General features: G+C 39.4%; 8 protein-coding genes and 1 long non-coding RNA gene across 23 annotated transcripts; 2 read left to right on the plus strand and 7 right to left on the minus strand.

Annotated features, from left to right (window-relative positions):
• Positions 1 to 917: 917 nt before the first annotated feature.
• LOC112282743 (telomerase reverse transcriptase) lies at positions 918 to 8,601 on the plus strand. Of its 8 annotated transcripts, none has more exons than XM_024520780.3 (12): positions 918 to 1,648; positions 2,067 to 2,141; positions 2,354 to 2,470; positions 2,754 to 2,987; positions 3,497 to 3,680; positions 3,882 to 4,088; positions 4,365 to 4,509; positions 4,681 to 4,828; positions 5,149 to 6,627; positions 6,854 to 7,449; positions 7,676 to 7,948; positions 8,076 to 8,601. In XM_024520780.3, the coding sequence occupies exons 1-12, from the start codon at positions 1,370 to 1,372 to the stop codon at positions 8,338 to 8,340; spliced, it is 4,002 nt and encodes a 1,333-aa protein (XP_024376548.1). In that variant the 5' UTR covers positions 918 to 1,369; the 3' UTR covers positions 8,341 to 8,601. The 8 variants fall into 8 exon arrangements, with proteins under 8 accessions (XP_024376548.1, XP_024376576.1, XP_024376557.1 ...); XM_024520808.3 differs by having other exon boundaries at positions 4,681 to 4,795; XM_024520789.3 differs by having other exon boundaries at positions 3,885 to 4,088.
• An 886-nt stretch (positions 8,602 to 9,487) lies between these two features.
• Positions 9,488 to 13,232, minus strand: LOC112282795 (tobamovirus multiplication protein 3). Its single transcript, XM_024520873.3, has 10 exons — positions 12,867 to 13,232; positions 11,760 to 11,850; positions 11,614 to 11,666; positions 11,316 to 11,408; positions 11,092 to 11,163; positions 10,840 to 10,912; positions 10,656 to 10,701; positions 10,342 to 10,459; positions 10,074 to 10,151; positions 9,488 to 9,943 (listed from the first exon to the last, which is right to left on the minus strand). Exons 1-10 carry the CDS (start codon positions 13,020 to 13,022, stop codon positions 9,851 to 9,853), a joined length of 873 nt encoding a protein of 290 aa, XP_024376641.1. The 5' UTR covers positions 13,023 to 13,232; the 3' UTR covers positions 9,488 to 9,850.
• Positions 13,233 to 24,142: 10,910 nt separating this feature from the next.
• Positions 24,143 to 27,176, minus strand: LOC112282778 (uncharacterized). The gene is made up of 5 exons (XM_024520850.3): positions 26,051 to 27,176; positions 25,541 to 25,714; positions 25,114 to 25,356; positions 24,801 to 25,001; positions 24,143 to 24,524 (listed from the first exon to the last, which is right to left on the minus strand). Exons 1-5 carry the CDS (start codon positions 26,789 to 26,791, stop codon positions 24,273 to 24,275), a joined length of 1,611 nt encoding a protein of 536 aa, XP_024376618.1. The 5' UTR covers positions 26,792 to 27,176; the 3' UTR covers positions 24,143 to 24,272.
• Positions 27,177 to 28,378: 1,202 nt separating this feature from the next.
• LOC112282786 (tobamovirus multiplication protein 1) lies at positions 28,379 to 32,171 on the minus strand. Its single transcript, XM_024520862.3, has 10 exons — positions 31,938 to 32,171; positions 30,630 to 30,720; positions 30,481 to 30,533; positions 30,158 to 30,250; positions 29,931 to 30,002; positions 29,716 to 29,788; positions 29,547 to 29,592; positions 29,233 to 29,350; positions 28,965 to 29,042; positions 28,379 to 28,834 (listed from the first exon to the last, which is right to left on the minus strand). The coding sequence occupies exons 1-10, from the start codon at positions 32,103 to 32,105 to the stop codon at positions 28,742 to 28,744; spliced, it is 885 nt and encodes a 294-aa protein (XP_024376630.1). The 5' UTR covers positions 32,106 to 32,171; the 3' UTR covers positions 28,379 to 28,741.
• Positions 32,172 to 34,701: 2,530 nt separating this feature from the next.
• Positions 34,702 to 37,765, plus strand: LOC112282801 (uncharacterized). Of its 3 annotated transcripts, none has more exons than XM_073538965.2 (7): positions 34,839 to 34,978; positions 35,091 to 35,187; positions 35,478 to 35,567; positions 35,842 to 35,920; positions 36,453 to 36,541; positions 36,734 to 36,845; positions 37,004 to 37,765. In XM_073538965.2, exons 2-7 carry the CDS (start codon positions 35,152 to 35,154, stop codon positions 37,237 to 37,239), a joined length of 642 nt encoding a protein of 213 aa, XP_073395066.1. In that variant the 5' UTR covers positions 34,839 to 34,978; positions 35,091 to 35,151; the 3' UTR covers positions 37,240 to 37,765. The 3 variants fall into 3 exon arrangements, with proteins under 3 accessions (XP_024376651.1, XP_073395066.1, XP_090112101.1); XM_090255975.1 differs by having other exon boundaries at positions 34,865 to 35,001; XM_024520883.3 differs by having other exon boundaries at positions 34,702 to 35,187.
• LOC141046227 (uncharacterized) lies at positions 35,039 to 35,596 on the minus strand. The gene is made up of 2 exons (XR_012218990.1): positions 35,459 to 35,596; positions 35,039 to 35,237 (listed from the first exon to the last, which is right to left on the minus strand). It is a non-coding gene; the product is annotated as an uncharacterized LOC141046227 (long non-coding RNA).
• Positions 37,766 to 40,818: 3,053 nt separating the features above from the next.
• LOC112287318 (methylesterase 17) lies at positions 40,819 to 43,743 on the minus strand. 2 transcript variants are annotated; one of them, XM_024531471.3, is made up of 5 exons: positions 43,560 to 43,743; positions 42,366 to 42,620; positions 42,071 to 42,202; positions 41,810 to 41,944; positions 40,819 to 41,658 (listed from the first exon to the last, which is right to left on the minus strand). In XM_024531471.3, exons 2-5 carry the CDS (start codon positions 42,591 to 42,593, stop codon positions 41,374 to 41,376), a joined length of 780 nt encoding a protein of 259 aa, XP_024387239.1. In that variant the 5' UTR covers positions 42,594 to 42,620; positions 43,560 to 43,743; the 3' UTR covers positions 40,819 to 41,373. The 2 variants fall into 2 exon arrangements, with proteins under 2 accessions (XP_024387239.1, XP_024386366.1); XM_024530598.3 differs by having other exon boundaries at positions 42,733 to 43,743.
• Positions 43,744 to 48,907: 5,164 nt separating this feature from the next.
• On the minus strand, positions 48,908 to 50,198 carry LOC112286323 (glycosyltransferase BC10). The gene has a single exon (XM_024528132.3). It carries the CDS (start codon positions 50,196 to 50,198, stop codon positions 49,032 to 49,034), a length of 1,167 nt encoding a protein of 388 aa, XP_024383900.1. The 3' UTR covers positions 48,908 to 49,031.
• Positions 50,199 to 53,098: 2,900 nt separating this feature from the next.
• On the minus strand, positions 53,099 to 56,859 carry LOC112273620 (mitochondrial arginine transporter BAC1). 5 transcript variants are annotated; one of them, XM_024502711.3, is made up of 10 exons: positions 56,591 to 56,859; positions 56,213 to 56,297; positions 55,944 to 56,039; positions 55,624 to 55,713; positions 55,211 to 55,312; positions 54,788 to 54,895; positions 54,540 to 54,641; positions 54,153 to 54,392; positions 53,891 to 53,989; positions 53,099 to 53,791 (listed from the first exon to the last, which is right to left on the minus strand). In XM_024502711.3, the coding sequence occupies exons 3-10, from the start codon at positions 56,025 to 56,027 to the stop codon at positions 53,666 to 53,668; spliced, it is 951 nt and encodes a 316-aa protein (XP_024358479.1). In that variant the 5' UTR covers positions 56,028 to 56,039; positions 56,213 to 56,297; positions 56,591 to 56,859; the 3' UTR covers positions 53,099 to 53,665. The 5 variants fall into 5 exon arrangements, with proteins under 5 accessions (XP_024358479.1, XP_090112117.1, XP_024358393.1 ...); XM_090255991.1 differs by having other exon boundaries at positions 55,944 to 56,069; positions 56,591 to 56,731; XM_024502625.3 differs by having other exon boundaries at positions 56,485 to 56,620.
• Positions 56,860 to 60,948: the final 4,089 nt, after the last annotated feature.

The following is a 60,948-nucleotide window of genomic DNA, read 5'->3' on the forward strand; positions in this document are numbered from 1 at the left end:
TTGCAGACATCTTCAACTTCCAAACATATTATTTTTGAACTCCTAATAGTTTGTTCACCTCTCCCATCTAAAAAATGTTTAAAAAATAAAAAAATTATATATATATATACATATATATAATGAAATTATTAGAATAAGTAATTGAAAAAAAAATCAATCATATAATCTAATTTAAGAATTTTGTAGCATTATCTTCTGAATATTGTTCTTGTACATGTTTTGTACCTTTCTAAAAACAAAATATGTGCATTTTTTTATTCTTTATTCAAAAAATTCTATAAAATATCATGTATTAGTTAGAGATTTTTAAAATGATATAATTCTATAATGTGTGTTAAGAAACCTGACACAATTATGTAATCTTAATTCAAGCTTTTTAATTTTAGTTTTTAATAATCTGTTTATATAATTATTACCTAAACTATAGTTTATAGAATTCATTCAAGACCCAAGACATCACTAATTTACCAGCATATTTATGTAAAAAATATGAGAATAATATTGATATATATTTATTTATTGATTATTTTAAATAAGAACCAACAATTTATTGTAAGTATAAAATGATTTTGATGATTTTTGTAAATATTAAATTTTCTTAAATTTAAAATATAAAATTTAGAATTTAAATTTTAATTATTATTTTAAAATATTGATGGATAATTTTATTCGTTAATTTTGAAGGAAAAAAATCTTATTATACAACAGATAAATACTTTGAAGTGTAGATGGATACTGCCAGATGGATGTGGATGAAGGTCTCGCAATCATTCAAAGCACGGAAAAAGCAGGACGATAAAGAAGAAAAAAAGTAAAGTACAAAGGAAGGAGAAAAGCAAGACCACGAAAATGGCGGGGGCTGCAGCATCGGGAACTCCGCCCTGCGAATTTCCAATTTCAAACAAAAACAGGTTTGAAATTCAGTCTCTGAATTTGTAATACCCGCGATTGCCCTCGGAAGAGCATCGCCTACAGATAACAGCTGCATGACACTCAGGAGCTTGGATCGTGTGTGTGTAACTGAGAGTTACACGATCCTGACGAAAACTCGTTTGTGACTTGTAGTATCAGCGGAGGATCTCACTCTCAATTGATATGCAGTGATTTCGCAGTGGAATTTCGTCGCAGGATTTCCACACAAATTGAAGATCCATCACAAGGGTAGCGCGAAGGAGGATTTTGAATATTTAATTTCCAGGGCTTACGGAGATTAGACGGTGTTCATGCATTTGTAGAGACGGAATGGCAATTCAGGTTTTCGTGGTGTGAAGATTTGGGATATTTTTACAATGCAGGCGTTGAGGAGGGGACATAGTGATGTGATGGGGTTTTTCTAGGGTTTTGGTGAGAGGACTTCGTCCATGGTAGGATGAGGAAGAGGAAGGTTGGGGTGGAGGAGGGGAATCGTGACCCTGAGCGGTGTCCTTATCACCTTCGATTGCTCCGAAACCTCTATGGGACACTTCTGCGATCGCTCCAGGAGGTTGTGCAGGATTTGGGAGATGGTGAGGAGATGGGGCTTGTTCGAGATGATGATTCTGTGGAGTATTTGATTCTTTTGAAGAGGAGTTTTGCGTTGTTGCCGGATGGAGCGTTGGAGCGGGTTGGTCGCGGGGAGGCTATGAATCAGCGATGGAGCCAGCAGCAGGCAAGCATTCATCATCAATCACTGGCGGATTATATGTATATTGTTTTTGAGGGAGGGATCCTTCACATCTCTACAGTCGGGTATTAACTGAAATGTGTTGTTCAGCTTGGCAAGATAATTAAAATTGGAAACGCTTGTAGAGCTCTCTTGTGACAAATCTTTAAAGCAGAATTCGACTACAGCAGCATTTTGAAAATAGGAGAGTAAGGTTGCCCCACAATGGACATGCTTTATATGTAACCTAAGGATGTCCTTTGCTTCTAGCATGGAGCGATTGTCGTATTCATTCTGAACGTTTGACTCACTCACGCCCAGTTGTCTTTGCTCTCAAGTGCTCGCTACTTTGGATTATGAAATAGACAATTGGTGAAACTTTTAATTCTGTTCACCAGACTGAGGAGGTGCAAAAATTCTACAGGTTGTGGAAAGATCTATTCAGCTGCACTTACGAGAGGGAGCCTCCTCGAATGTTCTTTGTTTTGGCTATGGACAGGCCAGTAATTTCTACCTCTTAATGCAATCCTTAATTTTAAGTGCTACAAGTTTTTTATATTGAAGTTTGAGTTATATTACGTTCATGATTCCTAGATCGTTTTGTACTAACGTGTCTTACACCTTGTTATGAGATCCTTTGCAAGTGTATTGTGCATCGAAGAACGTGGGAGAGTGAAATTTGACTTTCGATCTGAATCATTGATTGCGCAGGTTCAGTCAGCAGGATCAAAAGAACTAATTCCAGCTTTTAAAGGGTTAGAACATCATCACTACAATGTAGCCACAGCTTTTATTAGTACCCATTTGTGGGTTACCCTGCTTGCACGGGTAAGCGAGTTTCTTGATTGCTTCCGATATGTATGCTCAATTTTCCACATATCAGTCTTCCAGATTGAGCACTTGTAGATGTGATGGTCATGAACAGTTCTTTAGCTACTAACATCTCAGTATAGAGGATTTGATGGAATCAAATTAAAAGTAGTTGTTATTCTTTTGTTGGGAAGATTGGCTGCTACTAAATATGAGTGACCTTCAATTGAATACACCGGGGCCCTGAGGCAAGTCTATCCGGAGTTCTAACCATCACAACCGTGTGTATATCCTTGCACAGATTGGAGAGGAGAGAATGCTTTACCTACTGTCAAATGCGGCTATTTTTGTGCCGCTACCAAATTATTGTTTGCTACAAGTGGCAGGTCATGCATTTAACATGACTGCTTCAATCATGAAGCAGCTTCCACAATCCATTTCGATCAGAACAACAAGTCATGGCGAGCTTTCGACGGTTCTGCAGCAGAAGGCTCCAAATATTGAACAGAGAAACTCCTATTACAGAACTGAAAAGGTAAAAAGACGCATGGTGTGAGAAAGTGTCAATGTCTCCACTTAATGACCAATCATTTCTATGTATATGTCAACCTCAGATTTTTATAGAGAGCTATCTGTGTTCAACTTAGCTTGTGATACAATTGATAGCTTGTAAAACGAGCTTTATTGGACTTGGATTTGACATTTGTATCTATGCTAGGATATTTTTGCTGAAGGTACTCTCACGTCCCAAAGTTGGTCGAATTTCGAACATGATTCCTTCGGACAGACATTTCATGTAGCTAACATTTGTACAAAATGCACTATCCAGAAATCGCCAATTAGGCTGGGCGTTTCCTGTTTGTTATCTTGGTCCTTTTGAAGTATAACCTTGTTCAATTGACCAGTTCTTATTGTTCTTTTCTCACATAAACCGAGTATTGTTTTTAAAATCATAGTTTGGATTGTTGTCAATCCATTGGCTGAACTCACTTTTAGATTCTATGCCACTGTTACTTTCTTGAAAGTAAAAATTTAATAGAACAGTTACTGAGGCTGCAGGATGCTAACGAAGTTCCTGAAGACATGACATTGTCTAGAAAGCGGGCGAGGCCTTCAAGCTGGGTGCGTCGCAAGCAGTGGAGAAGACAGAGTACGCCCATAACCTCATGCTCTTCTACCGTGACGAAGTTGAGCGATCATCGTGGTACTAGCGGAAATAGGAATCTAGGTAGAAACCATATGTTTTCTTGTGTTAGTTTCTAAATTTACACACACATATATACACACACACACACATATGCAAGCATATATTATATATTGTACATGGTGTGGAAACATCACGATTTTCTGCTCTTGGCAAGTCTTGGATTAAATGCATGCCCTGTTTTTGCAATCACATAGCACATTAACAACTCTTATCTTGTTTCAGCAGGAACTCATTTTGTATGCCAAAGACGTGAGGGTTTAGCTGAGGGTCTGGATGATGTAGACCCAGTCATATTCAGCCACTGCACAGTTGACAAGGTGGAGTTACCAAAGCCAGTACATAGGGTTGGTTTCCCGCCCAGAATAATTGATCGATCTGCAATTTTTTACCACTCCTCATTTTCTTGTCATGCAGGCCTCCCTGCCAATCGTATCTTTCACTATCTCAGCATATCTGCAGCGAGCATAAACTGATGACAACTTGTTTTGATACGTTTTGTAGATGTTCTCATAAAATTCCTTTGCAAGGCGCTACTCTGTTATCTGTCTAGTTTAAAATTGGATACCTCAGTATGCCTTAAATGTCATAGCCTAAGTAGATTGCGCGTTGGTGCTCTTTTGTTTTGCTCATCGAGATCTTCTCTGCTGTACATATGTCGCATATCGTTGATAGAAATCACATTTGGACACCTTCACTAAAATACAGATATTTTGAACACATCCAGCACCAACGAGGCAGATATCTCTCGGGTCCTTGGTTCTGTTTTTCCAGCTCTGGACATTGCAGCTACAGCCTCTGAAAGGGGGTCGTTATTAACAGCAGGCAACGTCACCAAGGATAATTTAATCAAGTGAGTGAGACCTAGCCTAGCTTTTCATATTTGGTGTTTTCTTAGTTTGTAGGACCGGAAGGCTACGCCCAGTGATCTGTAGTTGTGATAGTGATTTTTACAATTATTTTGGCCTTAGTTTTTGATCTCCTCTTTACTGTCTTATGAATTGTTTTGCTGAGAATTATGCAGAAATGTGAAAGGATTGCTGAGAAAAATGGTCCAAAGTGCAAAGCATTGTAATTATGCACGTTTATTGAGCAAGCATTGTCCTCTTCCATCTTACTCGGCACTTTCTCTTCCTAAGGTCAAGACTCCTCGGTTGCAGGATAAGAAACAAGTGCATTTATCTATTCCCTCTTTTTTCATTTGTTCCCTTTTGATTGTATTTTGCTTGGCATTCTGTACTATGTATTGATCAGATGTAAGCTCAACTTTCCACTACAACATGCGCTTCACAAGTCTCGAATGTGATGGAGCTTTAACGTCTCACTACAGCTTGAAGGGATTAATAACCTTGGAATGCTTAACATATATATATATATTTATATATATATATATATATATATATATGTAAAGTGTTAAGGTCAATCTTTCTACTTGCACGTTCAAAATTAGTGGAATGGTACTAAAAGTCGTCATTGTATCTTTTCTTGACAGATGAAGTCCAATGTTAAGGGTTTAAATTTGTTAATGGAGAGATATTTCACACAAGAGAAGGATGACGATTATCTACTTATTAACTCCCTTGGCAGCTCGAAGAAGAACTGCAACCTGACGAGATCGTCCAGGCCTCTGAGTAATGGCCCTATAGGTGGTCCATATCTTGGGGAGATTATGCATCCCGAATACTGTCGAAAACCTGTTGTGAATGAAGGGATACCTCATGAGAAAGATAAAGCTACAGGGCGAATAGCAGATCTGGGAAAGCTTGTAACCCTTTCCTCAACTCACAGCGAAGTTGTCAACTTTTTGTGGGCTGTATGCCGCAGTCTCCTCCCTGAGTCGTTCCTTGGCTGTAACCGCTTCCGGAGGAAACTCTGCAGTGGCATTGCTAGCTTCGTGAGCCTGCGCCGGCATGAAAATTTTCATATCCAGCACTTTCTAAATGAACTCCAAAGTTTTAACACTGCATGGCCTTGCTTTAGTGAAAATGGTCGAAGAACTCGGAAAATTTCTCTCAAGGACTCCGACACTCATGCCTTGCAAATGAAGGCAGAGAGTCCAGGCTGTCCATCGTACGCATGGGACCTTCCGCAGACAATGTTGCAAGACTGGTTGCATTGGTTGTTCACTGAGATGATAATTCCACTTCTGCGTAGTCATTTTTACATCACGGAGGCTGAGAATCACAGACAGAATGTGCTATACTATCGGAAACCCGTGTGGGCTAAAATTCAGATGCTGTCTCTGAATCATCTGGTTGTCAAGTGTTACCGTAAATTAGATCCAACCACAGTTGCTGCAGTCCTACAGAAGCGAGTTCTGGGTTTCTCGCACGTTCGAATGCTGCCCAAGCATAATGGCGTACGCCCCATTGCCAACTTAAGCAGCAGGACAAGATGCGCACTGCCTCTGATAACAGGAGCCCCAAAGGATATTGAAAGTTCCGCTTTGTGCGGAAAGCGACGCAGGACTGATTTGATTGATTCAGTGGATTATTTAGTTAAATTTCGATCAGCAACCCGAAGGAACATCTTGAAACAAGTCAGTTTTGCGTTCAAGTCTATTAATTCACGACTAAAAGGCGTGCACACGTGCCTGAAGTACGAACAAGAGACTCATTTAGAAGATTTGGGTGCCTCAGTATTTGGTTACAAAGATGCGTATAGCAAGCTTCTACCATATATCAGTCATTTGAAGAGCTTGCCGGGAGGCTTACCGCAGATGTACATGGCAGTCTGCGATATTTCTAGAGCTTATGATACAATTAAGCAAGATAAACTGTGTGAGGTGGTATCTGGATTTCTTCGGCTTCCCGTGTATCATATTCGACGTTATGCTACTATCTTCAACTTTATGGGTAGTACCAGAGCCTCCTACAAACAGATATGTACAACCTCAGATCAGCAACATGATATTTTGAAGTTATTTATGGAACTTGCTGCCAGGCGTTCACATTCCATTCTTCAGGATCAGGTTTGGTCATGCTCTTTGAATTATCCGTGCATTAATTTTCCTGCATTTGTACTCATTTAGTTCAGATTACAAGGGTTGACTTCCGTGGGGTGCAATGAGATCTTTCCTCGAGTGTGTATCACAAGCTGTATTGGAATAGGGTACCGGTGTGACTAATATCTTAGTTCATTGATCTCCAAGACTGAGCAATCAATTGACCCAAATGGATTTCCGGTTTGGCAAACAGGGTATGGTCACACGGTTGAAACAAAGTCAGATCCTGGGGCTTATTGAGGAACATGTTAAGAGGAATATAGTGAAGATTGGGCCTCACTTTTATTTGCAGAAAACAGGTATTGCTCAGGGCAGTGTGCTTTCTCCACTTTTGTGTTCAATATTCTTTGGGCACCTGGATGAGCACGTCCTGATGCCACTTCTGCAGCAGCCTGCTTCGGTCTATAGAAATGATTTCAGGAGTCAACAAGAGGGTGAAAATGAAGTAGAAATTTCTTCGGCGAGGTTACCATCAGACTTACTGGAGGTTCCAAAAGTCATAGAAAATGGTGAAACTATACTCTTGCGATTGATTGATGATTCCCTCTTCATCTCAACTTCGCAAAGTTCTGTGGCAAGATTTGTGCAACTCATGCATGACGGTTTTGAAGAGTATGGGTGCTATGCTAACCGACAAAAGACAGCTGTAAGTTTCGACTTGCTTTTAAACAAGAATCAGGAAAAAATAGCCCTCGGCGTATATATGACCAGCGATGGAGCCAGATTTATGCGCTGGGGTGGCCTGCTAATCAACTGCTGTACATTAGAAGTCCAAGCCGATTACACCAGGTGCTCTTCTATCCACATTTTACAGTGTGATGATAGTTTTAATTAAAACCAGGATAGACTTTTAACAGATTGTGATAAACCAGAATGTCTTTCTTACTGAAAAGTATTGGAAGGTGCTTATAAATATCTGCCCGCTAACTTCCGCTTCATTCAATCGCCGCACTATTCTTGCATTGTGATGTACGGTATACGGGAGTCACTGGGACAACTTTTCGGTTCTGTGTAGGTATATTGGAGAGCCCATAAAGGGTACGATTACAGTAGTTCGAAAGAAAAACCCAGGAGCTCAAGTGCCAATCAAGCTGTGCCATTTTGTGCGTGCTAAGAGCCATCCTATACTCTATGATCTTAGAATCAACTCGCCTTCAACAGTCCGCCTCAATGCGTATCAGGCTTTTCTTCTGTGTGCCATGAAATTTCATGCTTACCTTTGCAGCATGGAACGTACTTGTTGTCACCATTCTCCATTTCTTCTACAGGCGATCGAAGTGACTTCAAGGTAAATTCAAAGGTCAACCTTTGAATGCAATTCGTTGTGCATTTGCTTGAGGTTCGTAAAATGATTTTCACTAGCAACTATCATGATCTTTTGCCTTAAATAGTGAAGCGTTTTGGGAATATTGCAGCTACATGCATGGGCTGCTGAGAAAACAAATGCAAGAAATGGGAGCTAGTGCGCACCTTGGCATGACAAAGGATGAAATGACGTGGCTGGCATTGCATGCTTTTCTGAAGGTACTTCATAAGAAGCAGTCTCGATATACAGAACTTCTATTTCTTATTCAGGAGAGGCTTGGCACACCAAAATACGCACCCTTAAGTTATTGCCCGCATCTAGCTTCTGCCCGTGATGATAACAGGTCAACTATGTTCAAGCTCATTATATATTGAACACAAATTTTCTTATCTTTCCTGGAATCCCTTGGATGTCATTAGTCATGACATCGTTACATATGTAAAAATCAATTATTTATCTCAATTCTCATCATAAATCGTTGCTACTGTCTTAAAGACATCTTGCTTCTCCGGCACCTCAACGATGAGTAATGAGGTTTCAGTGGTCATGTTTGCAAGACAAAGACACCGAAAATGTAATTAACAATCTTTATCACAATTCATGAGGCTGAGTAAGATGTCCTTTATTTGTGTACTCATATGGTCCACTATTTCAGTGTTTGTGGTCATTGACCATCTTATGTTGCATATTCCTAAGGATGATCAGAGAATGAAGTTTTCTCATCATCCAATGGGCTTGACTATGTTTGTCCTGAATGAAAGACATAGGGATGAAGCAAGTGTACACAAGTTGTGCATATTAATTTTGTTAGAGTAATAGTAAAGAAAAACAAAGATGTAATCCCTTCATGGTCTCTTTTTTGGCTTGAAATGGAGAACCGAACTGTTTGGCAATAGTAGGTGGAAAATATTGATAATTGAAGCTTTTATTTTACATAACCCTAAAACCTGGTACAACTGATAGCCAAACTCTCCGAGTTTGTATCCAGAAACCGCCATTCAATTATCTAAAAAAAGATCTAAATATTTAATTTAAAAAACATTTTACCCTTGGCCTGCTGCCTCCGAGTTCAAGACCTGACTAAACGTTCTGGACACTGAACTCCATGCTCCATGATAACCCACAATACCCCATCGTCCACGGTTTTCATCCTTGTACCGAGTTTAGGGTTGTTCATGGGTCGAGTATGGGGTAGGCAATTCTAAGAAAGCGAGTTTAGCGTCCCATTCAGCTTGTTGTGCGTGAATAAATGCAAAAAAAGACAACGAAACTGGACAGTTATGTGCGTCACTCATTCCTGAAAAATGTAGCGAAGACACAAAAACACTGACGAATACCATAATAATACACCACAACAAATTCAATTGACAACGGTATAAAAAACCGACTAAAGCTGCTGAACCAACAAACTCTGACAAATTTGACAAATTTAAGCTTAGGTTCTCACCAAAGCAAAAAAACATCTGGACAAAGTTCCAGCTTCAATCAACAGAATATCACAAATTACCACGTTACAACCTGTTCTATCAAGCCTTCATGTCGTGTTAACAAAGTGAACACAGTTTCAAAGAGCACTCGAGTCCATAATTTCACACCCTCCAAACACTACTCACTCCGCACTATACTTGTACCTCCGTCCTATCAATGCCCATCTCCATTACATCCCTACACCCACGGCACCCACGCCGTCCCTCGTACCCACACCCTTGTAGCAAGCTTTCGACCACTACTGCTTCGAATGTACCCTCCACGCCTCTTTCCTCTCACCATCCTTAACACGACACCAACCTGGACCATCGAGTCCTTCGGCCGATGTGCCGCTCGTGAACAGGAGTCGCATTGCCACACCTTTTTACACCACCTCCTTCACACCACCGCCCTTCTTCACCGGATCGGATGGTACTGCCCAGGCGGCCGCTTCGGTGGCAACTTCCGCAAAATAAACAGAACAAGAGCTGATGGAATGATCTCCACAACCTGCACGCACACACCACCCACCACACACCACACCACAAACACCGTCTCAGCGTCATCGTCGTCCCCAACCCCACAAACCCACACGCACCACCCCCACAACTCTCCACTCCAAACTGCCCACATCTCTTACCGTGTAGTATATGCCGTTCAAGATTGGATGGTACAGAACGTCCAAATCCATTGCTTTGTTGAATACCGAGAACGCCATCTGTCGCATCCACCCACGCATCAGTCCAACACCCACCAAACCACAATGCTCCACAACCCCCCACCTTTCGCACACACATTGCCATCGCGTCATCGTATCGCTCTACACACACATGCAACCACACCACCCCAAGTGAAGCAACAACTACGACCCTCTGCAAACCCTGTGCATTCTGCACACAGCCACTTACGATGAAAGATCTGATGGTGAAGCATATGAAACAAATAGCCGTCACACACCCAACCTCGCGAAGTTTCTTTCGGCGGCCCTTCGATTCGATAGGGAACCGCCTCAACATGAGGAACAGCCTGGTACCACATCAACACATGCACACATCGATGAATAAACATACCATGGGCTTAATATGATCAGCGGTCCCCACACAACAGCTCCAGTTGGCGAATGCTACAAAAAATAAAAAGATACAATTTTACATCAAGCCAATGCAGGTGGCCCCCAAGAAACATATCTGACGAGACTGCTAACACCCAGAACAGAGCTTACCTTCCACCATATATTATGAATCCCAGCGCGGCCACAAGCGAAACAACTGCAAACAATACAAACACCTACTCCATCAAAGGCTGATGTGATCAAGATGATTTGGAAAACACCTAAAAACTGCATATTTCATGAGGGAGCACCACAGAAAAGATAGTGAGTAAAAGACTGCAAGATCATGCCCTACCTGCAAAGAAAATCTTTGCCACAGTCAGCATAAGAGAGCTTGGAGTATACCACAAGTAGCCCCAGATGAAAACCTTTACAATTCAACCAATGCAATCCATCATAAATAACTCTGGAAGATATGACCATAGAACAGATCAACATCAATCCAAACGGTCCAAACTCAATCTGCGCGTTAAAAGCACTCGATCTCCGGTAGGATGGATTCCCCCTGCAATTAAATCAAATGACTCTGTCTAGCACAGGCACAGACCTGACTCAAATAGATTGCGGCATTTATGATGAGAAACATCGGTCGAAGTCTGTCGGTTGGGAGGCTTCGAGCCTGAAATCACAGAAAAATCCGCACAATAAATCTCGCATGTCGTCTGTTACATGGGTGCACTCAACTCCATAGAATTCAGAACATTTCAGCCATTTGTGAGAACTTAGCAGCATAGCTACCAGTTGAATGAAGAGAGCCACTCCCAACCTTACCTGGTGATAGATTTCAGCCCAGAAAAGCACCAGAAGAGTATATGTTGTGAAGAAAATTATGCCCGGCAGATCCAAAAGAACGTGTTGCAATATCTGCATCCAGATGAGATCGCACACCAATCGGTGAGTGAGCGGAGGGTGGAATTAAAGATATAGTTTGAACACATACGTCAGCTGACTTTCACAACACAGCCCCAATTGATCGATGCACCATAGTTACCTATCATCACAATATCCACACCCATGACAATCTTTAGAGGAATTCCGACATTGTAATCAAATTCCCCATGTGACATACCTCAGGAGATAATGCCTGCACATCCTCACGGAAGCAAAAAACTGCGGCGCGCACTGCAATACACCAGAAATTGATCGAAATGATCAGCACATATAGATGTAGGGACATCCCATATAAGGCTGGAAAAAGATTCGCACAGTACGCACCTCCATTAACGATGAAATTCAAGAGATGGAAGACTTTCTGTGTAGTCCAACCATACTCTGGAGCGCGAAACCTTATCCGTATCAGTTGCACCTACACATTCCAAACACACTTGATGTACATGTATGCACCGAAGAACACAATATAGAGGTTCTGTATTGAAAAATCTTCAATGCCTCGCTCATACAGTACACATTGCTATCATGTCGGCACGAGAATCTTCATGGCAAACAAGACGAAAGCAGAGGTTCACTGAATGACAAGGGACATTCAACAATAACATATAGACGGCATTGTAGAATTATTTCGAAGTAAAACCCCAGAACCATGCAGTCGATTTGTACAAACGTTGCACGTTTTGAGTTGGACATTCTGCTATAGTATGGCATTGCTGATGGGAACTTGCAAGCTACGGTTGTTACAGTAAATATGTCAGTGCATGCTGTACAGAGCTGGATCCCTAATTTCACGTATCAATTTGCAAAACTTTCGATTTTCAAAGCTCTTATTCAGAAACTCAGGAAAGCAGTGCATGTAATCGGAGCTTTGCACTAGAAAGTTCGAAAGCAGAAAGAAAACAAAGTAGTCGCACCCCTCATTCTGGGCTTGCTGTATTGACGTACAACTCCATGATTCAATATTACATATTTCAATCCGCGATAATCGAACTCAAATTTCGTCGAGGAGAAGGGCCACAACCAGTTCTAAAAGCATAAGATTCGGCCAATTCCCACAGAACAACTCGATGACATGCTAACTATTATCCCGTGACATGAAGACGGCACGAAAATTGGAGCGAAACTGCTACGATAGGAATTTATAAGTTGGCTCACGTAACCTTCAACCCAGACTGTTCATCGATTAACCAACTGTAACATAATTCGACTGAAAAAGTTAAGTGGTTCATAACTGCTCAATTGCACCCTTCACCAATTCTCTACACCCAAGAACTATAACCCGACATCTATCTGTCCGTCAATCAATCAATCAATCAATCAATCAATCCATCAAGAAAGCAAGAGAGCAATCAATCGATCAATCAACGCGTTCTCACTCCCCCTCCCATGTCAGATCATCAATTTAGGGTACCCCAAAAAATCCGCAGGTACCAGCGCGATCACGGCGATCACAGCGTACGCAATCGCCAGTCCCAGCCAGATGCGCTCCTGCCAGAGCACGGACGAGTCCACCCGACGCCACCAATCCGCAATGCCCGTCACAGTGCCAACCGGCATCGCCAGATACAGACCAAACCCTGACTCCATTGCGCCCCGCCCCTTCCCGCACTCGAATTGGGGTCAAATCCAGCGCTCCTTGGCTCACATCAAACCCGGAATCCGCAGGTAGCGATCTCAAAACATCCCCAGAGCGGAATGCGGGGTGATGCCGTGAGACCAGACGACACCAACATCGATCACGGATACAAAAAAAGAGAGCGGCTCTCTCTCTCGGTGTAGCCGAACGGAGAAAGTCGCCCTGCTGGTCTGACTGATTTGCGACCTCCCTCCTCTTACTCTCTCTCTGTCTTTGCTACCCACCCTCCAGGTTGTCTACCTACTAGCCACCTGCCTAGTCGCCAGCTCACACTACCCATCACCACATGTTGCATGCGCGTGGTCATGGGTACCCCTTGGTGCGCTCTTTTCATGCCCCCCTGGGTCTCATCTGCCTTTTGCTTTTTGGAACCACTCTTTTCTCGTTTTCTTTATGTGTTGATTAGTTACAACATATTGAGATCAGAAAGAAAATTATGGTATATACTAAGCTACCTATTTTTCAAATAAAACTGTTTCTAATGTTCTCCTACTTTGAATTTTTTGTGTGCATAAATGAATATAAAAGTTAATGCTTTTATTCTTATCTTTAAAAGTTTGCATAGTATGAATATATATTTTTTAGTAGTAATAATAAATTATATAGTGGAGTTATGAACGAAAATTATAGATATGTTTGAGTTGTTATCACAAGAAATAATACAAAATTCATTACCAAAAAAACCTTGCATTTATGTTACTTGAACATTGTTTGCTGAAGTAATGTTAGTCTTTTTCACCCACAAAAAGATTGGTTAATAACTACCTCATACATAGATATAATTCATGTTAGTTTTATTATTATGAAAAATAATTTTTATTATTATAAAACAAGTTGAACTTAAAGGCTGTTTATAAATAGAATAAAATCTTTAGAAATTTTCTATCCAATCTTATTAAAATAGTTTTTTTAAGCCATTATATTGTAATGAAGATAATACTTTATTAAAACTATAAAGGTTTTATAGATCTTTTGTATTTTTATTATATATATTTTTTATAAAATATAATGCAATATATCAATTGAAAAAGTTATATATATATATATATATATATATATATATATATATATATAGTTTAAAAAATAAGTAACTAAAAACTTATTTCAAGATACTTGATATACATTAAGGTTGCTATTAGTAGATATTAATAATAAAAATATACATTAATAATACTTAAGTTATATTTAAAATATCTCAAACTTCATTCAAAAAGGTAAGATTATTATAGAGATGATATTCAAATCCATTCCCAACAAAAGATACATGTAGATGTCATATCAATATCTTTAGATACTTTATCTTAATTTATCATTTGGTCCATTGTATTGGCACCAACCATTTCCAACCATTGATTATACAAGAAGACATTGTTCAAATATGATTGGTAATTGCATGGAAAGATCTATAGCCATGCTTTGCCCATTGAGCACTTTATTCTACACATTGATTTGCAAATGGAGATAAAAGATTATTTTCATAGCACTCTAATTTTATTTTTTTATTTTAATATGCATCCTTTCTTATCAATGTAATCTTAACATTTATAAGCTTTATGTAGTGTCTTTAAGCAAAATACAACAATTTTCTAAGTATGAATAAATCAATGCTTGATTATTGTCACTACATAAGATTTTGATCAATTCTTAAGTTTGGTGATCTTATTCTTCTGTTGCAAAACAAACAAATAAATATTGGGTATCAATCTAGGTTCTTTTGAAACTCTTGAAATATAGAGGTTGTGTGAAGACACTTTAGCTTTTTCTTATTATTATCTATCTAAGGATAATTTGGAATTTTAAAATTATTTGATAGTTTTAGTTGAGATAGAACACATTTATGTAAGAAGACCACTTATTGGTTATTAGATACAACAAAAGAATAAGATGTCATATTGGCTAGTGCTAAACAATGCCAAAGTCATCTTTTACATTAAAGACCATAGTTGTTTTGAATATAGTAAAGAATTTGATAAATTTCATATTATTTAAAGGATAAAGATTTAACTTGCATTATATTGGCTAGTTTGATAGTAAAACAAGGCTATATCATTGTATTTATCTTTTTTTAATAAATAAAAAGAAACGATTGTTCTAGCTACCACTTCTTTTCTCTTCTTCTTCCCTAATTTAGATGCTTTTCTCTTCATACATGTATATGCTTTTCGATATTTAATCCTTAGAAATGACAATATAAATCTTATTAAAAAAATAAACTTTATGCATGTCAATGATGTTCCATAACTTATTTCTCTATTGCTGCTTCTTTAGAAATCTAAAAGCTAGGCATTACAATAAAATTTTAAAAATTAAATTATAAAATGTTATTTTGGCATTAGTAAGTTTCATTCATAGGTTTGTTGAATTAAAGCATGTCCAATATTAACTACTAAATTTTTACTAAATATTTTTGGAACATTTTATAAAGTTATAATTGTAAATTGGATGATTGAGTAGAATCAAGTATGTTTTTTTATCTTTGATGTTTGAAGATCTTACTTTTTTAGTATAAAATCTGTAAATATGCATTATTGCAAAGTTGTTACATAAATATTTTCCACTCTTTTTCATCCTAGATTACAAATAAAAGATATTTATTTATAATACATCTAATCATTTATTTTAGATGTTTTGCTAAATTAAAGTTTTAAGAAAAAAATATTAAACTTGTATAATTTTTTTATTTGAGTACATAAATAATATCTCTTGCAATCATTAAAAAGTATTTTTTAAAGCTTGGGGTAGAAGGTACAATCTACTCTAATATACAAAATTTTATTTAATAAATTTATTTTATGTAGTGGCGTTCTTGCAAAGTTTGTATATAGTGATTATAAATTAAGAATAGTCTTGTAGCTTTCAGTGCTCTAGGAGTCATCTCTGAATCTATTATTATTGCTCATGCTTAACTTTATGGTTGACTCCAATAATTGCAATACTTGTCAATTTTGTATTGTTGAGATTAAAAAATTGATTCATGTAAGTTAATATGAATAAGTCAATAGTATGTGACTTTGTTGAAACATTGCAATACTACATATATAACTTATTAATTAAAAAGTTTACATCTAAATAAAATTGTCACAAATAATTGTTTATATTTATTGCACTCAAATTTTAGAACAAACAATGAATATGATTGATATTGATTCAACTTCAAGTTCTAGCATTGGTGCATGATAACATGATATATGAGTCCAACTTTTATTGTGACATTAATTTGCTAAATCACAACATTAAAAAAAAATCATTTCTACAACAATTTATTTACTTGGAATTAATAATACTAAGTTTGAAATAATATAGAGAATTTCTAAATACATATTAATCAAAATTAAAATATATTTTATTAGTTTTAGATAGTAAGATTTTGTTATTTTAATAGATGTAGCATAATTTAGTTGGCAATACTTGTGAGAGATTTTTTGTATGACAAAGCATCAATTGATCTTTTAATACTTAGAAATGACAAGGTAGATACTTCTATGTCTTCTATTCCAAGTCATGATGGCTTGTAGAAAAAACAATAAAGAAATCTATTCTTAAGGATTTTGTACTTTAAAATCTTATTAAAACAAAGAAAATCTTGTATACACCTTTGTAAGCTTATATGCCTATTATACATAATAAATTATTAAGCAAGAATATTCTTAATATTTTTTTAAATAGAATAATATTACAATTAGATTGAAGAGAAGGAAAAAATTATCTTTGGTAGGTTTATACTTCTCTTATTAAATTATAGACTATTTGCTAGAGTAGGTTTATTCTAAATAAAAATACTACTATCAATATATTTTGTATGGTTTCTTTTTTTAAACTTTACTATTATTTCTTATTATTCTAATACAAGAATGTACAATAGTACTTTGTTCTAGTATTATAGTTTTAGATGTAAATTATTGGATACCAACTTAATTGATTAAAAGATTAGATGCATTTATAACCAAATAGTGCAGATAAGTATATAATATTTTTTTTTATTTTAAGAACAATTGAATGTGTTTAAAGTGTGAGTAGATAGATTTATAGGATTTGGTGATGAACTTATGCATAACATCCTAATTGCACTCATCTTTTTCATATTGCAATAAGAGTTATTAGTAAGAACATTAATTGAGAATTTTTTTTTATTGATGATGGTGATCATCTCATGGTGAAGTTCTATCATTATTTACTTAGTGCTTTTACGTTTTTAAGTCTTAATTGTCCCACATAAACTGCCATAATATTTACATGGTATGAAATAAACTCATGATGTGCTTCCATCAATTTCATATTATGGACATTTTATTTTATTTTATTTTTCTACTTAAGAGTATTGAGTTTATTTAAAAAAAACTATAATCATTTTATAAATATATGCTATGTAATTAGTAAATAAGATGCAAAGAGTGGCTTTGATATAAAAACAAGTGTTTGTGTCACGGACACAGAAATACAAACTCGAGATCTAACAAGAAGTTTAAGAAGAACTGACAAGAACTAGATTAATCAGATGAATACAAGAACAATACCAAAGAGGTGAACTAGAACTCCAAGAGATGTGTTGTTGAGACTGAAGAACTCTTCAGCCTCGATTCCAATATATACTCCTATTTAGGAAGCTTTTCAAGTAACTTCTATCAACTAAGAAGCTTCTAGAAGGTTCTAGAGACTTGCTTCTAGAAGGTTCTAGAAACTTGTCTCTAGAAGGTTCTAAGGACTATGTCCCTAACATCTTCTACCAACTAGAAAGCTTCTCAAGCAATTTCCATCAACTAGGAAGCTTCTAGAAGGTTCCAGAGACTTGCTTCTAGAAAGTTCTAGAAACTTGTCTCTAGAAGGTTCTAAGGACTATGTCCCTAATATCACCCACTCCTTTAGCTTCGAGGTCTCTGAGAAGCAATGTTGTTGTTAATCAGTATCAACGCAAGAAAATGAAGATCTGTCACATAACGTCTGCTATGAACTCCAACTGTTGTTCATGAGGTAAGTGGTTTATTGGCCCTTAAAGCCAACGGTAGTGGCCCACGCCTTCGACTTCTGATCAAGCATGAACTTTTGTGTCCTCATTGTGAAATTGTCCTGCAAACATGCCTTCTGGCTGACCATTGTAAGCAGGCTCGAACTCAAATACAATCACCAATGATCGGTTACTCGGTATCCTCCGTCGTCATCGTGGTGTAGGCAGTTCTTCATCTCGGGGTCACCTTCGTGAGCTAGTTGGTTGAGATAATTTGACTGGCATAGTATCTATCTCTTGGCTATCCATATTAGAAGACCAAACTATGGCTACTAAAAAAATTCTACTTTATCTAGGAGAAAATAACTACATCAACTACGAATTTTGGTGGTGCTCTCCCCCTTTCTTATATTCTTGGGTGAGCAAGCTTCAGAAGGAAGCTATCGTGAAACCGGCTTAGGTTTATGAGGATGTTGTTGATGAAACTACTGTACCTTTTATGACGCATTGGTGAGATTTTCAGCTGGCTCCCACGTTCGCTCATTAATGACGTAGCCGCATCAATGAACAAGATACTCCAACTTGCCCCACCTTGGCCATGAATCTAGCACCTTTTCAATCTCATATTCCTCGTGGTTCTCAATTTCAATACTAGGTGGTGGACATTGCACTCTTCCGAAAAAAGACGACTCTCGATAACGCTCCAACAAAGAAACATAAAAGACTAGATCTACCTTCATAGAAGCCGGTAATTCCAAACGGTACGCCATTGGATTGATTTGCTTCTGGATGATAAATGGTCCCAATCTTCGATAGTCCAACTTATCACATGGTCGCTTGGTCTTGATATTCCGTCGAAGAAGCCATGCTTTATCTCCAATTTTGAAAGTAGGTGCTTGATTCCAAAATCTATCTGCAGACGCCTTGTAGGATTCTTGAGCGGATTGTAATTGAAGCTTCAACGTATTTTGAAGCTATGATAGTTGTTTCGCAAATCCTTCAGCTACTGGATTGTTATTTCTTGACGAACTCAATAAATCAAGCTTCGGATGATATCCATAGTTGGAAAAGAATGGTATATATTGAGTCGACGCATGGAGGGTGTTGTTATATGCAAACTTGGCTAGCGGTAGATATGTGGTCCAATCGTCTTGCTGATAGTTGATGCTGCATCGTAAGTATTGTTCCAAGACTTGGTTCACCTGTTCCGTTTGGCCGTCAGTTTGTGGATGAAAAGCCAAAGAAAGCTTGATATCTACCTTCAATATCTCAAAGAGAGATCTCCAAAACTTTGATACGAACTGGATTCCTCGATCTGATACAATATCATCTTGTAGTCCATGATATCGATACACATTATCGAGAAAGAGCCTTGCTGTGACTTCACTGGATGATGTCTTCTTGCAAGGGACAAAGTGCGCCATCTTTGTAAGTCGATCTATCACGACAAAGATGCTGTCAAATGAGTTCGATGATGGCAGGTCCATGATGAAGTCCATGGAAACTGAAGACCATGGTCGACGTGGAATCGGCAATGGCTGTAGAAGTCCATAAGGGTGATGCCGAGGATTCTTGGATTTTAAACAGATGTCGCAGGAGAGGACAAAATCTTTCACATCCTTCCACATTTGGGGCCACCAAAAATCTCGAAAAATAAGCTCCAAGGTCTTGTTGAATCCAAAATATCCCGCAGTTGGAAAATCATGGCGAGATTAAAGAACTCGAAATCGTGCTGGTCCTTTTGGGATATACAACCGCTCCTCAAAGTATAAAAGATCTCCTTCCACCTTGAACTTGTCGTCATGGGCACGCTACTTGATATCAATGGCTATTGAATCTTCAATGGTCACGGCACATACCTGATTCAAGAAGTCAGCATCAATTGGCACAATAGTAGCGCAAAGCCAAAATTGCTCTGGCTTCAACAACGTCGTACAATGTTGATCAAACACTGCTTCTCCAGCCTTTGGTACAAGATACGATCTCCTCGATAAGCCATCACATAGTCCTTGCTGCTTTCCAGGTCGATAAGTGATAACAAAATCAAATCTAGATAGTGAGATACTCCACCAAGCTTGACGTCAATTTAGAACTCGAGCCAACATGAAATACTCCAAATTCTTGTAATTTGTGTATACGGTCACTAGATGTGCAGCTCCTTCAAGAAAGTGACGCCATTCTTGGAAAGAATCTACTATAGCAAGAAGTTCCTTATCGTGGATCTCATAATTGATTTCAACAGCAGAGAACTTTCGAGAATAGAATGCAATCGAATGGAGCTTCTTGTCTTCTCCCAATTGTGAAAGTACATCTCCCAAAGCAAAATCCAAAGCATCAATTTCTAAATAAAAGGCCTTTATAAAATCTGGATGTACAAGGATTGGAGCTGTAAATGTGATCTTCAGGTCTTGAAACGCTTTCTCCGCTAGAGGTCCCCATTCCAGCTTATCCTTGCATGTCAATCGAGTGAGAGGAGCAACAACTTGAGAGTAATTCTTGATGAAGATTCGATAGAAGTTGGCAAAACCAAGAAAGCATTGTACGTCTCTAATTGTCTTCGGAACCTCCCAGGACTCGATTGCTTCCACCTTCTTGGGATCCATCTTCAAGCCTTCTGTAGTCGCAACGAACACCAAAAACTCCATCTCTATTTGGTGAAATAAACACTTCTCCAACTTGGCATATAGTCCTCGCTCGCGTAGTTTCTCCAAGACCAAACGAACGTGCTTTTCATGCTCTTCTTCGTTTTTGGAGAATATCAGAATATCATCTAAATAAATGACAACAAAATCATCAAGGTGCTCTCGAAAAATGTCATTCATCATATGTTGAAAGATCGCTGGAGCATTGGTAAGACCAAAGAGCATGACATTATACTCAAAATGGCCATACCTTGTACGGAACGCTGTCTTCCACTCATCTCCTTCCTTGATTCGTACGAGGTTGTAAGCTCTCTTTAGATCAATTTTTGTTAAGATCCTTGCACGTCCAAGTTGTTTTAAGAGACCAAAAATCAAGGGTAACGGGTAACGATTCTTCTTTGTTACCTTGTTAAGGCCTCGATAGTCCACGCACATCCGTAACGAGCCATTTTTCTTCTTCACAAATAAGATGGATGCTCCAGCTGGCGATTTTGAATGACGGATGAAGTTCTTGGCTAGATTCTCGTCGATGTACTTCCGCAACTCCGCCAACTCCATCTCCGATAGATTGTAGATTGGGCCAAAAGGCGATTGTGCTCCTTCCAGCAAGTTTATGGCGCAATCATATGGTCGGTGTTCCGGTAGCATGTCGACATTCTTCTTTTGAAACACGTCTTTAAAATCCTTATATTGCTCAGGTATACTTGCTGTCGAGATCTTCTCCCCGGTAGTTGGAGCCGCATAAATGACAAACGGTGTGCCTTCCTTAGACGATCTTATAAACGCTCTTGCTTCAATGAATAAGGATTTCTCTATTCGGGGTTTTTTACTAGGCTTGCTCTTGGGTGGTTTTGTGGGAAAGGTCATCTTCCGCAACCTCCAATCTATGGATGGATTATACTTTTCTAATCAAGAAAGACCAAGAATAACAAGATTTGATGGGGTTTTAATAATATTAAAAATAATATGACTACTATGGCCCTTAAACGTCACTTCTATAGGTTTTGATTCATGGGTGACACTACCAGACAATAAAGGTCGTCCATCTATGACCTCAACGTGAACAGGTTTGGATTTTTGTACTAAAGGGATCTTATGATGCTTCGCAAATTCTTCGTCTAAGAAACAAGCAAATGCTCCTGAATCTAATAATGCTAAGGTTCTCAGTTTTTGAGGGCCAATAAGCAAAGGGATTGTAAAGCGAAGGGCAGGTTGAGCGGAAAGAAAGGAACTTGGTTGTTGTTGTGATATTTCACTGTTCAGCAGCACGGTTCCTATTGTGGCTGGGCATCCTCGTTTTCTTGAACAAACGTGCTTCTAGTCCTGACAATACGTCGATTTTGCTTCTTGGGGCAGTTTCTAACTTTGTGGCCTTCTTCACAGCAATACAAGCATAGACCTTCCTCCATACGCCACTTTTTTTCTTCTAGAGTAAGGGATTTGACACGTACCGCATTAATTTACATGTCTTCTACCTCTGAATGTGAATTCACACTACTTGTCGATATAATTGGGGCGTGGAGAACCATATGTTGTCTTGAACGTTGGTCTTGGCGGCGATGGAATAGGCGATTATCGCACTTCACAACTTAGCTAATAGCTTCGTTGAGCGTTTGCGGATCAGGAAGAGTTAACAGCAAATCCTTCACATCTTCCCTTAAACCCCAATAGAATTGACTCATCAACGCTTCTTCGTCTCAATTGATGTCGCATGCTCATTGCCTGAAGTCCGATGCATAGACTGATGTAGAGCGCATCCCTTGTCGTAGTGATCGGATCTTTGTTGTAGCCCATCGAACCTTATCGTGTTCACCAAATGCTTCCGCAAACGCCTCCAAAAAGGTTTCAAAGTTGTTTAGTATGGACGATCGTTTCTCAAACAAAGGAACAAACCATGATAGAGCTTGCCTTGTAAGTAAGGTTCTAACAAGCCCAACACATGACTCCTCCATTGGATAGCATTCGGGTTGTAAAACTGTTATCAACCTGATTTGGTTGACGAATCCTCGAAACTTGGAACGCGTACCATCGAACTTGTCCGGAAGGCTAACTCGGGGCTCTTTATGTTGTAAAACCAGCAGTGCTTGTCAAACCTGAGGCAAAGTTGCTTCTCCAAGTGTAGAAGTTTGAGGCTGGTGCAACCTAGATTGTGCCATCCCAGATGCTCCATCATTATGAAGCCTTGCCATGACTCCTTCAATCTCTGCTGTTCTTTGCGATAACGTAGCAAGGGCATTCATGATAGCATCCAACTTGGACTCCGAACTTTCCGTCATACTAATGTCTTGGCCCCCAACCATTCTAAGAGAAGGACAGAAATGACTCTACAAGAAGACAATATTGGTTTAGAGGAGGGTACTCCGCAACCTCTAAAATGCCTTAAGAGCTTCAAGAAAAGGGATAATCCACTCTCTCTAAGAAGAATAAGACTCCAATATTGTAACAAAAGAAGTATCAATTTAGAGGAGGGTAATCTGCAACCTCTAAAATGCTAGTACACTTCCAAGCAGAGGGGTAATCCACACTCTAACGAGCAAGAACTAGCTCTGATATCTGAGGTGAGTGAAGTCTCAACAAACTGTCACGGACACAGAAATACAGACTCGAGATCTAATAAGAAGTTCAAAAAGAACTGGCAAGAACTAGATTAATCAGATGAATACAAGAACAATACCAAAGAGGTGAACTAGAACTCCAAGAGATGTGTTGTCGAGACTAAAGAACTCTTCAGCCTCGATTTCAATATATACTCCTATTTAGGAAGCTTCTCAAGTAACTTCTACCAACTAGGAAGCTTCTAAAAGGTTCTAGAGACTTGCTTCTAGAAGGTTCTAGAAACTTGTCTCTAGAAGGTTCTAAGGACTATGTCCCTAACATCTTCTACCAACTAGGAAGCTTCTCAAGCAATTTCCATCAATTAGAAAGCTTCTAGAAGGTTCCAGAGACTTGCTTCTAGAAGGTTCTAGAAACTTGTCTCTAGAAGGTTCTAAGGACTATGTCCCTAACAGTTTGAGTCAATTAGTAAATAAGATGCAAACAAGTGTTTTTATATAAAAACAAGTGTTATCAAGCATTTTGGTTATATTAAGTGAACATTTTAAATTTTGATTCAACTCACTTCTCCACTATGTTAAACAAGTTTATGTTAAAGATTTAATGCTACTTACTTTTATGTTGGTATTTGAACACTTAAAGTGCCAAATTTTTCTACAGATCGACAATTAACATTCTTATCATTATTTTTGTAATTGTTTTTGCTTACTCAACTCACACATTATTTATGATACATACAATGTTCAACCTTAATTTTACATCAACATTAAATGTATGCTTTGTATTTTGCAAACAAATGTATTTAAGAATTTTAAGAATGAGATTGTTTTGAAAAAGATGTTATGTCTTGTTATTTCAACCCAGAAATAAATAAAATAATAGCATCATGTTTGCGATTGACAACCAAGTTGAGATTCTTTGAGGAGTTTATGAATTGGGTTGAAGAAATGGACATGTTTATCCACAAAGAATACAGTTTTGGGAATTTACACATTTGGCTCATTCAAACTAACAATCGAGTATACAAGATGCATGCGTCTCTGGGCAGAGATCAGCTCAGCAAATCAGTTTTGGTTTCCTTCGCTCTCTGAACCCTGACCAGAGAGCAAGTCCTCACCGAATTCAAGAGCTGCGTATTCAAACTTCATTGTCTCCACAAGGTTCTCGGTTCCTGGAATCCCCCATGCAAAGTGCTCGTACACTTCGACCTCGATCGTCGCTACAAATGATTCACGACATGCGGGTTTCCAGTCTGTTTTGGTGACTGGTGCCAACACAGGATCCGAGAATGTGTCGAAAGGAGCTTGAGCCTTTATCTGGATAGCAGGATTCGACACAAAACAAGTATTGGAATCAGAATGCAAGCACGGTCACGACAAAAGCTCGAATAACAAATCGCTTGTACTTAAATTACATGTCGAATGACAGCAATATTTTGATTTCAAGTCCACAATTTAATGGGTAAAGCAAGCCAATTATGAGCAACGCCTCCATAAACAAAGCCTCGGTAGAGCAGGTTAGTAAATTCATAAGAGAAGCAATTCTAATAACGATAATGATAATAATAATGGAAACAACAAATCATTAGTTACCTTAACAGTGTGAGAGGGTCCAACAGCAGTTACAGATGCTCGACCTTCAAGAGTTGCAAACTCGAAGTCCTTGAACACAATTCCCAAATCGTTGGTGCGAAAATCCAGCTGCAATTTCGGCGACCGGTAGCCCAACACGAAAACGTAAGTCGACTCCAACTTCTCATTTGGGGTCTTGAAGTAGGCTCCTGAGCAACAGACCTGCAAGTCCAACCTCACCATAAGTGACCGCGAAGAGAACAAAGAATGAACTTAACACTCAAGAAATAGCATGAAATAGAAAGAAGATTCTACAGCATCACAGTACCATTACCTGTGCTGTATTGTCTGAAGAAATCCCTTGCATCCATATATGGCCCGCAGGGAAGGTCTGACCCCAATTCTTTTCCACATGTCCAAATGCAGAGCCTTCACTGTGAATATTCTTTTCTGGATTCGAGAAAGTGTATTCTACAGTCGAACCTAGACTATATACATACCAGTGCGTGGGAATTATGGACACATATCGAGCCCAACCTTCAGGGCCCTTCTCGGATTTATGGGCATCCCACAATAGCTGCATGCATCAAGAGAAAAACATGCCTCGGATTAGGTATTCTTGCCCAAAATTATTATCCTTCTCACGTAGAGGGATGTTTCAACTATTTGTCACAGGTAAAACTTTCCGTACGAATCAATGTTGCTCCACAAGGAGGCAGAACATTGGAACACAGAGGTGAAAGAATGATATGAATAAGTACCTCTTTTGTCAAGTGCGCTTTGAAGGTGTAGCCCTCAACAGTACACTCCACATCGGTGACATGAGGAGTAACAGAAATGCGCCCAACTCCATTAGCTTCCCATTCAAATCCTTCAGGCTTCTCACCTTTGTTTTCCCATTCCTCATCTTGTTCCTTCTTCGTAAACTTGGCGTCCTGTATCCTCACCGCAAAAATGAAAATGAACAGATTGAACCATACCCCTAACACTATACACTTTCAGTAAAACATTGTCTTCTCGTTTGTGTCCGATTCAGAAAACCCTTATGCTAATTTAAAGTTCAATTTTCAAATCCAGACTACAACCAGAAATGAAGTGAGAAAAACAGACAAGGCAACTCAGATATGGTAGGTTCAGCAACTGCACCAATGGATAAGCTGCTTTGTGATTCAATATCGATTGAAATACCACAATCTGACCATTTTTCATTCTGCAAATAAGCTGTTGCTGCTGCATGATGCAACAGGAAGAGGGAGAAAGAAGATTTGTACCTTCGTCTTGATCCTCACAGCATATGTGTAGCCATACTTCACCGCTTCTCTGTCTCCTTCTTTGTCAGCGTTTCTTCCGGGTGCAAACAAGAGGGTCACCTGGCTCTCGTCGGTAGCGTAGTTCGTCGCCAAAATTACCGCTGCGCTGAACTTATTCGTGGGGTCCATAATCCGCACAAACCACCCCTCAAAGGACGGGTATGGCCGCAACGGCTCCGGCAAAAGCTCGCTGTAATTCGGTTTGTGAGGATCTAGGGGATGCCTCTGCGCAAGGTCGAGCTCGTCGGGCATCGTGGGCACGTTTTCCCAGTCAATCTCCTGCTCCTTCGACTTCCCCTTGTTTTTCTCCAACACCTTCGAGGATCCTCTTTCCCCACTACCATTGGCGCTTTCACCATTCGATGCACCAGTGTTGAACCCCTTTCCTCCCTCGACATCATCCCCATCCAAAATCTTCTGTGCCGCCATTTCAAACACCTCTTTTCTTGAGTCATCAAGATCAGTTTGCACACTCCCAGAATCTGGTTGCGCCCGGCACCCGTGGCCCCACCTATGAGGATTCGGACCGCGCTCAAGCAGGGTCAACATTCGCTCGTGCTTCAAGGAGCCATTGGTCCGATTTGGAGCCAAGAATTGCAGTGACCCTCGACGAAATCCCTCACTTTCTGATAAGTGTGAGCAACTGGGAAATTCCCCTCGACGCGAAACGAAAACCGACGGCTGCCCACTGGCGTAATACATAATTCTAGCTGCAACTGACACGGACAGCACCCACGCAGGTGCTGACGAAGTCGGACTTCCCGAACGATGTCACACTGTTGTGACAGCTCCTGAGCCACAGCAACTGATTTTTCGTCGCAAACAAGCAGGAATACAACGACAGACACAGAATCGCTCCTCACGATTCTTCACAGCACGGAATGACAATGAAGTTAAGCAACCGTGGGAAGAAATAGAATGCCGTGCAACAGAGAATTGGATGAGACAGTTGATCCCACGCCCGACATCAAGCCACGGAGCAGGAGGAGCAGCGTGCCAAGTGGAAGCTCGAAGGCACCGAGTGCCAAGCGGCAAGCAGTGCGAGAATCCTACCACTCGCGGCCCGATTGTGCTCAGACCCCATTCTGCAAAAGCACGGGAGATTGTGCTTTGCGACTGGGATTTGTCTAGACTACTTCGGATTCGACGCTACTGTGGCTTCCCTTGATAGGATCGTCGCCGCGCGTGGCCTTACTCTTCCTCTTCATCGCCGCAGCTCTGCTGCTGCCCCCCTTTTTTTGACACACATCGCTGCCCGGAAAACAAAAATATGTTCACGCATTATAATCTTGTTAGCTCAATTGTATCACAATCGACATTGGAGTTGAAAGACTACCTTTCATCTTCCTCAATTTGTTAGTTTAACTTACGACGTGTGTACGTCGCAGAGAACATACCATCTAAATTGATAGATTGAAGGGTGGTAATAAGTCATGCACCACAATGACAGTGTGGTATGTACATGTGTAACAAAACACTAATGCATTGCACGTGTTGAATTGTTGACAAATGTTCGAATATCTCATATGTAAATGGGGGTTTACAGTTGGCATGAAAAAATTGAAAATGTGTGAGTTTTTTTTTATCAAATTTTCTTTATTTTTGTTTATCATAGTTAATTGTAAATGACAAACAACATCAAATATTGGAACATGAAGGTTTTTGCATGTTTTCAATTTAAGCTTCTCCAGGACAGTGAGTCGATACATGACAGTACTATCTCAAGGATGGCTGAATTTGCCTATTGTTGGGAACGAGCAATCTTCTCCAAAAGATTTAAATAAAATTGGTAATTCTAAATAACCATTAGTTAAAATTACTAGTACAATAATAATTCAAAAGACACACCGAAAAAAAGAAAAAGAAGAAAGATCAGGTTTTTCGACACATTCATATGGGTTTTCCACTTCTATACTGTACGTATGTACTTTCCACTGGGGAAAATATGATCCACAAATAATACAGAACAAAATCAAAGAAGGCCAGCAGAGATGGGAATTGCCAAAAACGCAAGTACAAAAAACATAGTTTGAAATGCTAATGTGTTGTCAAATCATCCTGTTCTTTCAGAAAAAATTCACTTTCTCCGTGCAGCCGATCGCTAGCCTACTTACCATGAACCGACCACAAAAATTTCGTGTTCAAACATCACCTCAACTTTGGTATTCTGTTGTAAATTATATTTTCAGACTTTTAATAGGCTAGATGATATTATGATGAACAGTCTCGTCATTATGTAAGATCCAGCTTCAATCAACAGAATATCACAAATTACCACGTTACAACCTGTTCTATCAAGCCTTCATGTCGTGTTAACAAAGTGAACACAGTTTCAAAGAGCACTCGAGTCCATAATTTCACACCCTCCAAACACTACTCACTCCGCACTATACTTGTACCTCCGTCCTATCAATGCCCATCTCCATTACATCCCTACACCCACGGCACCCACGCCGTCCCTCGTACCCACACCCTTGTAGCAAGCTTTCGACCACTACTGCTTCGAATGTACCCTCCACGCCTCTTTCCTCTCACCATCCTTAACACGACACCAACCTGGACCATCGAGTCCTTCGGCCGATGTGCCGCTCGTGAACAGGAGTCGCATTGCCACACCTTTTTACACCACCTCCTTCACACCACCGCCCTTCTTCACCGGATCGGATGGTACTGCCCAGGCGGCCGCTTCGGTGGCAACTTCCGCAAAATAAACAGAACAAGAGCTGATGGAATGATCTCCACAACCTGCACGCACACACCACCCACCACACACCACACCACAAACACCGTCTCAGCGTCATCGTCGTCCCCAACCCCACAAACCCACACGCACCACCCCCACAACTCTCCACTCCAAACTGCCCACATCTCTTACCGTGTAGTATATGCCGTTCAAGATTGGATGGTACAGAACGTCCAAATCCATTGCTTTGTTGAATACCGAGAACGCCATCTGTCGCATCCACCCACGCATCAGTCCAACACCCACCAAACCACAATGCTCCACAACCCCCCACCTTTCGCACACACATTGCCATCGCGTCATCGTATCGCTCTACACACACATGCAACCACACCACCCCAAGTGAAGCAACAACTACGACCCTCTGCAAACCCTGTGCATTCTGCACACAGCCACTTACGATGAAAGATCTGATGGTGAAGCATATGAAACAAATAGCCGTCACACACCCAACCTCGCGAAGTTTCTTTCGGCGGCCCTTCGATTCGATAGGGAACCGCCTCAACATGAGGAACAGCCTGGTACCACATCAACACATGCACACATCGATGAATAAACATACCATGGGCTTAATATGATCAGCGGTCCCCACACAACAGCTCCAGTTGGCGAATGCTACAAAAAATAAAAAGATACAATTTTACATCAAGCCAATGCAGGTGGCCCCCAAGAAACATATCTGACGAGACTGCTAACACCCAGAACAGAGCTTACCTTCCACCGTAAGTTAAGAATCCAAGCGCCGCCATAAGGAACACAACTGCAAACATTAGGAACATCATGTTCATCAAATGCTGTTGATTTCAAGGAAAACATGAAACAATCTCTAGGAAGTTTGTTGTAAAGATTGTTATATATGAAAGCCTGTGCGGCCAAACTCTACCTGCGAAAAAAAACTTCGCTACGCACATCACGAGAGCGCTAGGAGAGAACCACAAGTAGATCCAGATGCAAGCCTGCACTCTCCAAACAAGTTCTATCACCAATTTATACCTTCAGGTAAGAAGGAAAATAATCATCAACTGGCTGAACTTCATTGAAGCAAAATCTAACCCTCACCAGAATTAATCTTTGGTTCCGACTTGGACAGACACAGACCTGAGTGAAATAGATTGCGGCATTTATGATGAGAAACATCGGCCGGAGACTGTCGGTAGGGGCACTTCGAGCCTGGAACCACAAACGAAACCGCATAATCAATCTCACATGTTATCTGTTACATGGGCGCACTCAGCCAAATAGAATTCAGAAAATTTCAGTAATTTGTGACAACTTAGCAGCGCAGCTACCAGCTGAGTGAAATGAGTCAGTCCCGAAATCCCTACCTGATGATAGATTTCGGCCCAGAACAACACTAGAAGAGTATATGTCGTGAAGAATACTATGCCCGGCAGATCCAAAAGAACGTGTTGCAATATCTGGATTCGCATGAGATCACACATCATACCATAAATGAGAGGTGGCCGTAATTACAGACAAAATTAGGCCCCATGTGACAGCCGACTTGCACAACATAGCCAATATTCAACTGATCGATGCACCACAGTTATCTGCCATCACAGTGTCCATATGCATAGCAAGATTAATTGACAAAGGAAATCTTTTCGAGAAATCTGAATAACGGAAGCAAGGTCTCCGCAACACATGCCTCAGGAGATAATGCCTGCACATCCTCGCGGAAGCAGAAAACCGAAGCGCGCACTGCAGCACAAAATTATACAAATTTCCAGATAATCAGCGCTGACTGACAACAGAAACCGACGTCAAAAGTCTTGGAACGATTGGCAGAGTACTCACATCCATTAACAATGAAATTCAACAGATGAAAGACTTTCTGAGTGGTCCAGCCATACTCCGGAACTCGCATCTCTATCCGAATTAGTTGCACCTGAACATTTTTAACATATTAGTTCACAACTAAAAAGAGAAGCTTTGGTTAAGACTATGTGCTGCCAGAGCAGACACGCCACATTGACAAATTGAAAGGGCATAAACGCGCAACGGACGCAGAATAACCTGAGGAGTACAGCCTCCAGTTTCCGGCAACCGGAAATTGCTCAACAAGAGGACTCAGACAGTTAGCCGTTCTCCTCTTCTGAGATATCTGCAATTTAGAAGCAACCCTACGACTTTCGATTCTGAATCACGCAGCGTCACATGAACGCATCAAAGTAACATAGAAACTTTGTACAAATCAACTAGGATTTTTAAATTTCGGAATCCGGCAGAGCGGAATAGACAAAAGTACCACAATAGTCTCTCTCTCTCTCTCTCTCTCTCTCTCTCTCTCTCGCTCGCTACATACATAACCAGAAACCGAATCATTCAAACGGGATTTCCGTCTATCAGAGAAGCTTTTCACCCAGCACCATGGAATTCCTTCTTCTCTCTATTTTTCGAGGTCAGGGCTATTGAATCTCTTGAAAACTCAAAATCCACGTTCTAACTGATATCACAGGTTGTGAAAAGAGCCCGGCAATAGTGACGAATCACCTCCTCGCAGTACGCTGTGTCACAATAACCCCAGAAGCTGTGGGTTGCAAAATCAGACCAGCGCTAGCAAGGGTACATCATAGAGATGCACGGATCTTTGCAGTATGCATTTGCAGGATGACGATAGAAATAATAAAATAAAAATAAAAATAAATAAAAACTTCAATCTCAGAACGACGGCTTGGTGTCCACAAAATTTAAACTCATACTTAAATTTCAGTTTCAATGAGGAAAGCGAAAATCACTCTCTGAAAGGACCACATAGGTCAATTGACATTTCAATGTTATCTCCATTACTTAACTTCGTAACCATAATATATCCCTGGAGTGAAATAACTTGTAGCACTAGCTACCGAGAAATGTCAAACGAATCCACGAATTCCAAGAGCACCGCGTGTCGAGATGTAACGTGGTTCGACTGAAACTGAAGAGTAATTCACATGTCGGATCACAAGCAATCTTGCTAATGACCTTAAAACTCCCCACGTCAGGACGGCAAAGACCAGCGAAAACAACGACATCAACATGAGTACATCGAAAGCCCTCCCAACGCCTATCAATCGATAGACTTCCCACGACATATGAGCAAATTAGAGTAAGTAAACCACGTACCAGTGCAATCACCGACATCAAAGAATACGCAATTGCCAGCCCCAGCCAGATACGCTCCTGCCAGAGCACGGACGAATCCACCCAATTCCACCAATCCATGATGCCCGAGACAGCGCCATGCGGCATTACCAGGAACGGACCTGAAGCAGACTCCATTGCGCCCGGCATGATGACCCCACACCTCCCACCGGGGCCAAATCCAGCAGAGCCCTGCGAAAGCCCAAAACGCGATCGAGAACCACAAACAAACAAACAAATAAACAAGGAGGGTCTCAAAACATCGATGACGAATGGATGAATGAATGATGCAGCAGGGCGACTTGACGAGGAGACCAGGCGACGCCAATCTGGATCCTCGGAAGTCGGATGACCTCCCCCCCCCCTAAAGGAAGGATACACGCGCACACAAACACACAAACACACACTCTCTCACTCTCTCTCGCTCTCTCTCACACACACACACACACAAACAGGGAGAGCCAGGGAGGTAGGTAGCCTGGTAGGTAGCCCCCCATTTCCTGCAGGTCGGTGCTGTGTCGGAAGCTCGAGTGTGCGAACGTGGAGTACATGGGCGCCACTTCCGTCCATGTGCGTAGGGGCTTTCTATCACCACATGAAGTTAGCAATATATAATACGTACCTTTTAAAATTAAAATAAAAAATTTATAGATATTTCGGAGATGGGTTATTCACCATGCTTAATCTTCACATATTTTTCAAGAAATCGTCAACATTATTAACATTATTGTAACATATATTTTTTAAAATTATTGATTTTGGATTAGACCATTTATGAACCTCAATAGCATATGTCTTTCTATTGAAATCATCAATAAAAGTGTGATAAATTTGAAGTACATGATGGAGAATGCTCTTGGTATCATCCAGCTTTATATGCATTTGCACATTATGGATAAGTTGAGTAATTGTATTGTTAAATCAATTATTCATATTAATCCAAGTAAATTATTAACCTGGTCAGTTTGGATGGGACATGGGCAGCAGCTGCCATCTCTGCCAGTTAAGATACTACTGAAAAGGGAGTGAATGAGCTCTCTTCCTCCCCTCCCTTCCCTTCTTCCTCTTCCATGTGCTACACATTTCTATTCTCGTTTTGTACTCATACACACAGTCAACAGAAAGGAAAACCCTGAAAACATAATAATCCAAAAATGAATAAAGAAAAATGTATCAAAACTGACACTCATGAACACAGCTCCCCCCCCCCCCTGCATGAAAGTGGAGGGTGTTGGGTACTGTTGAGTATGCAAGACTACATACATTGCTACCTTCTTTGAACCAGGGAGATTAAAACCTAATGTGTTTTTGTCCAAAATCCTCAGGAGGTCACCAAAGATCCAAATTTGTTGTATTCTAAGCAATGAAATAGGGTTCATCTCTCAATGAATGCATGCACCTTGAGTAGTGCTATTGTTGCTTTTTATGGTCAATCTTTGTGTTGCATGGCTACTATTATTTTCTATAAACTTATAGGATTTATAATTTATTGTGTTAAGTTGTCAATTACAACTATTTTTGATTTCATGTTTTTATGTATAAATTTGTAATCCATCTTGTTCGTATTTATAATACCACCTAGCATATTTTATTTTAAAAACATGTATGTTATAGCCATTCTTAGAATAAGATTTTCTAAACCTTCCAAGTATTTTTCATTTCTTTAATAGTAGTAGAGGTTAGTATGTTCTAACAACTGCCACTTTATTCATCTTTTTATGCATTTGGTATATTCATCAAGTTTTTTTTAAATGTATGCAATTATTGTGGCTAAGAATTTGTATTCAAACAATAGATTGTATGCATTCTCTATCTTATTTGTAAACATTTAGTATTGATCTATATTCTAAAGCCTAATTTTGTATCACATTACGTATATATATGTATAAACTTAAATTTTTACTTTACATTGAATTTTGTACAAAAATCTACTTCAGTTACTGTTCCATTTTTTAAAAATTATGTCAATACTTAGGAGTTTAAAGAATATATATATATATATTATCATAGTTTGTTCTATGATAAAATACATATTAATTAATACAAAATTCTAAAAATAACTATACTATTTAATTTTAAATATATAAAAAATATTAGTATATTATAAAACAAGTCCTATACATTTTTGTATTTTAACCACATGCATGTTGAGAATAGAAATTTTGTAAAAGTTTCATTTACCTTTTACAAAATAATCTTCAAAATATTATATATGTCTTTACAAACAATGTTTATGACATTAATAGTACCACAGTTTTAGAGCATTAGATTCTTTAATTCTGATTTTTTTTTTTTTTTTTTGAAAGACAAAGAATGGAGAATTGATAGCTATCATGATTAAATTCTATTTTAAAAAAATTTTAAAAATGAAATACTAACATCTAATATTATAATAAGTGAAATAGAATGCAAAACATTCACATGATCTATATAAATAGAAGTTGTGAAATACATGTGTATAACTAAGTTAATTCATGATAACAAACCATACATTGCAGTTTGAGATCAACGAGCATCACATGCCTCCATGCCAGAATTACTAAAACATAGAATGCTGGAGAAAACTTCTAAATTTTAAAACATGGAATTGTAAATATTAAATATAAATATTTATTTTAATACTTATATTTTAAATGATACATATTCCAGAGCTCAATAATATTGAATGAAGTGTGCAATTATTGTATGAGCAAAGGGTACTTGGAAATTGTGAGAAAACCCTAATTCTGCTGCTGTGGCTCATTCTTTCCTGTGCTACGAAATGGCCACGACGATGCCGCTGGTGCGGAGCTGTTTGCATCGATTTCGAGCGCGTGAATCGCGATTCTTCCGACGTTCAGTTGACTCATGATCGCAATCGAGTCCTTTAGCAGAGTTCTTATGTACCCAACGTCGTGGCGTGATTTATTGCGCGGGTGTATGAGTGAGGAAGTCGATTGGGATGAGAGAACCGAGAACAAGGTTCAGTTGTGCAACTGATCGCCATGACCCGGAGAGGAGGAGATGGTAGGGCGTGAGCTTCGGTGGGTGAGGGTATTGCAACAAGGTTTGAAGCTTCCTTATAATGCTGCATTTTGAAGAAGTCGTGTGTTTCACGATACAGCTCAAAGCCTGAGATTGAGTTGGGTTTTGAAGGAGCAAGCTGTAGAAGTGGGTGCTGCATATTAAAGCATCCTCCGCTGTCAAGTGGGTTGCCATGGGTGCTACCGATTCCAAGTTGCTCGACTCTGAGGTACAACCTCGTGTGGCTACTCTTTGTAGATTCTTCATCATCATCATCATCTGCTTGGTTTGAAAATTCAAGGACGTGATTAGTAGCGTTGTAGGACTTGAAATATAGATTCTGTGTCGATGCACGATATTCGTCCACTTCCTGGGTAGGATAACTGTTTCGGAAATGAGGATTTTGTTTCCAATTTTTTTTCTGGATTGTTAATACAGATGTGAAGAAATTTCAGATACACCATAGTTGTATTATAAACTGGAATGCAATAATGGTTTACCTTTGGTTGTTGGATGTAGGGAGCAGCGGATGTGATCGAGACAATCAGAGCTGGACGAAGCGCGGAAGAATTGGATCCTTACATAGAGAGGCTTCAAAACCTACGTGTTGTAAGTATCTCAGGGGATGTACTTAAAGTCTCTTATTCGAATTAAGACTCACTTTTATTTGCAATTTAGAAATGAGGTAGACATGGGTAATGGCATGAACTTATTAAGTGTTTGAGGCGTTGTCTTGTGATATGGGAGTGCCCGCTAGCTAATTTTGAGAACCACCGTCCATGTCACAGCTAATGAATTTATCCTACCTGTCGATAATTCGTGTCACAAGGATTTATTGTGCTAATTGTGAGTGCTGAATGTTGAATGTTGCTTCTATGTGTAGGCATTGTTAGTAGAGCCTGAGAAGAGGAAACCAGATGTCTCATACGCACTCTCTGTAAACAACATAACATGGCCAACAGGTGGGTTCTGCTGCCCAACCTCGTCAATCGATTAAGCAAGATTCCTATAAGAACTTCCTTTTTCTTTCTTTTTTTTCTTTTTTTTTTTGGGGGGGGGGTGTGTGTGTGGGTAGGACTTATATTTAAATTGCCGATCGAAGAAAGCAGTTTGGCAGACTTCATATTTCAGCACAACTTGTCTCAAACTGATGCTCTTAAAGATGATTTGTTGTCGCTCAACATAATCAATCGCAGTGCAGACCATAGCGCAGTTGTCCGTTACTATGCATGGCCTTGCGGGTATCAATTTCATTTGTAGAGCATTATCTACGTGGTGAGACATAAGTACTGCGGAATGGGAGCGTGATAGCTTTTCTTAAATATTTGAGAGGAACCAGCTAAAATATAGGCCCGTGAGTGACGTGTTGTTCAACGGGAAAACTTTTCCTGTTCTATTCTGTAGATTTTATCGTGTGGCGTTCATTTGTCAGTTTGAAGGGTGAGGAACCGTTGGTCGGAATATATCTGATGTTTTTAATTGTCGTGTGAACAGCTGCCTTGGATGCTGCCACAACTGCTGAATTGCTAGCTCTTTATCAGGAGTGGCAACGCCTTAGTGCTGCTGAGGTCAGCAAGAATCAGGTGCTTCTTTTCCTACAGTTCTTATTGGCGAGGTCACTTGTTGCCTGGTTTTTTTAATCTGTTTGCTTGATTGGAAGCCTCTCACAGATGCTGCCCAATGTGATTTCATTGTATTTGACAGTATCAGTATAAGCATGGCAGCAGTGTTATTTTTTTTTGTGAATGAATTTGGATGGTCTTTTTGGTGAACAGGAAGAAATAGGTTTCAAGATAGAGGCAGTGGAAGCAGTTGCGATGAAATTGTTGCAACGGCTTAATTATTCAGCTTCGGTTATGAAAACCAGTGCTGCACACCTTCAAGACGGTGTGTTTGCATTTACCCAATTTTTGCACAGTTTTCATGGTCCCTGTCTACGATTTTGCATATAGAAAGCTTCACCTATCACTGTTCCTTCTAGTGGTGTGTCGAATAAGGTGGACGGCTGATTGGCTTGGGTATATATTCTGTTTGTTGAGTTGCAGTGCAGTATTTGAAGGTTGAGTTGAGGGAGATGAAGAGGGCGCTGAACATTGTTCTAGGAAAGTATGAAGCTCTATGTAAGCGAGTTGAACAGCAAGGACCTGACTTCTTGCGTGGAGTAACACGACCATCTTCACGAGCATCCTCTGCATTGGGAACAGAAATTACATTGGGTGGAGCATTACAACAAATTTTTAGAAGTGGCTCTAGCATGGTTTATGATACAAGACCTCCCTAGTAGACCGACATTATGAAGGTGGGATGGATAATGCTACAGGATCCAAATGCATGTAAATGTTCCAGAGAGTTGTAAGCTTCTCTTAGAAAACCACCCAAGAAAACTTTGCTCAGATCTGCTTCTGAATTGCAAATTTTGTGTTATTAGGCCAGGCATGTTATGCATTAGTTCTCGACTGTATAGTATAGTAAGTCCAAGGAAGGCAAGCAAATATGAGATACTGCTATCATTGAGTACAGTGCATTCTAGAGAATGATGGACTTGAGCCATTGTAGAATTTGAAGAAGGCTCGCTAAAGCCATAATTGTATCAATTAGCTTCTGATCGCTCACTTTGTCGTTGTTTTAGATCTTGAGCAGACTTTTAGATATGATAAAAAAAATATTTTATCATAAATCTGCACAATTTATTGCAAGGTCTAATCTGAGATCTGGCCAAAGCATTCATATTAGTTGTAAACAAAGTGTTTTGTAATCTAAAATATTTATATAAAAGTTATTAAATAGGTGGCTACATTTGATTGTAACGTTTTTGTTTCTGTACAAGTAGATTTGTGAACCTCACCAATACATTATGATTGGTGGAATTGTTAATGATATAGTTTCAAATTATTTAGATGCAAAACTATTAAGATTAGAAAACTTATTTGATTATCTAAAAATTTATTAGAATTTAGAAGGGTTTATGAGTTACAAGAATCTTGTTAAAAAAACAATCATAAAAATAAAGTCTTATTAAGTCTTTGAAGTAATTAACTTAGTTGGTTTAATTTTTTTTTTTAATGGTGATAATTACTTTTTAGTTATTGAGACCAATATTTACATTTGCCTTCCATTTACATGCATTACTCATTCAAAACCATTAGTTATTAATTAGTAAGTAGAAGTAGCATGAGAAAAAACTTGATGTTTTTCCAAATTTTTATGTGAAAAACAAAGTTTTTAGTTGATTTAAATTGATTCTATTATTGCAAAAAATTACCAAGGTAGAAAAAAGTAGTTTAAAATTAGTATTAGCATTATAAAAATATTATATAGAACTTCAGAGTTTATTTGAGAATTTTTAGAGCATAAATTTAAGACTTTGGTAAAAATGATTTTACCACCTTGGAAGACCATTATGAAGAATTTGATCAAATTTGAAAGCCTTATAAGGTCTTTGTTCAAATTGAGGTTTCTTGAATACCATGGTGAAGTAAAAAATACAAAAAATGCAAAAAAAATGGTTTAACTGGTAGAAAATAGGAGGATTGGCACCTAGTGTAATAATTGTAGGAAAAGAGTTGCACATGTTACATATGAATTGTGGCACCTTGGATGTAGGTAGGAGGATAAGACTAAAGCCTTGTAACTTTCCTATGAGATCCATATATACTACTTGTGAGTCTTGGTGAAATTCAAATCATTAATCTCTTAAACAAGTTATTTTTGAGATAAAATATTTTCACTTAACTTATTGTTTTTTTTGCTTCTTATCTTTGAACCTCTATGACTTACTCATAATAACTTAGATTCTTATGTTTATTATGTCATTAGAAAAATGAAAAAAATTATGTATCTAAAATATATTTTTATATATATATATTTTTTACTTTAAATTAGATGAAAATCTAGTAACCAAATTGTTACTAGTTTTTTGAACATATAATTGTTTAAAATATATATATATATATATATATATATATTCTTATTTTGTTCTTATTTTTCTTTGTTATTTGTTAATTATATGTCTTATTTCATACTACAAATTATAAGTAATTCTCAATTGAAGTCATTTTGTAATTTAAGTTGAAGGGTGAATTGTGCCTTCACAAGATACATGTAAAGATTCTAATTCCTATATATCATTAGACACATCTTTTAGTATTTATTGGTTTTTGACACACATCTATAAGGTGAATGTTCTTAATTAAACTAATGTTGATACATTTTTTGTCAATAATAATTGAATGAAGTATGTAAAATAGAAAATTCATGTTTTTGGAAATATCCAACTAAATGGAGCTCCAACAATCCTCTTTAATCATAAGTAATTGTAAAACTAATTAATTTGTATTGGACCTCATTTGTAAGATTAGTCTAAAGTTAGTATACTTCATCAATTATCAACAAAAGCATAGTAAGTTATTGTTTGACAATATATTGTTGGAAAATTGAGCCAAGTGGATGCAAAGTTGATCTTTGCAGCAATACCATCTTTCAACAAAGAAAAATAGTATATAGATTAGATACTAAAGTTAGTCAGATCCATCTAGGAAATAAATTTGAAGATGCTTAAATTCTGCCATCCAGTAAAAGGTCTTATTTGGCACCATTCTCTAATAAGTACATAATCTACTTCTATTACTTTGAATATACATATAAAGTTGTTCACTATGTACTTATATATCTTTTAAACTAAAGAATATAGAATTTGCTGTTTCTTACAAAATGCCTCATTTACTACTAAGATGGTGGTCATAATTGAGCAGCAACAATAGATTTACAACTTGAGTTTATATTTTGGGTCTCTTATTCACTATTGCATGTGCAATTATCATGCAGATTTGGCATTTGATGGTGCCAACAAGGTTGCTAACCTAGATCTTTGTTTCTATGGTCTTTCTTATTTTGTACACTCATGTTGAATGATTATCAAAGCAAGCAAAGTGATTCTTTATCTATAATTATATATTTTTATTAATATAATTTTATTTATAATAAAATTAATAATATCTTAATAAATAAAATTTAAAAGTGATACTTAAGATTTTCCATGATTATATGTATATTTATGATAGGTTATATATTCAAAGTGATAGAATGTTAAACAATATTTTCTGGAAGTAGTGATAAAAACTTTGTGGATAAGTAAATAATAATAATAATAATAATAATGGCATTATTTGATTTAAAAAAAAAACACATATTTTTTAAAAATTTGTTACAAGACTTATTGACAATTTGGGATTTTTAGAATATTTTTTAAAATATATACAATTTTTTTTTTTAGTATTTTAAGACAGATAATAAATAAATAAATAAAATCATTTATGGTTTTAAGGTTGGATTCATGAAGGATAATGTCATCATAGCACTTTCATGACTTACCATAAAGTACATTAACTTAATAATTTTTTTTTTGTATATGCAATATTTATGAATTGAGTAGAAAAAAAAAAAAAAACTTTACGAAGTTTGGAGTTAGCATTATCAAAAATTGTTGCACACTGAGTATGATGAGGTTTATTATATTTTATAAAATAAAATAAAAACAAAATGTATCAATATAGATTCTAATCAATAATATATTCATAAATATTTTGCAACATAATTAATCAAAAATAGCTTATTTAATTTTTTTAAAATGTGTATCTTTTAACTAATGAGAGCCTTTTTTAAAATCATATATATCTTGTTTTTTTTTTTGTTTTTTAAAATGAAGTTGTAGAGCGAATATAGGAAGACCTCAAATAATGAATCCAGAATATTCAAGGAATACTAATCCTCAGAGATTTTCCATGTGAAAATGTGAAACTTCAGTTCCATTTTTTTCTTAAAATTCCATTCCAACCAGTAAATCATTCAGAGGAAATTATCATAATAGTAACAATAACTGAAAAACAGCTTAACTTCGACAACAAGAAGCTTCTTGTGAAACAGAAATATAATAAATACAGCTTATTTAGAAATCTAATGGTCACTGTCAGAACTGTTCACTCTAAGTTGGCATATTCTGCAGAGATAACGCTTTGCAGAGAGGCTCAGTGATGGAAGCAAATGGTGAGCTGGGTTGTGGATCAGATCCCATGGAACTGGTGCGGTGATAGAATCAATCAGAAACATGTAGAAACATGGAGCTGGCTGTGATGGAGGGGGCTTAGCCAACCTTGCATTGCACACATTCGGGGGGATTTCAGTATTGCAACTCCAATGCAGCTGGTAACAGTGTACACTGGAGATAAGAGATAGAGATGAGCAGCAAGCTAGATAAAAGTTGCCTGTGCCGTTTCACTGTTATTCACTGCTTCACTACGGATGGGGAAGCTTTAGCCCAAATGATTCGCAACTTTCTTATCCTACAATTTCCTAACAATGCATACCGTCAATAGGTCGATTAAAACTGAAAACAAGGCCTAAGTAGTTGAGTTTTTATTTAAGCGTAATTAGAAGCGATTTCTTCAAGGTGTTGGACCAGCTCTACTGGCTTGGAGAAGAAGGGGCTGTGGTCGGATTCAATCTCCCGGATTTCTGAGGGCGTGCACGCGGGGTCAGACAAGAATGCCTCGTCTTGAGCATCGGGAGGCAGCACTCGGTCTTTCATCGTCTTGATGTACACCTTTGGGACCGTGCCATACCTCTCCTCCGTGAACTCAATGCATGAGCCGTCCAGCATTCTCAAGGGCACGGGTTTTGATAGAAGCGACGCCAACACAACATCCTGCAAAACGAGCCACGAGATTGTACTGATTTATGTCGTCTGTTTAATGCAGATGACGATGTCACTGGAAAAGTCGGGGCAATCCATCCACTTGTTCAGAAAGCAAGAGCGAGCGAGAGAGAGAGAGGTAGAAATTGAATCCCAGCCTTACCTCAGATGGGCACAAGTGATAGAACACCTGATGTTGCATTTTCTCCATGACATACAACGCGGTGGGCATATTGTTAATTCCATCGCCAAATGTGTACTCGATGTGGCGGCCTACTGCTGGGTCCAACTCAAACAGCTGCAACCAAAGAAAGTACATCAAAATCGAATGTCGACGCTAGTCGAGGGGAGACTTAGCGAAGGTAGAGAAGAAACCGTAACTCAAACTTCGAACCCTATTTTACTCTGATTGGAGAATAAGTACCTCTAGAGTGAGAGGAAAGCCGCTGGGTAGCATCATCGCAGCAAGGAAGACACCGGCTTGAATTTTCTGATGAAAGTGTTCCATCGCGTAAGTGACGCTCAATCCTCCAAGATCGTGCCCAACGAGAATCACCTGCAGATTCACCACATTCGTGTGCAGGGCATTCATATACGTACATGTATTAAAGTAAAGGATGTTCATCGAGTCCTGAAGCAATGTATATAGTTAATGAGACAAGTTGGCGTGCAACTCGTCCAACACACGGGAGAGTTGTGTTTGAAAGTGTCGAACTAACCTTGTCAGTGCTGGAGAGGGTATTGAAGAAGTCGACGAGGGGCTGATTGTAATCCAGAAACGAAGACACTGTGTTGGGGTCGATAGTGTCTCTGCCACAGCTTGTGAGGTCGATGGCAGTCGCCTTGTGTCCCTTCTTCCTTAGAAAATCCACCACTCTGAACCAGGTCCATGCGCCCAACCCTCCTCCGTGAACGAACACAAAATGCGCAGGCCCTGAAACACCCATCGTTGACGTGGATCTGCCCAAAGGATTCTGAATTCACAGGAGGAAAATAATTATATATATATATATATATATATATATATACATAAAAACATGAATTACTGTCAATATCAAAGAATCGTGTGACATATCAGCATATGACCTTATTCAGGCAAGGAGTATCGTTCGGACGGCAGTTCATTCATAAGTTTGGTCCTTTTGCAGACAATCCACATGCATCTAAAGTCTTCCTTTCCACCACAGATCTTTCAATCAATCAATGTGGTAAGCTCAGATGACTTGCGCCTCTCATCTCTGCGCTCAGCATGATATTCGTGCAAGAGTTGTACCCCGGGTCCAAAGAGACGACGCAGACAGACCCAAGTTGAGAGAGAGTGAGAAAGAGAGAATCAACCAGTCGTTCTGCGCTACGGTATAGACAACAAATCCTTGTGAAGTTACAGAACCTTAGACAGAATAAGAGGAGACGATCTTAGCTGATTGGGAATTTGGTCAACTACTTGGACCAGAACGAAGTGAAGCCAATTTCTCTAGAAAAACAATTCCATCGGCATCGAAGGCTGAGCAGAAAAGACGAGAGAAAGCACGAATTTAAATTCTCCAAGTTTTCCAGATCATTACCACAATAAGGTATCACAATGGGGATGAGCATTAGAAAGGCACTGTTCTGAATTCCTGTTCCAGAATAGCCCTCATGCCGAATCGCCATTAACTTCCCTCACGAAAACTGCTTCCAGGTTCTAGACAACAAACAATTACGCAATCCTCTAGATCGGAAATTCCAAACAATTAATCCGATCACACCGACTCTGCTCGAGACCCTGGGTGCGACTCGCGCACTTCGTTCGCGCTAAACATTCCAATCCACCCAATCCCAGCAACCAAACACCAAAAAAAAAAAAAAAAAAAAAAAAAAAGACAGCCCCCAGGCACAACCACAATGACCTCGAACTCCACGCCGACACTCACATCTGCAGATGAAGCACCTCGCCTTGGAACTCACGAGCTCGCAGCTCGAGACCAACCAACGCCGAAACTAAAATCCACAATCTAGCTCTAGCTGCGGCTCACACAAAGATAGAATCTTGGGTGTGGAGAATGAGAGATGAAGGATGTGCACCACGAGGCAGGATCCAGACCCTGGTGGGATGCAATTGGAAGACGCGAAGATAAATGCGTAGACGTGGAGATATATAAGAGAGAGAGAGAGAGAGAGAGCGAGAGGGGAAGGGCGGGGGGGGGGGGGGGGTGTGAACTGGGTACGAGAATGCTGCTGCAGAGAGAGAGAGAGAGAGAGAGAGAGAGCAGTTGGGTGATGAGCAAGGTGGAGGGAGTTGCTTCCCTGGCTTTGGCTTTCGGGGGTGTAAGTTTGGGTGCTGAAGCAGTCCACAGGGCCGGCAACTGGCGCTGCGAAAGACAGGGTGGCTGACAGATGGATGAGATCAAGCCAAACCCCACCTCCCCCTTCTCTTTCCTCCCTTGGACCCAGCCCCACCTCTTTTCTCCTCCACCTCCCTCCAGCCCCCCCCCCCCCCTGCTTGGCTTCCTCCATCATCTCTCTCCTGCTGCTGCTGCCGTCCCGACGTTGGCATCTGCTGTACAGGGAAAGAGGTCTGGTGCTACGCTACTGCTGGACTTTCATCGCATTGTGAGCGGTTAGCTTTTTTCGCTTGATTAACTTTTGGACGCTTTGTTTGGTATTGTTTTGGTGCGATTCAATTCAGTTTCAGGGGGGGAATGAATGACGAATTCCATTCTCCATCAATTATCTCGTGTATCTGTTCGTCGCTGTGGTGCTGTAGAAATGCAGCTTCAGGCTTCAGGGACCCATTTGGCTAAACTTGTGTAAGACAGGAATGATTCGCACTATGTTTACTTGATCATCCCCAACTACCTTATCCCACATCTGCTATTAATACTATATCTCCACTTAATATTCCCTCGACTAATTGAGTAAAAGGAACTGGCAAATTCCCTTATAACAATATACCATCGCAATCAACATACTGTATTAAAAATAAAATAAAATAAAGATACCGTCTTTGTTGGTCTAAGCTCACAGCTTCGTTTCAGAGAAAAACCCAATCTGAGATTTTAAGAATTTACTTTTTTTTTTTTTTCTGAATGAGCAGTTGTTGAGAACACATATTACATGCTGTATTATACATTTACCAAATATGAAATCGGGCTAAACTACAAAGGCAAGTCAATATGCACCAGCACTACCTCAAACTCATGACGTGGGCACCATGACTCTACCGCATGGATATGGGACAAAGGACCAAGTCCTCAAACGGAACAGTTGCTGTCGGGATCTGCTCCCGTCTTCTCCCGGTAGTTCTGATCGCTTCGCAAACCCACGCCAATCGCAGTTCGCAGTGCACCACCTCCGAGATCTAGACCCTCGTTCCGCACCAGCTTGTTAAGCAATCAACAGGGACGTTTGAGTCAACACGCGGGACCAGTTAGAGTTGATCACTCACCCAGAGCTGCGAAACAAAAAGAAAAAAAAATGTGAAGATCAAAGGATGGATAAGCATGCGGGGTGGGGAGCTCCATGAGTAACTCATGCAGGGTTCACCCATGCAAACTAGAGCAACTCATGCAGGGTTCACCCATGGAACTAGCAGCTCCATGAGTTGCTCTAGTTTGCAAGGATCAGTGGCACTGTGTGCACATCTGCTGTGGTGCGAGACCAAGGACGTGGACCCACCATTCTCGCTCTCTCTCTCTCTCTCTCTCTCTCTGTCTCTCTCTGTCTCTCGCTCGCTTAGTCACTCACCCTTCTTCCCCTCCCACTCCGTAAAGCATTGCGAGTGTGGCGATGTCGCCGCAAAGCATGCCAAAACAAACACATTTCCTTGCTTGTATTACACTTTCGAGTGCCCCTCACACTCTCACTTGTCCACTTATTTTTCATTTTCATCACCTGTGTTGTGTCATTTGGGGTATCAGTTGTTTCGCTCCTTCTTCACATCACACATCCTTTTTGCTTCACCTTTGTATTGATTTTGCTTTCATTTCATGGTTCTTCATTTAGAGTGGTCCACATTGCAATGTATGAAGGTTCACTTAATATAGTTGAAAAAGGTCCTTCAGCTCCATCAATAATGTTTATTAAATAAATGCACCAAATGCAAATTATATGCTGCTTAAATAGGCATGTCAAAAATGAAAAATATATTCAATTTTTGTCATGAATAAGCTGTGAATTGATTGTATTTATTTTATTGTATGGTTTTCTGGACTCAAATGCATTACAATGAAAGTTTAAGAACCACCATTTTGTTTTCCAAAGAATATATATATATATATATATATCATTGTTTGTCTTGTGATGGCAAAACTAATCTATATAAGTAATAGATTATAACATGTACACAATCCTACCTAGCTTCATCACATGAGTATACCTAGCTAAATATGTTATTGATGGTATGAACACACAACATATATTATATACTTAATAATGTAATACATAATGGTAACATGTAATATTACATAATATAACATAGGATGGCCATAATTAATGGATCACCCTACCCAAAAAAATATGGATGGAATTATGTGGAGTGTCTTAGGTGCACTTGAGGATGACCCAGGGGACATCCTTGACCTTATAAAGTAAAACAAAATTTTAATTGCTTATACCAGCTGGGTGTAATGAGGGTACACATGTCATACTTTTATTTTCATATATATATATATATATATATACACACACACACACACACACAGTCTTTATGTAAAGTTTATAATTTCAAAAAGCTTCAAAATATCATATAACTTATCAACTAAATCTAATTTAGGACTTATTTGAAATAAAGATTTTGGATTAGAAAAAACAACACTGTTTTTTATTTTTTTATAGTCACGTACAACTAATGAACATTTAAATGGTACGCCAGAAAATCTTTCTGAAATAGCATCAAACACGAGAACAATAGCACCTTGCCTAAGCTAAAGCAAAACGAAGAATTCAAAAATAATTAAGTTGATTCGAATATATATATATATATATATATACGCAACATTTTCAGAAATTGCAAACACCAATGACCATCAATTCGCAATAGAAATAATGAATATCAAATTTCCCAAATATTTACATACATACATACATTTACATGTCTTGAAGAATCAAAATGTTATGCTTTAAAAATTTATGCAATTCTTGTAGAGCATGGCCATCAAATGAGTAACGCATCCATTCATGCACTCGACAACAAAAATGAATGCGTGAAACGATCTTATTCACACGCGCACACAACACAACACAACACATGTGACTGAAAGCCGTGTTTCCTACATACCACAACGCAAAATTGCACACAAATCTGCCGAATTCGGAAACCCTAATATGCGCAAGGTCGGGGCTTCGATTGCAAACATGGCTGTCCGAACCATCACAGACGGCCAAAACCGGCAGGCTCAGCTGCTGTGCAGGCACGACGGAGCGAGTCTGGCTCCGAAAGGGGGCGAGAGCGCGGCGCTGACTGGGACCAACTCTCTTTTCCCGCTCAGAGCTCTCGCATCTCCCCCCCCCCCCCCCCCCCTGTCGCCTTCTCTCCCTTTCTCTTCCTCCTCATCTTCTGACGTCGCCTTCGTCCTCGTGGTGTGGGTTCGCCATGTAGGCCACAATCGCCACGAGATCATCCCCCCGGCATGCTGTGACAGTGGATGAGAAGGCTTTTGCTGCTAATAATATGTTGCCATCAATGGGCTGAAGGGATTGGACTTGAACAAATCAAACGTGGGATTTGAATATCGTTTAAGAATAGATAAGTATAGTTTTGAACACGGCATTTATGAATGCTAATCACTTTGCCATGTTTGTGGATTTGCTTTCGTTCCAACTTGATACAAAATTTAAAGGTGATTTTTGTTGGCCATACCGTGAGACTTATGGTAGTTATGAAAGGTTGTGTTGATCGTTCCGAAGAGATGAAATTCCATTATGAGATTGTAGAATGTGGCACAACTCTGCTTTTAGAATAGAAACTATCCACTGTAATACCTGCTCATCTGGACCATTTTTTTGTTTTCTGTTTTTTTTTTTTTGTTTTCTGTTTTTTTTTCTTTTAATTCAGTGATCATATCAACATCACCGAGCCTTGCTTTTTCAGGTAAAAACGGGTTTTCTTCTCAAGGTGGAGTGCGAAATGTTACTATGTTCTCGAGGAGGTGTCATTGTTCAAGAGTGAATGAAGTGTTTGTGCACTGAAAGACCCCACATTGCTGCAGATGAGCATAACCGATTCTATTGCTTCAATCCAGTAGGATCCAAAGTTGATGATTCAGTTGCATTCATAGTTACGATCGTTCTCACGCTAAACTCATCGCGCCGGACACGAAACCCTGCAGTGAAGGTTGCCGGTAGATCTGGAGAATTTCCCATCGCTCAGACACTCGATTTATTGATATCTCCGTAATTCTGGGGCTATTAGGAGTATAAACGAAAACTGGCTGACGTTGAAAAGAGAAACACGACAGTGGTGGGAACTCACCCGAAGCGGCAGGAATCTGGAGAGAGGGGGGGGGGGGGATTTGTTGACAGGGTCTTCGACAGGTACAAGCTCTAGTGTTGTTGTTCTGATCATCAGGGTTAGGAGAAGGTGCGACCCCACATCCGCCGTCCCATGTGGCCAGTCTCGTACAAGCTACTCGTGTCCAACCGGGTCCGTCCTGCTAGCTCAAACTCATGCCCAGTTCCTTCAGAACGGTACTTCTGCACTCAGTATGATGTGCATACTCTTTTCGAAATAACAGCTCCGTGTTTCTGTTACCGATAACAATAGAGAGATATGGACTATGTGTTCCAAGCAACGTACGGAATCCTCTACTCATTTTGTTTTTGCAGAAGCTGCTTGTATTATGGGACTTCTGTAGAGACTTCTGCGGGTAAAGTGCGACAAATGAGTCAGTTCCAGTGGTTTTTGCTTGATCGGCACACATCGTTACTTTCAAAATGATTAAAAACCACAGCATGGGGATCTGGCCCTTCCATCATGTGACGAGGACGTTGAATTTTTGTTGAATTTTTGCCAACATTTCTAGTTCAACTAATGTCATATTCTACAAGCTTCGAAGCTTCGCAATCTCAAACACTTGTCTAGATCACCTCTGAACTAAATACTTCGGTGTAGAATGTTGAGAGCGTAGCAGAAAGTCGAGGCGTTCATTGCGACACTCTCAAGGCACATCGTCGTTTATATTCCATATCGGTTGATGCAAGTTGTGTGCTGCGCAGCATTAAAGTTGGTGAATACCTGGGTTCTTATCACAAGAGCATGCATCTACTGGATGTTTGCCGCTGCTGAAATGCTACACAATTGTAAAAAACGTCATCGGGCACTTTCAGGGGCTGCTACGGGAAAGCTCGCTAACAAGATCGCAACTTTTTTACCTAACTGGTTCCACGGAACCAATCCCTGTGGAGGTTTAGAAGCCAAGGTATTTCGGGTTGAGCGCGAGAAGGGGCTTCGTCGCCTCGGGCTTGAACTTGCGAGCAAAGAGGAAGCAAGGAGACGGTGACACACCATTGTGCACGCAGTCGTAAGAAGTTTTGTTGAATGCCGTGTCGTGGCGCTCCCCGTCCATGTCCCTAGTCCGCGATTGCACGTCTCGGATCTTGTGCGGGGTCGCTTCCAACGTCTTTGGAGAACCGCCGTGCGGAAAATTCCAGTCCACGTACATCACTGTGCGCTCTGCAATCCCACTCGGATCTCGAATATGCAGCAGCGTCTGCACATACTGCTCGTCCCATGTGCACCACCTCTTGCAGTCCCTGAGGAACTTGTTGTGGATCTCTGCGTCTTTGACAACTGTCAAGGCATGTTCTCGCCGTATCGCCATCCACAGCTCGCCTTTGCGCAAATCAGTTCTGTTGAACTCCGGCGTGGTGTTCCAAGAATGGTAATTCGCATTCGGGTAGAATGACTCGACGAAGCTCACTGGTGAGGTCATGAGGTAGTGATACGCGAAGGGGAAGCTGCGAATGGGAATGGTGCTTTCACACACATTCACAAACCATGCATTATTGTACCGGGGGTCGAGAAGCGCTTGGGCCAGTAACCGGCGGTGTGCGTCGACGATGCGGGGGGAGAACCTTGGGCACGGCTTGCTGGGAATTTCTTTGCATTCGAAGAGGGATCCTTTAGGGTATATGTAACCAGGGGCAGCATGAACATACAGCGAGTACTTTCCTTCGTGGTTTTGTAGATATCTTTTCCACAAGGGCTCATGAGGAATGTGACCTCGAACGAGAAACAGAAAGGCGATCCGTGGTGTTCCCGGTGGAGTACAAGCTTGACTTGCTTCACGTAAAAGATGTCCGTCGTCTTTGTACTTCTTCGGATTGTAAGTTTTCTCCTTCAAGATTTTGAACTTGGAAAATACTACACCCTCACATCGAGACTGTGTTAGGTTTTGTGCAACGACCCTGTAGTTATCGAAGGCATGCACTAAGTAGGGCGACTGTGACGACGTTGAGATGACAGTGTAGCCGGCGTCGAGCAGGTTTGAGAATGTAATGACAGACCCTCCTGTTAAAATCACCATCACGAGAAGCGCCATCCAATGCCATATTTTGGGATCCTTGCTCGACATATCTGCCAGACAGTTTTCTAAATTCGATATGAAGCGCTGCAACAGAATTCAGCTACTTGGTAATGCTTCACAAAGCCAGAGTGCATCTGTCAAGGAGAAGAACGAAAAGATGCCTTCAGATGCGTCACAGGAAATCTCTTAGTTGTTGTCATGCTGAAGCTATAGTAGAAGAGAGATGATGAATCTCAATGTCGAGGATCGGTTGCAATGCAGATGAAGGTTCAGCGCTGAAGCAAATGCTGTCACATGTTCTCTGCATCCAAGCAAATCACGGCAATTTTGTGAAAAACACCGAGGTGAAAGTCAGGAACAGTTTGTGCCTCACCTCTTCTCTACTCTAGACTCTCATAAGTGTAGTGCTCGGTGTTGAGTTTGTGCCTAAAAGCTCCCGACGAGCTTGGAGATAACCGAGCCACTTGAAGCTGAAAGTGAAGGTCAATCGCCAAGATATATGCAACGTTGATGGACCATCAAGCATTATGGCTATGGCTGCCGGGTGAACTACCAGTGACTGTAACTAGAGCTTACAGATCGCAACTTGCTTATGATGGCATGATTGTAGAAAAAATGTTTAAATGTTGAAATTGACCATTGTGACATCAACGTCGGTGGCAATTGGGAAAGTCCGCAAATGGCGAGTGAACAGTTACCTTCTACAGCAATTGCCACAGATATTTGTTTTGTAAAGTCAGGCAATTTCGGTCGCTTGGGATAGCCCACAAATTGCATGACCTTACAGAACTGTGGTGCATCGAATCGGTAACGTCTGTTACGTGTGAAGTTGTACCGAGAATATTCCATGCACAGTCAATATCGTGCAACACTGAAGCAGATCTTCCGACATCGGTAACGAAAACTACGCCCATCCTTTACGGATAATTCGATTGCTGCATGCGTGAGAGGATATTTCCCGTTACGACCACCACCAGCTTGACTGCAGCACTTCGACAATAGATCGGGACTTTTACATGAATATCGTGTCACGAAATGGACTGTGCTACTTCAGAAAACATATCGACTTGCAATAACATGTCATTCAAGTTACAAGTGATTCATGGCGGCCAATTGATGTCCACGAACATAGGCTTGAAATTCTTTACAATTGTTCTCCGTGTACTGAATACAAAAATACATGGTCTCCACGATTGCTAAATGCAGCCAAGTGCTTGCTAGAAGCTCACTATGACCTCACGCGGTCGGTAGCTTCTGCTTTTAATGCAGCATTGTTCACAGCTACTTTGACCAGCGTTCCCTCCAACGCTGGTCGAGAATCATGATGTGGGTTACCGAAAGATGTCAAATTCTCACATTCACAGCTGGTGATCCTCACTCCCTGAAGCTCGAAAGTTGTAGCTTTTTCACACAAATGCAACAATTGAATTGTAGACTCTAATGATGGTGAAACACAACAGTGTTGATGAGCTTTGAAAGTGGGGTTTGTTGCAGGTTCGCTCACTGCTCACTGTGGAATCACGCCCCTCTCGTCCATGCCCTCAACGCTCAGGATTGCTGTCACCATAGAAGATGCTCTTTTTACTTGTTTTCCTGCAAACTTCTTCAATTTAGATTTTTCTTTTTTTGTGATCAAAATGACTTAGAGGGTACGATCAAAATCGTGCATCCAAAATAGTGGCTGAAAAATGCAATAACCAAAAGTATATATATATATATATATATTTGATCTTGTATAAACTCTTTAAAAAAAGAACTTATAGCTAAAATGTTAGTGAATTAAAGAGGATATTATTTCCTCAATCAAATCAATTAAAGCTTATTTTAGTTTTTAGTCCACAACTTCGTGGAATTTTTAGAATATTAGTTTGAAGTTCTTACTTTGAAGTTATAATCTTGGCCTAGAATTTTAAAAAATTGAATTAATTTGTATACAATTTTTAATATTATTTTTTTAATATATAAATGATGGTCAATCTCAAAATTTATTAAAAAAATAAACTAAATTAAATTTTATCTAATATTGCCATTTTATGTTTATTGAACAAATTTATTACAAAAAATGTGTTGTAAATTTGTCTTTCAAATAGAAAAAAAGAAAAGAAAAGAAAGAGTTTAATATAGTGTGCTAATTATGATTTAATGTCTTTATTAAATAAAAGAAAATGTTAGGTGGACACCCTCCTTTTATGTGTAGAAACCCCCTTTCCCATGCACCCCTACATATACACAATAAAACTCTTATTTACTATAAAAAACAAGTATTGAGAAAAAATTACCACTAAAAGATTCTTCAAATAAAACTAATAAGCTTCTAAAAGAAAATAAAGAAATTACATGAAATGTATCAAAAAAAATTTGTAAAATTTAATCAAGAAAGGAAAAAATAAAATAAAATAAACAGGTAGCATAAGCAATTGCAAACGAATGTTTTACTGCAAATTTATGCTTATGTAAATAAGGGTTTTACTTTCTATGTGCAATAGCGCATGTCAAAGGAGTTGTCTTCACAATAAAAGAGAGGTATTCACAACAACAGTTTCCTAAATGAATCTCATTGGGATGAAACCAACATTGTGTAATTTTAAAGATATTTACCATCATAAATTTTGAGAAATAAATTATTCTTGTAAATATTTTGTAATACATTTTTGTATCTAAACTATAAATAAGAAAAGATGTACAACTAGAAGATTTTATAGTTGTAGGATTTTAAGACAAGCTTGATTCTTTGTAGGAAATTGTAGGATCTTAATAGCTCATTATTTCATTTCTCCTCTTCAAATGAATTTTGAGATTTCTCCACCTTCACAGTTATGATAATTTGATTTGATTATATATATATATATATATATATATACTAAAGTATATGAATTAATTATCTTTTAAATCTGTAAAATCAGTGCACATCTAAACCATTATAGCTCTTTTTTAAAAAAACGAAAAAGAAACAAAAGAAAAAAAGGGATTTGTTAGAAAGTGTACAGATTTAGAACTGTTTTTGGAACAGATGAAACTACGTTACTCCCATTCTCGTTGTAAATTTCTCACTTTTGAGAAATATCTGGTCTTCATAGAAATAAAGAAAGCATTCTTTCCAAAGGCACCTAAACTTGCAGAAGCACAAGGACATGAAAGGCATTTGGAGGGGTCCAATCATTCACAATGCGTTTCCTGCATCTCTGCAATCAACCCAACTTATCAATGCTAGAGTCTAGCGCTAGTCTCTCTCTCTTTCTTCGACCGTGTTCCCACATAATCACTGCAAATCCCAGGAATCAGCTAGAGGTGGGTAATGGAATGGGCACTCATCATTCAAATCCGCTGGGACTTTGGGTACAGTTTTCGCTTTCGCAGCTACAAAGACCACGATGTATGCATTCCTCATGCAAAGCGCATTGATTAAATTGTGGCAAACTACGACTATGTACTTCCGGATCAACACCATTCAGAAAGGTGTGAGAAAAATGAGCTCATATCATCAACAAAGACGACGACAACATAAGGATCAATCATCATGCGTGAAGAACACGAGCAGTCAACTCCCAGGCAACGATAGCCGCTGCGTTGGCTGGAAAAGCCCGAGACAAAGTAGGACCTACTCCCGCATATAGACCTCGCATGCCAGCCTGCTTGTAAATCTGCATATCCCAATTATTTCAAACTTAGAACTACCATTCACAGTAGATAGGATGTGAGAAATTCAAGACACGTGTAGCTTCGGAGTGTCAGCAACTTACAAGTTGAAAGTGGTAGAAAGGGCTCCGACTAATGCTCAAATTCCTAGACGTTTGAATTCTCGTCTTCGCGACATCCAATGGCAAGACCCCCGACCAGAACTGCACAGCAACTCAATTCTCGGAATTTGTAAGATGCCAGTCTCCTTGGTACCATGATTTCAGTCATAAATCCCGGAAGAAAAATAAACTGAAAGAGAAAGATGTGGGAAAGTATTCGATGAACATAGTATCACTCAAGTAGAAAATTATCCGGTACACTCACCGCAACACCTGCCAATCCACCAGTGATGATGCCGACTCCTGTCTCTAATAGTGTGTTGACCACCATAGATTGGGTAGGAGCAGCCTCATGTGTTTGAGAGATGGGTTTGACACGGTTTGGATCAAGGCCAAGGGTTGTAAACATGTGGTAACGTGTCGTCTCGTAAGTGGTAAAAAACAGCATGTTGCCAAATGTCTCCCGCATAACTGTGGCTGTTCCTCCCCGGAAGAGTCCACGAATCTGTTCAACAGTGAACCCAAACAAATAACAATTTTGATTTGAAAGCATTTTTCACAACGAAACCCAGAATAGTGGGGTCAACGCACATAGCTTTCGGAAAAGAAAAAAATATTGCACTGCAAGAAGGATTGAGTTTCAAGAACGCACTCCTTCATTTTTAAGGATTTTGCGAACACAATCGAGAGGTCCAGTGTAATGGGTTCGCCCAGGTACACATATTACATCTTTCGCTTGGACTTGAAGTCGACACTGTACATATCAACCATCAAGCGACTTCTCAAAACCATATCGCCAAAACAAGAAGCACATAACAATGAGTTGCCGCTAAAACCTAAATCTCTCCCACCAGACAATTTTTGCCCTGTGCAAGGTAAAATGAAAAGCAGAAGGTTCACCTTGACAAGTTCAGTTGGACAGAGAATGAAACCAACACCCGCGCCTGCAAGACCTGCTGCAGGAACAACGACGTGCAATGGCGGCTTCCCATTCAGCGGTTCGTCGCCCTTTCAGCAAACATAAACGCCAACCCCATATCAACAATGCCATCCATTTCACCGCATCATCAGGCCTGCGTTCCAAGCCGCACAAATTATCCCAAAGCTAAGGCCAATTAATCTATGAATAAATTGTATTTTGGCCAGTATTCTATTAGCCTGCACTTACCCTTGACAGCCTAAACCAAAGTTAATGGATTCATATGATGTAAATACGAAGGCTTGAAATAAGCAGCCACAGCATTGAAAACCCTTGTGCTAACAATATTGCGATTGTTCTGCCTGGACTTTCTGTGATAGGTTAGTGCTGACTTGCTCTAGTACCTGCAGGGTAGCTTTTATTTGTGAATAAGCTCCAAACAGAACGGCACTCTCGATTGAAACGCCGACGAACGATGATGTAGCTCCTTTGTAGAGCCCTTTGGGCTGAAGATAAATTACACAAGTTATTCCAAGCTCAATCACCTTCCTATGAAAAGCAGAAACCTCTAGCTCATCATTCACTCCATGCCACTGAACCTGAAGTCTTCGCAGTCAAGTACTACCACCACAGCATGCACATTTGTACCTCCCCTTCAAGGCTGTTACCATAGAGAATTGATGAAGAGAAGAACTGTCTATACACTTCTGAAATTCTAAGACACTGCTCCGATTCCAACAGACTAGTACGGTGGTCTAAACAACAATAACAAAAAAAAAAAAAAAAAAAAAAAAAAAGAAAAAAGTCCAGTGCGTACCCCTTCCATTTTCAGAATATGAGAGGTGCACTGAATAGCATTTCGATACTTCTGGTTGTGTGCATCTGTATTCTGTGTTTGTAGCTTTACCTGCAATATTAGGCGCAAAGTTTCATTGAGAACTGACACCAGATATTTCTATCTCGTGCACAAGCTTCAATTGATACGAGCCTGTAGTTTTCTGAATTAGGAAATACAAACATCAGCTGGCACACAAGAACAGCAACAATTAAACCGATAAACTTCCACTTTTCTAAGCCTCAATGGAACATACTTTTAATAGCAAATATAATACAGGGTTTTGGCTTCATATAGTTAACCTTGACGGTATCGAAGGGGTGTCCCACAAGCACCGTAGCTACACCGGCCGTCAGGCCGGCTACGTAGTCCTTGGCAGCGTCCATAATTCCTCTCGTCTATTCATCAGGAGCAACATATGATTTCAACTGAGATACCATTTGTTAATCTTGGCTGTGAATACCACATGTCTCAAATCATTTAACGCAACCAAAAACACTGCAAGCATCAACGCTGGGTAGGAACTAATGCAATGGGGACCGGATTGCATGCCCTCAAATTACATGCTCACCTTAGCACCTCCCCTTTATCCTCACATGGTAGATTACCCAGTACAACTTCATGCCTGGATATATCTCGAGGCTTCCATTTCTCATCTGCATCAGAGAAACCATCAGTCAAAACAATGCTCATCAAGAGAATACCCATGATGGCCACTTCCGGAGCTGCATTCCTACACGCTCGCCACCAAAACCCAAGCTGCCCACTTGATCGGTGTACATTCACTTGATAAACCCACAACAGGCCTCAATTTACGCACAGCGCTAACAAACCCACCAATACCTCGGGTTTAGATCACCAATCCTCCCATCCCAGGACACGATTGCTCACAGAGGAACCCAGAATCTAACAGCATGCATAATAGCGAGAGAGAAGGAAAGAGAGAGACCCAAGTGGCGACGAAGGCACACTCCGTTTCAGTGCCTCTGCCTGGTCCTCCTCGATCCCTTTCCTCCTCGCCTTGCCGCGCCTCCAAGAAAGATCCTTTTGTCTGCATGTGTCTCTGTTTCCAACTTCAAAAAGAAAAGGTTGGCAATCGGACCATCTTCGGCGAAACTCGAACGGTGGAATAAAATATTTTCATGCCTCATCCATCTCTCTCTGTGTCTGTCTGCTGCTGCTGCTGCTGGAAGTTGCACATCTGTCCGTCCGTCCGTTCTGTTGGGCTCGAGCCCCCCCCCCCCCCCCTCCTTTACACTCGTGCACCGTTATCTCTGGTAATTTCGGGTTTCTGTGCACCGAAATGGTGCTCCACCGCGCAAGCGCCGCGCGAGTTGTGAAGCAACCCTCTCTCTCTCTCTCTCTTTCTTTCTTTCTTTCTTTCTTCTGCGTCTTCATCACCGATTTAGCCACATTTTGTTTGCCAGGCTGATGTCTGAGAGTAGAGAAACTGATGATGTAGCAGGCTCAGGAGGAACTGCGTGAGATAATTAATGGCACAGACAGACACTCTGTAGGACAACGAGCATGCCTTGAAAAACACATTTAAAAAGTCCAAACTGCTTAGCTGTCTTCAAAGATCTCCAAAATAAAAGTTAGTGTTATTTTTTTTAAGTTTATTGTTGTGGATTAGGGTGTTTTCTTTTAAATTTCTAGTGGGTAGTTCTTCAATCAAATTTGCTATGCCACTTTATTGTTTGATAGATTGTTGTTTGTTCATGTAATTGTACTTTTCTAGTAGATTGTTCTTTAGAACTACTTTGCTTCATTAATTGGATCTATCAAAAATATTAATTTTGTAATTATTTGACTTCTTACACTTATAATTGTGATTGGTTGAGGATTAACTTATATTAGCTAATATGTGAAAGAAAATGTAAAATTATGCATATCTTATTGTTGAAGGTGCACATAGAAGCACTTCATTATAACATAAAATGTAGAAAAATTTGTCACATTCTTGTATTTCCAAAGTAAATATCTTTTTATTATTATACATTATAGGTCGTTTTGTTGGTGAAGACAACAAAAGTGGTTCTTTTTGATATTTTCTATGCCTTGTTTATAGTATTGAAGTTGATGTCTTATATATTGTCAAGGACAAGAACTCGATGAAAAAACAATTCAGACAAGTAACCTTCACTCAAAGAAAGGTAACAAAATATAAATAAACAAGTATATATATTGAAAGAGAAACTGGAATGGCTATTGCCAAAAGACAAGAAAACTAGAGACCCTTAAAACTAGAGTGGAAGCAAGAAAGGAGTTGACAAGAGTGAAGAAGAATTCACTCTTGTCTCTATATATACTATCCAACTAGGGACTACGTGGCGACGTTCTATAGAACCTCCAATATGTGTTGACTTTGTAGGACACATGCCTTGACTTACAAGGCAAGTTTTTCTACGTGTGGGCCACATAGTTAGCTTAATCTTCAAGCTAACAACATGTGTGGCACATGGCCAACTTGTTGACCACGTTTCTAATCCAAAAAGTCAATTAAAGACACCTATGAAGTCAAAGCAGTGTCTATGAAGCTTCTAGGAAGCTTCCATATTAAATACTATAGAATTAACTTACTTTTACCTACTTTTACTTACTTCCACCTATTTGTATATGTAATTACTAGCTTATATAAGTAGGTCCATGACATTACTTCCCCTTCTCGGGACGAGTTCCACGAGGAGCGGTCATCATATGTTGAGGAAATCTATGATGCGACAAATTGTATTCGCCACATATTTTGATCTTTGTACTCTTCGAAGATGATTGATAGGGCCTCTCAACCATCGGTAGTGTCCCATACCAGGGCGGGAACACTATCCAGTTATTTAATCATTGTTGAGGCCTTCATAACTTCCTTCGAATAGAACATTTGGAACACCATCAGGAGTTGTTCCTACCTCTAGCACAATCACCAAACATCGGGAGTCCCTTCCCAAATCGTGATACTAAACGCGTTGTATCTCGCCATCTATTCGAGGAAGAACATATTATTCTTGAAGATCTTCATCTCGATTGCGTTGTCTTGAAGGTTGTGACAATCATAATGTCTTGTCCAGCAGTTTAGCAAATGAAGGCTCTTGAGTTGAATCCGCTAGTTGTTGGTTTTCCATCTCCTGAGTGTCACTACTACAAAGAAGCTACGAACAAGGATTGAAAGTAGAATGTTATCTTGCCTAGATGTTGTTTCTTTTATAAAGAAGGTTTTCATCTTGATTTTGATGGATGTCATCGATAAAAAGCCTCTACTGCCTTTGTTGCATTTACAAGATTCTTTATTGGCTCCCATGTGCATTCACTAATATCATATCCACGCCAATGGATAAGATATTCCAATTTATTTTGACGCTACCTTGAATCTAAGACTTCTTCTACTTCAAACTCTTCATTATTGTCTACTTGTATAGGAGGAGGTGCAGCTTGTCGTCTTCTTGGTATGTCCACTGTCTTATATGGTTCAAGAAGAGACATGTGGAATACTGGATGGATTTTCATTGACTCTGGTAGATGTAAACGATATCCAACTGGATTGATTTGTGCAGAAATAGAAAATGGTCCAAGTCTTCGATAGTCCAATTTGTCACAAGGATGAATGGTCTTGATATTGCGACGAAGTAGCCATACCTTATCACCCAAGAGGAATGGTGTTTTTTTCTTTTGATAGACATCTGCATTGACCTTCAGTTGTTCTTGAGCCTCTTTTAACTGCGCCTTCATCGTTGCATGTAGCTCTCATAAATGAATTGCTAAATCTTTCGCAGCAAGATTATCAACTTTTGAAAAGTCAAATGTATCAAGTCGTGGATGATAACCATAATTAGCAAAAAAAGATGTTTGTTTTGTAGAAGAATGTACCGTGTTATTGTAAGCAAACTCTGCTAATGGCAAAAGAGTTGTCCAATCATCTTGTTAGTAATTAATGGTACATCTTAAATATTGCTCCAAAACTTGATTAACACGCTCTGTTTGTCCATCAGTTTGAGGATGGAATGCCGAAGATAGTTTTATATTCACTTTAAGAATCTTGAAAAGAATCCGCCAAAATCTTGATACAAATTGTGTTCTCCTATCTGATATAATATCCTTGGGTAATCCATGATAGTGATAGATATTGTCAAGAAAGAGCTTAGCTGTTTCTTCACCTGTGATAGATTTTGTACATAATACAAAATGTGCCATCTTAGTAAAACGATCTACTATCACGAATATAGAGTCATAAGAACCTGAGATTGGAAGATCCGTGATGAAGTCCATAGAAACAGAAGCCCATGGTTATTCTAGAATGGATAATGGCTGAAGAAGTGCAAAAAGTCGATGACGAGGAGTTTTTGATCTTGAGCAAACATCACATGATTGTACAAAATCTTTGACTGCCTTTCACATTTGAGGCCACCAAAAATCCCTAGATATCAGCTCCAAAGTCTTATTATATCCGAAATGTCGTGCTGCTGGGAAGTTGTGACGAGCTTGAAGAACACGTAAACGTGCTTCTCCTTCTGGAACATATAGGCGTCCTACGAAATAGAGTAGGTTGTTCTTGAATTCAAATTTAGATGGATCATGAGATTTAGAAGAATTATTCTTGATATCATGAACAAGAAGATCTGAAGACATACTTAACTGGACTTGCTTAAGAAAAGTTAAATCAACAATCAATGTTGATTTTATTGCTCAAAGATAAAATTACTCGGGCTTCAAGAGAGCCATTCTTTGTTGCTCAAAAGCTGCATCTCCTTCTTTTGATGCAAGATAAGAACGTTTAGACAAGACATCAGACAAACCTTGTTGTTTTTCTGGCCGATAAGTAATGATGAACTCGAATCTTGATAAAGACATGCTCCAACAACCTTGATGACGATTTAATACGCGTGCTGATATAAAATACTCGAGGTCCTTGTGATCTGTATACACGGTGACTGGACTGGAAGAGCCTTCTAGATAATGACGCCATTCTTAAAAAGAATCCACGATTGCAAAAAGTTCTTTGTCGTAGATCTCATAATTGATTTCTGCTGCTGAGAATTTTCTTGAATGAAAGGCTACTAGATGAAGTTTGTCATCTATTCCTATTTGTGAAAAAACCGCACCCAGAGCAAAGTCTGATGCATCTGTTTCCATAAAGAATGCTTTGAAAAAATCAACACGATACAAGATTGGTGCAGAAACAAACGCTGTCTTCAAAGATTCAAAAGCAACTTCCGCTTCTTAATACCATTGAAGTTTGTCTTTACAAGTCAAATGTGTAAGTGGAGCTGCAACTCGAGAGAAGTCTTTGATGAAGATTCGATAGTAGTTAGCAAATCC

Source organism: Physcomitrium patens, chromosome 1 (genome assembly GCF_059467195.1).
Source record: "Physcomitrium patens ecotype Gransden chromosome 1, ASM5946719v1, whole genome shotgun sequence".
Lineage (NCBI taxonomy): Eukaryota > Viridiplantae > Streptophyta > Bryopsida > Funariales > Funariaceae > Physcomitrium > Physcomitrium patens.

Coding starts and splice junctions, on each gene's coding strand:
- LOC112282743 (XM_024520780.3), top strand. CDS start 1,370: ATGAGGAAGAGGAAGGTTGGGGTGGAGGAGGGGAATCGTGACCCTGAG. Junction 2,142..2,353: donor TTTGTTTTGGCTATGGACAG/GCCAGTAATTTC, acceptor TTGATTGCGCAG/GTTCAGTCAGCAGGATCAAA. Junction 4,510..4,680: donor ACCAAGGATAATTTAATCAA/GTGAGTGAGACC, acceptor AGAATTATGCAG/AAATGTGAAAGGATTGCTGA.
- LOC112282795 (XM_024520873.3), bottom strand. CDS start 13,022: ATGGAGTCAGGGTTTGGTCTGTATCTGGCGATGCCGGTTGGCACTGTG. Junction 11,164..11,315: donor GGGCTGAAATCTATCACCAG/GTAAGGTTGGGA, acceptor CTGTGATTTCAG/GCTCGAAGCCTCCCAACCGA. Junction 10,460..10,655: donor TTCATAATATATGGTGGAAG/GTAAGCTCTGTT, acceptor ATGTGGTACCAG/GCTGTTCCTCATGTTGAGGC.
- LOC112282778 (XM_024520850.3), bottom strand. CDS start 26,791: ATGTATTACGCCAGTGGGCAGCCGTCGGTTTTCGTTTCGCGTCGAGGG. Junction 25,715..26,050: donor CTGTGAGGATCAAGACGAAG/GTACAAATCTTC, acceptor GTGAGGATACAG/GACGCCAAGTTTACGAAGAA. Junction 25,357..25,540: donor AAGCGCACTTGACAAAAGAG/GTACTTATTCAT, acceptor TGATGCATGCAG/CTATTGTGGGATGCCCATAA.
- LOC112282786 (XM_024520862.3), bottom strand. CDS start 32,105: ATGCCGGGCGCAATGGAGTCTGCTTCAGGTCCGTTCCTGGTAATGCCG. Junction 30,721..31,937: donor TGATGTCGGTGATTGCACTG/GTACGTGGTTTA, acceptor AAAAATGTTCAG/GTGCAACTAATTCGGATAGA. Junction 28,835..28,964: donor TGAACGGCATATACTACACG/GTAAGAGATGTG, acceptor GTGTGCGTGCAG/GTTGTGGAGATCATTCCATC.
- LOC112282801 (XM_024520883.3), top strand. CDS start 35,152: ATGGGTGCTACCGATTCCAAGTTGCTCGACTCTGAG. Junction 35,188..35,477: donor CCAAGTTGCTCGACTCTGAG/GTACAACCTCGT, acceptor TGTTGGATGTAG/GGAGCAGCGGATGTGATCGA. Junction 35,921..36,452: donor CAACATAACATGGCCAACAG/GTGGGTTCTGCT, acceptor TCGTGTGAACAG/CTGCCTTGGATGCTGCCACA.
- LOC112287318 (XM_024530598.3), bottom strand. CDS start 42,771: ATGAACTGCCGTCCGAACGATACTCCTTGCCTGAATAAG. Junction 42,203..42,365: donor CCCTCTCCAGCACTGACAAG/GTTAGTTCGACA, acceptor GTGAATCTGCAG/GTGATTCTCGTTGGGCACGA. Junction 41,659..41,809: donor ATCACTTGTGCCCATCTGAG/GTAAGGCTGGGA, acceptor CTCGTTTTGCAG/GATGTTGTGTTGGCGTCGCT.
- LOC112286323 (XM_024528132.3), bottom strand. CDS start 50,198: ATGTCGAGCAAGGATCCCAAAATATGGCATTGGATGGCGCTTCTCGTG.
- LOC112273620 (XM_024502711.3), bottom strand. CDS start 56,027: ATGGACGCTGCCAAGGACTACGTAGCCGGCCTGACGGCCGGTGTAGCT. Junction 54,393..54,539: donor AAATCCTTAAAAATGAAGGA/GTGCGTTCTTGA, acceptor ACTGTTGAACAG/ATTCGTGGACTCTTCCGGGG. Junction 53,990..54,152: donor GTGGATTGGCAGGTGTTGCG/GTGAGTGTACCG, acceptor GTTGCTGTGCAG/TTCTGGTCGGGGGTCTTGCC.